Source organism: Dinoponera quadriceps, unplaced genomic scaffold, assembly GCF_001313825.1.
Source record: "Dinoponera quadriceps isolate SergipeBrazil2010 unplaced genomic scaffold, ASM131382v1 scaffold115, whole genome shotgun sequence".
Taxonomy (NCBI): Eukaryota; Metazoa; Arthropoda; class Insecta; order Hymenoptera; family Formicidae; genus Dinoponera; species Dinoponera quadriceps.
This window is the reverse complement of record NW_014554511.1, coordinates 485913-557795: the sequence shown is the minus strand read 5'-3', so window position 1 is coordinate 557795 and position 71883 is coordinate 485913. Positions and strand designations below refer to the sequence as shown.

General features: G+C 41.9%; 5 protein-coding genes across 7 annotated transcripts in view; 1 reads left to right on the top strand and 4 right to left on the bottom strand.

Annotated features, from left to right (window-relative positions):
- LOC106751689 (lysine-specific histone demethylase 1A) overlaps positions 1-2623 on the bottom strand; it is a 119504-nt gene extending 116881 nt beyond the window's left edge. For both annotated transcript variants that reach the window (XM_014632697.1, XM_014632698.1), the window contains exons 1-8: positions 2485-2623; positions 1905-2124; positions 1679-1830; positions 1454-1615; positions 1170-1286; positions 699-875; positions 261-524; positions 33-170 (exon numbers count right to left, since the gene is read on the bottom strand). In XM_014632697.1, coding sequence (XP_014488183.1) covers positions 33-170; positions 261-524; positions 699-875; positions 1170-1286; positions 1454-1615; positions 1679-1830; positions 1905-2124; positions 2485-2508 — 1254 coding nt within the window. In that variant the 5' untranslated portion in view covers positions 2509-2623. The remainder of the gene's footprint in view (positions 1-32; positions 171-260; positions 525-698; positions 876-1169; positions 1287-1453; positions 1616-1678; positions 1831-1904; positions 2125-2484) is intronic.
- Positions 2624-5006: 2383 nt separating this feature from the next.
- LOC106751647 lies at positions 5007-15945 on the bottom strand. 2 transcript variants are annotated; one of them, XM_014632612.1, is made up of 5 exons: positions 15929-15945; positions 15627-15835; positions 8896-9962; positions 6556-8205; positions 5007-5274 (listed from the first exon to the last, which is right to left on the bottom strand). In XM_014632612.1, the coding sequence occupies exons 2-5, from the start codon at positions 15660-15662 to the stop codon at positions 5151-5153; spliced, it is 2877 nt and encodes a 958-aa protein (XP_014488098.1). In that variant the 5' UTR covers positions 15663-15835; positions 15929-15945; the 3' UTR covers positions 5007-5150. The 2 variants fall into 2 exon arrangements, with proteins under 2 accessions (XP_014488098.1, XP_014488099.1); XM_014632613.1 differs by having other exon boundaries at positions 15627-15936.
- A 6714-nt stretch (positions 15946-22659) lies between these two features.
- LOC106751633 lies at positions 22660-25340 on the bottom strand. Its single transcript, XM_014632596.1, has 5 exons — positions 24959-25340; positions 24256-24652; positions 23591-23695; positions 23317-23502; positions 22660-22747 (listed from the first exon to the last, which is right to left on the bottom strand). The coding sequence occupies exons 1-5, from the start codon at positions 25338-25340 to the stop codon at positions 22660-22662; spliced, it is 1158 nt and encodes a 385-aa protein (XP_014488082.1).
- Positions 25341-30990: 5650 nt separating this feature from the next.
- On the top strand, positions 30991-34088 carry LOC106751656. The gene is made up of 6 exons (XM_014632621.1): positions 30991-31479; positions 31561-31805; positions 31911-32508; positions 32999-33221; positions 33358-33535; positions 34004-34088. Exons 1-5 carry the CDS (start codon positions 30991-30993, stop codon positions 33522-33524), a joined length of 1722 nt encoding a protein of 573 aa, XP_014488107.1. The 3' UTR covers positions 33525-33535; positions 34004-34088.
- Positions 34089-34512: 424 nt separating this feature from the next.
- LOC106751709 (mucin-5AC-like) lies at positions 34513-56235 on the bottom strand. The gene is made up of 5 exons (XM_014632739.1): positions 55853-56235; positions 50127-50209; positions 48040-48145; positions 37771-39822; positions 34513-37658 (listed from the first exon to the last, which is right to left on the bottom strand). Exons 1-5 carry the CDS (start codon positions 55879-55881, stop codon positions 36662-36664), a joined length of 3267 nt encoding a protein of 1088 aa, XP_014488225.1. The 5' UTR covers positions 55882-56235; the 3' UTR covers positions 34513-36661.
- Positions 56236-71883: the final 15648 nt, after the last annotated feature.

Here is a 71883-nt window from a genome sequence, read left to right as displayed (position 1 = left end):
TTAACAGCAAAAACGTGTCTTTTGTTAAGTACCTTGCAAGCATTATGGAGATCACGCAACTTGGAACGGAGCACAAATTCCTGCGTTATATCTCGATTCTGTGGCTTACACTCGGACATTTCTTTATACTGCTTATTTAATTCCACCAAACGGTCCATAATAGAGATCATCTGCGATAAAAATCAATCGTAGAAAATATTAGATGAAAAAGGGGAAAAAATGTTTTGATGAAGAGAAACATATTTGTCAAGTGTACATACTCTATGCTGATTAGTAACCAATCGTCCTTGCAACGAGAGAACAGAACGGAGATGAGCTACTTGGCGCTGTTTTACGCCTTGTTCTTGTAAACGTATCACCCACTCGAGTGCTTGTCCCAGAGATACTGGACGTGTGTTAGCACTTTGTCCACCGGATCCAGTACTGCCTACGTAATTGAAATCTAACTGATGTGAAAGATAAGAGGTGGCTTCTAGTAATCTATTGAACTCTCTTTCGACCATTTCATCTTTATCTTTTGGGACCTGCAAAATCATCGTATGCTTAATTTTTATCGTATTATCAAGTTATTCTATAATTTTGCACTAACAAAGATTATCTACAATTTGTGATGAAAAGTATATCGAGTTTTGTTATGCATCAATGATAACAAATCTGACAAATAATCCGCCGCTCTAATAAGACACTCTTATTCTTACCGTTTGACCGTCACTTTCGTACAATGGACACTTTTGTCGTATTTTATGAAGCTCCATATTAATTTGCTTGCTGAGAGTCGTCACCGGATTCCCACCTAATCCCGTGACCACCATGGCTCCCAAATCCGCGATATAAGATGACTTACGAAATGTGGCGATTCGTCCACCAACGCGATCCTATATATACAATAAAACGTCAGAAATTATTTGTAAAGTGCGCTACTTTTGAACGTATTTGACTATAAATGTTAAATGTATATAATATTTAAAAAATATATACTCTTTGGAATAAAAGCACTTTGAAGAAATTGTGAGCAAAGTTCAAAATTTCAAGCTCTTCTATATCTTTCAATAACATTTCCATAACCGTTTTTCATAACCAATTTAAATTTCAGTGACTTTCCTCGATTTTCCAGGCCTGGGCCAACCCTGAATAGTGACATTATTTGAGAAATAACATTCCATACTTACTCTAGCTTCGAACACAATTACTTCCAAGCCGAACTGTTGCATTTGTTGAGCTGCTGCCAAGCCGGCAATACCAGCTCCTATCACAATAACTTTACCCAACTTTTTGGTAGGTAACGGCTGTAATGGGCAAAAATAAATTCTCAATATTTCCAATGTGTCTGTATGTAAAATAGAGACATGGATCTAAGAGTCATGTTAAAACCCGAGTGTATGAAATAGACATGTCGTCAAACTTCAAAATAACAGAGAAAATAAATAGAGCATTTTTACATTTGTTAGATTACCTTAAGACGTTTAAAGACTCCAAAATTTATGAAGCCATGACGTTCTAAAAAAGCATGAACTCTACGAGCGAGTACTGGGTCACTGTTATAAGGTGGTTCAATAGCAGGTAATGCATTTTCGATGATCAACTGTTGTTTTGGATTTTCCAACCAGATTTGCAACTAAATTATAATCATATTAAAAGAGGAGCGATACAATTTCATGGTTACGATACAAACACTTACGAGTCTATTTCTAATATGCAAGAACACTTTCTGCGTTTGTAGTGGTCCGCCAGAAATATCAGGGAAGCATGCAGCTTCGGTGGATGTCAATTTATCGAATGGAAGACGACTCTGAAAGGCTGCGCCTTCTAATCCATTCAATAGTTCTTTTACTGAGTAAAGGAAAAATATTAATAATTTTACGATCAATAGAGAGATTAATAGAAGGAATTAACTAATAAAGTACCATGCGTGTCTTCGTGATCACTGTCTTGATCATCATCTTCTTTAATTTCAGTTTTCGAAGCAGAAGGCACTGAAGCAGGTGTTGTAGATTCGGATTCTTTCCTCCCATCTGTGGGAGGAACTTTCTTTTCTGGAGTTGCTAGACCAGGTTTTGATTTTTCTGTATCTGAAGTATCTTCGTCCAATTGACTGTATTTTTCCTCCATTTCCCTGTATTCCACCTGACCAAACAAATATCATTTCCTGTAGAAACTGCCAATAAATGCCTCACATAGAAATAAAAAATCTTCCTAGATAGAAATAAGCAACATGACGTATAATTAAAAGCGGACAAATAAAAATGGATTACTAGATCAAAATGTAACCTCACTTTGCCATTCGTGGCCAAAGAAATGAAACCTCAGCGTATAACTAAGAAACATAGTGTTACAAAGGAAAGCAGCTCAAATCAGAAAAGACAACGCAATTTTATTCTAACAATCGATGTTGGCATACGTGACCGTAAATATTATTAAGAATAACAAAGAGACCATTACCATGAAAGAACTTGAACGACAGACTAGAAAGATTAAAATACATACCTTCGCTCTTTTTCTGCGACTCATATCGTCTTCCTTATTATATATTGGTCAATCCGTCGAACGTAATCAATGAGATACAAAACGATTCGTTTTGAAGCTTGAAATAACCGGCACGCATTAACCATAGATCAAAGCAATCAACAGGACGGAGCCTTTTACAAGTGATGTACGAGATTTCTAATGGCCTCTGCGCATAGGACGCGAAAATGTTTCCCGCGCGGCAAGAAACGACACGGTAGCCAATAAACTTGCAGCTCTAAAGGAGAAACGATATGTAGAGCTGCGGTAGGGCCTATGGCCACCGCGCATGTAGAAAGGAAAAGGAGAAGAACTCCAGTACGGATAGTCCTGTGGGTGTGCGCTAATGAAGCGGAGTCCTTACGACTGCCCACACGCAGCTGTATTTTTGGTTAAGTACAAACTCAAGTGTAACAAAAGTGTTACAAAAGAAAACGATGTGCTAAAAACTAAGGAACGCGGCGTAGAACAAAATGGCCGCAGCGCAAAACGAAATGGGCGCGACACACCAAAAGATGGCCGCGCAGGAACAAAAATGGCCGCAGCGCGGGACGCAGAAAACAGAACGCTATTTACAGTAGGAGCTCGGCTCGGGATGCACTAGGGTAAACACCGAGGAGCACTCACGAGCACGTCCGCGCTGTCCAGAGTCCGTGAAAGAAGGGAGCGAGCCGGGGCCGTGGCACGGGACGCTTCGAAACAAAATATGATCGCGCCACAGAACACGTGATTGGCCGGTGGGGTCGCCTGACACTCTCGTGGTTCCGGCGGTGCGCGCGACGCGCCGGAAAAGCCGGGTGGCGCAGAGCCCGGTCAGAAGACCGGGCGCGGTTGCAGATCTTGCTTCCTCATGCGCACGGCCGTTCTGGGCGGTGGCGCCGCCGGTGACGGCGGGCGAGGCTCGACCGCCACAGATATATTTGATCTGTTCTTTATAGCTGCACTGCTGATCACCAATGCAGTTATAAATATCAATTGATTGACTACCACGTCGTGCCGCGTGAAAACGTGTTAGCGTTTTCGCGTTAGCCATTCCAGCTTCTACCCACAGGACACGCGACGAAAATTCGCATCAATCAACATACCGTTTTTCAGTAAGAACTAGAAGTTTTTTATTGGCTATCGCGTGAACTCCCGCCGCGCGTCCTGTGGGCAGATATCTGTTCTTTTTAGTTACTCCTTAGGTCTGTTCCTTTTAGCTAAACTTAAGGCCCTTGCACGTAAGAAGGAATACACAAGGACAAATCATAAAAAATATTATTTATTACTTACAGACACGATACAAAAAGACAAAAATAAATATATTTTCGTAATTGATGCGCTGACTTCGCTTGTAAATCAATAACAGGCAATATTTCAATCGCTGAGCTTTCTAATCTCCAGCATCGAATTCAATCGTACCTGATGTAGGCATACATTTTATTTGGATAGAACGCATTGATTAGAAATGATACAAAGTAAAGCGTTCAGCGGAAACGTTCATTGAATAATGATATCACTGCGATACGCACAGGGAAAAAAGAAGAGTTTGGCTGAATCTACTTGATAATGAGCAACGTGTTTCGATTGAAAGAAACAATAAATTTTCTGATTAGAATATAATTTATTATATAATTATAAGATATTTTTCTTTTCTTATTATAAGAACCGAATTTGGTTCATAAAAACGATAAATTCTTTTAATCAAAAAGCGTTTGGTTATCCATTGTTAGATTCAACCAAATTCTTTTTTCCATGCTCACAAATATCAACCGATTTTCCGCCGAAATTTCCACTTTCTCTCCTAAATTCTATGCTTAATCGCTTAGTAGATAGTACAAATGCACATTAAATAAAGTCGCCTCAATGGCAAGTATGTACAGTTTCGGTTCAACACCGACTCGATGAGAACATGTTACTGTCACGAAATCGTTGCGTATAAAATTTAACGAGAGAATATGCTCCCGCGGATTTCGAGCGGAAGTTTCTCGCTTTGACTCGATCGTCCACAAAGTATCCGTACTCGAGTAACTAAATTGAAAAAACCAAGAATTCACGTGGAACAATGAAAATCTAAGGCTCATATACAAAAATACGTGATGTAATCAACAAAGAACGTGAGATAATCATTCGCGGAATAACAAACCTGTTTCAATTCTGATTTTCTATGATATCGAACGAAATACTCGAAACAATACCGTTCACAAAATATAACCTAACAAATCGATATTATTTTAAATGTTTTGTCTAACACAGAAGAAGATCTGGTTTGGTATCAAAACGCTTGTAGCTCCGTAGTTGATTAATTGCACTATTTATTTATTGCACTGAGAGAAAAAATAGCTAAGCAGTAAAAATGGTAGGTACTAATAACAGATTTATTTAAATCTTTCCCTAAATTTTCTCACCAAATAATAAATAAAGAATTGCTTTCATAAAAAGCTAGATTTAAGAAATGTATATTTTTTTTCACTTGAGAACAATTTCTTTCTCAATTAAAAAATATGTATATTGATATGAGAAAATATATTATTACTAGCAACCAATAAATAAATATTTTTTTCGATATTTTTTCTCTCAGTAAACATTACGCGCTACTCTTCGTGCTCTTTCATAAGCCCGTTTAAACCGGATATCCTTCACTTAATTTGAAAACTTGGCCGCCGCGTCTAGAAGAAGACGTTCCCCGGTCGCGCCTGCGGGCACAAGAAGCTAGAGCAGTCGTGTCTCCTCACGGCGTGCATGACCTCCTCGAAATGGCCGGACACGTGAACAACTGCTCCAGGCTGGATTCTGCAAAACGCCGGCGATTAGTTAGTTACTAGCATGATTAGCTTGGAAGGCTCGTTAGAAAGCCGGAGATACACTTCGACAAATGATCGATACCATACGCGGCTAATTGCTAATTACGTGTTCACTGGCTCGTGAATTCTCTGATCCTTCGGCATTCCTTGGCGCGTACTATTAACGATTTCTCGCTCCGATTAACTCGCTTTCTTTAGGGCGGAGACCCCGGCTCAGAGATACCCGCTGAGATGAAGGAAGCATTAGATCGGATCCCCGATTACATTAACACGTTGATCGCTGATTGATCATACAAACATCTAACTAACGATTAAATCACTCTGAACAGCAAATAAATATATAACAAATAAATATAATTATAGAGTACCTCGTTTTATTAGCTCTTTATTGACCGTACAGCCCACATTTTGTACATGCAATTATTTATTAATGCAGGAAAAGCATTAAAACTTGATATGATAAACCGACTATTCATGTTCCTAGGTTGTAAAGTATTGAATTCCGTCGGATAGAACCTGAATTTCATCCACTGGGTATAGTAACTGAAGTGGCAGTATGCAAGTTGTATCTATTATTAGCGTCGTTTGATTTTTCGTTGTGCTAAAGTTCTTTTCAAGTATCTTTTTGTGAAAATTCAAGTAAACAAATCATTGGTAGGTAATTTAACTGACGTTGTTATTTTATAGTGCGAGTTTTTAAAAGCGTTAATAGAGAGAAAGAAAAAGGGAGAGGACTGGAGACAACTTATTTGATTGCTAACCGAGACACTGATAAAAATTCCGAGTCAATTGGAGTCGCGCAAGATCGTAGAGAACTGAAAAGGCAAACGACGAGCTAAGTGAATTATCATGTCGGCATCGTGCGAGTTTTCCCTTCCTCTTCCTTTTTCCGGTATGTTTTCTCCTCCCCCTTCCTTCTCATTATTCAGCCTTTTCCTATCACATGTAGGTAACGCGATAGCAGACAGGGCGCAGTGTGTGCATACACAGTGAAACTATGCTAAGAGGTAAAAGTCGAATCAGTCAGTAGGACGTCGCCGGCGAAAGCTGAAAGAAAGTTATCCACGTTTGGCTATAGTTCCGTTCGACCGGCTGTTATCGTAATGCCTCTCGGAATGCCCGATAGTTAACTGCGACGAGAAGGACGCATCGATTTATCATGATTACGACAGTATTTTTCCTCTATACATATTTTATAAAAACATCCCAGTGACAAGCTATCCGAATGTCGGAGGTATCAAGACTTTTCTAACCAGCACGAACTACTCACAGTCTCAGCAACGCCTCCATTTTTTTCTCCATGAGCACCGCGGCGTCGGGGCCTCTTTCTATCATCGTGTCGCAGAATATCCTTTTAGCGCAGGGTGTATTGGTCCAGTCGCCTTGCACATGAGCGACCTCGGCTACTTCCGCGTTCTCCAGATTCTGCAGCGCGTCCTCCAGTTCCTGGTCGACACTTCGCTTTCGTCGCCTGTTGTCCGTACCGTCCTGAGCAACCTCTTCGCTGATGGCTGTACCCTGCGCGAAATCACGCCGCCCGAGAGTCGCGTTTCCCAACATCGAGAGAGCATCGCTAACCTGTTGTCTGCCTAATTGATGTTCTCTATCGTCTTGCGTCAACGAGGGTGATGTCGCGTCTCGCGAGTTATCAGCTGCGGCGACTCTCACGGTGTTCTCCAACGCGTTCTGTTGATCCAGGTTTTCCGACGGGATCGAGCCGTCGTCTTCCACGACTAGAATGGTGTTCGCACCCCGCTCCTTAATCTTCCTCGACAGCAAAAACTCGCTGATATCGGCGCGTCCAGGCAAATCGATTTCCACAATCTCGCTGATGGAGTCGGCGCCTTTGCGCTGAAAACGCTTGCTGCGTACGAGGTTCCTCAAGTCGCTCTCCGCCCTAAAGATGTCCAGGTAGTCGAGGCTCCTCCTCCTACGTCCGCTAGTCTCCACATAGTGCTTCTCGTCCACCAGCTGCCTGCTCTCACGATTCTCCACTCTCTCGGAGTTTTGCTTGTCCTCCTCGAGAACCAAGAATACTCCGTCGTTTGCAACTTCGTCCTCAGTTTTGTCGTCGTCATGCGACGTTGGGACGTTCCGTAGAAGATACAGAGTCTGCGGCGTGGCTACGTTCTCCTCGAGCCCGAAGGCTCGCTTGTGCTCGATCGAGTCATCCGAGCGTTTCAGAACGTCCACGTCGAGGTAACGACCGACCGCCACCGCGCCTATGCCGAGTGCGGCGCCTGACGCAACGAGTCCCAGAGCCGGTATCAGAATGCTGGTGCCGGGGCTCACCGTGCCGATCTTGTTTTGCGCCTCTTTCGACAGGCCGAGATTCTGCGAGATCTTATGGGTGGCCTCCACCAACGGGTCGATTACCGGTCTGGTGAACTGTGAGACCCGCTCAACGCCGGTGGAGAATTGGTTCTTCAGGTTCTCGGAGATCTTCACCCAGAAAGGTGGCTCGTTCGGTCGTTTCAACCCATAGAAGTGTTGGTTAGGGTAGTAGTTCTTCGTGGTGTAGCTGTCAACGATGTTCTTGTCGTTGAGCACATATTTCTTCTTGTGACGCTGCTCGGTGAAAGAATGTTGATTCTCCGGGAAGTTATCCGGCCGACGTTTCTCGTTCTTCAGGATCTTGGCAGGCTGCACGCCCAACTCGGGGTGGGCGTACTGGAGAACTGGTGCTCGTGCGCTCGATTTCAATGCCACTGGCGCGATCATTTGGCTATTGGAAGTATAACGCTGGGAGATCGGGTAGTTCACAACGCTCTCTGGATGCAGCATCCGCTTGTGAACGCTCGCACGGTACTGCTCGTTACGCGCCTCGTACACCTCTGCCTTCAGAGCTTCGTTCTTGTAATTCCGCGGATCCCACTCGAAGTACACGTTGCGACCCTCCTCGTCGTAGTTGCGGCCATACCTGATGATGCGCAAAGAATAGCAAGATCGCGTGTCTTCGGGAAAAGATATACAAGTGTTTCTATTGATCTCGACGAGCTATGGATAACAAATAAAAATTACAAATCTTTTTTCGCATCAATTTTCTCAAACGTTCAAAACTTAGAGCAATCATCGAAGGAAATCAGATCAAATTCATTGCCTTTGAACCTGTGAGATGTATAGAAAATATATTTTCCATCAAAATATTACGGAAATTCTTTTGATAACCATATATAAAGGTGACTTTTTCTTCGAGGCCTTGAAAAAGATATTTAAATATTTTAGCACCCTTCTGCGGCTTTGACATTAACGTATTCTAAACGCACTTGACATAAGGCAATAATAAACGTAATTCCCAAAGAAGGTAGAGAATACGGTGACTGACGATAATAAGTACGACATTGTATTCGTTATTCAAGGAAAAAACGCCGCTAAAGCATGCGATTTGTTTTTATTTTTGCAAAGGAGCTGTAACACTTGTAAATATTGGTCTGGACATTTTAAACATGGTGATTTTGATGACCGAACTCACTACTTTTACTAGCGTAGAGATTCAGGATACAATTTTGGTGTTAACCAATTATTAATATTTCAACTAAACCTATTTTAGCTCCTATTATGTTGTGGAATTAAACATTTAACATAGAACGAAAATTCCGACTCAGCTTACCTTCGATTGATATCCTTGAAGAATTTCTCGAATTTCAGTTTCTTGTCCGCGCTGTCGTTGGAATACGGTATCCCGACGGTGGACTCGGTACTTGGGCTGCTCTCGGCTATCAGCTTGTTGTTGATAACCCGAGCGTTCCGCCAGGTTTGTATCTTGTCTATGGGCTCATCGGGTACCCTCGTGCCGTGAACCACCAGTGTACCGTCGCTGTCTAACGACATGGGAGATCTCTTCGGCACCGCCTTCACATTAATCTCCGATCTGACGATCACCTCCGGCGGTACGTCTTTGCCGTCTCGGTTTTTAGACAAGTTTGCGCCGATGTTCGTCCTCGTCAATGGCCAGGACTGACGCGGTAGGTACGTGTAATAAAGGGCCCGCTCGTCCTTGTCGCCACGATTTTCCAACTCAAGATTCCTCTGGCTGCGATCCTGAAAGTGCCGAATAAGCAGAATTCCACCGCCGAATCCAGCCTCCTTGAATCTGTCGTAACTCGTCCTCTCCTCGCCTGCGGTATTCAGGCTCGTCTGCAGTGGTTTCCAATTTCGATACTCCTCCACCTCCTTCTGCTCCTCCTCCTTCTCCTCCTTCACCTCTGTCGACTGTTCCTGCTTCAGAGCTCTGCCATCCACGTCCAGCGGCGTCCAATTGCCGTAATCAATCAAGCTGGCCGATTGATTCCTCTCGATATTGTCGTTATTAGTTTCGAAGGATTTGGAGAACGTCGCCCTGATCTGTTCCACTTGAGCTTTCTCGAGTCTCCTGACTTCGTTCTTCTTCTTAACATCGGTTCCATCCCAAGAATCGTTTTTCTTTTCTACAGTAATGCTGGACTCTTCTTGAGGAAGCTTTGGTTTCGAATTGTCGAAACTGATTGACGACGATTTGTCTCGTCGCTTGACGATCAGAGTGGCTAGGTTGCCTTCGCTCGTGCGTACTTTCAGCTCCTCTGTCTCGCCTGGGAGGCTTCGAGAGATTTTCAGCATCGTCCGGGCATAGCTCGGCTTCGGCAACTCACCGTCGCACGCGCCTAATGCTAAGGTCGCGAGAAGCAGCAGCAAGACAGTCTGAAATCGAATTCCACCCATAAATCCCAGTACTTCATCAATATTAAATCGGTATTGGCATCTAGTATTGTTAACTACAAATCGATACGGGGTCAGTACCTCGCCAGCAGTTATTTCCTAATTAGGCAGCTATTTGAGATTCGTCTAGACATTTTGAGAGATGTATTCTCGATCGTCGACTCGGTGACTTGGTCGAGACATGAGGCGACACGCATTGCCTCCAAGGTGCATTGTAACTCTTTCATCCGAAGTTGTGTACATACGTGATTACGGTTGGACGCGATTGAAGCACGGACGCCCAGCATGCGGAATGAGCTTGAAAAGGTTTTCGAAAGTCGACCTTACGAGTTTCTAGAAACACGTAATTCGCACACTCATTTGCATTCGTGACATACAAACGAGTATGCAACGCGAATCAACAGAATGGAGGATTGAAAAACTGCATATATAATCCAATAAAAATCAATTATATTGACAAAGACCCTGCTATTTTAAGTGTTATTATATATACATAAATATACGAGGGCGGTCTGATCAGTAGTAGGATTTGAAATGAAAATTTCAAAATTTCGGAAAAATTTCGATTTATTTTTCAACATAGTCCCCTTTCACTTCTATACACTTCTTTCAACGGTGCTGTAGCTTTTTAATACCCTCTAAAAAGTATGATTGTTCAAACTCTGCCAAATAAGCGTCTACCTCAATGATGACTTCCAAATTCGACGTGAATTTCTGCCCTGCGAGACATTTTTTCAAGTTGGGAAACAGAAAAAAAGTCGCTTGAGGCCAAATCTGGAGAATATGGAAAATGGGTGAGCAGTTCGTATCTCAATTCGACCAGTTTAGCTGTAGAAATTGCGAATGAATGTGCTAGTGCATTGTCGTGATGGACCAGGACTTTCTTCTTTGCAAGATGAGGCTGTTTCCTTTTCTGTCCCACGAATTGTCCCAGCAAATCATTGTAGTATTGATAGATCTTCCCTTGTCCAAATAATCGATGAGGATTACACCGCGGGAATTCCAGAATACCGTAGCCATCACTTTTCCGGCCGATGGGACCGTTTTGGCCTTCTTCGGAGCTCTTTCGCCAGGTCAAATCCACTGTTTAGACTGCTGCTTGGTGTATAGTGATGGACCCACGTTACATCTACAGTCACAAAACAATGCAAAAACTCCGCCTGATTGCGCTGAAACAGCTCCAAACACATCTTCGAAATGACTATCCGATTTCTATCTATCCGACTCTTGGTGACTATCCGGTTTTTGGTCCATGGCGAGCAACCGCGGCACCCATCGCGCCGATAACTTTCTCATGTATAATATATCATGTATGATATGTCCTGTGTATTCTTTCGAGATCTTCACTATGTCTACTATCTCACACACCTTCACCCGACGATCGGCTAATATGATATCGTGCACTTTTTCGGCAAAATCATCGGTAGTAATCTCTTTTGGCCGCCCGGGACGGTCATCATCAACGATGGATGTGCGACCACGACGAAACTCGGCGTACCATCTAAAAATAGTGCTTCTCGAAGGAGCAACACCCCCGTAAACGGCTTCCAATTTTTCTCGGATTTCTTGACACGTTTTTTCATCCAAATAAAGAAAACGAATCACCAAACGATATTGCTCTTTTTCCATATTGACGACAATGACTGAGGCATTCACTTTAAGCGGCTGCCAACAAAAAACTAATGGACGGATAAGATTGAAATTTTGGCAGGCATTGTTTGAAAGGTGGCTATATGATGGTAAAACCGGTTTCGCTGCAGTGGCGCCACCATGCGTAAATCCTACTACTTATCAGACTGTCCTCGTATATATGTATATATAAACCTAATTTAACTATTCTTCTTCTAAATCATACATAATTTTGCATAATTAAATTTTAACTTTAATAAAATAATTTAATTTTCATTCAATTAGTTTAGATAATTTTTAATTATATTAATTATAAAGGCTGTTCAATTTAAAAATAAATTAATTTACATAACCCTGATTAATATTTCGATACAATTATATCAAAGTAGTTTGTTATAGTATTCGCATTTCGGTATTATGACTTTGAGAAAAAAATTGTCCTACTTTTGGTAAATTTTTTTCGGGACAACCAGTCTCGAAATTTCAGCTTTATCTTATAATCGTTCAACACAGTAAGACCTAAATAACAAAATAGTTTCAGTTTCAATAATTTAATTTAATCTTATTTTGTCTACCTGATAATGTCCTCAATTTTCGTTTTCGTAGTTTTTAGTTTCAAAATAGGTTGTTGAAAGTAACAATGAAATTAAATCTACGGAATGAAAAATTCAAGAAAGAGAAGTTCATCAGTATCATTAAAATAGGTTTTTATTATTCTACAAGCCACTTAAGTAGGTGCAAACTTTAAACTTCTTTAAAGTAGTATCAACATTTCAATTCGGGAATACATGTCCATTATTGTTGGCCTTACAGGCCTACTCATTTTTATCAAAAGAAATCGTTTGGTTAGGAGAATTTTGCAACTGAACGAGGATGTCGCGAATTTTCACGAGGAGTATCGGCACGTCACGATATTCGCAAATCGGCCGTAGCAGCAACAGCGCTGACGCGACGAGAGAAATTTAATAGCTCGTGGAAATTGTTGGCATTCTTTCTCGCGATTGGAAAATAGCAATGCAGTAATCGGGCGACGGGTTACTTTCTATTACCAAAGTGACGATTACCCCTGACGGGAATTACGTCTGTCCCACGATCATCGCGTGGTGTCAGTCGCACGGATTCTATTTCAACTTTGAATAGCTCAAAATTAAACAGATGCTCATTAATGGGAAATCCGCGGCGCCTTTTCGTTCTTCATCTTCGTATCTTTTTTGTAGCAGGAAAAAGATACACTTTCTAATCGCTCGCTTATATACGAACGTGTGCTTTGGGACAAAAAGTTGGTAAAATGAAATAAAATCACGAAAGGTGGCTGGACCATGCTCCGCCGACAAGTGAAATGGAACGACATGCTTTCCCCGCACACGACCGCGCGATTCTTCGCTCGCGCACACGTACACGCGGCGCATGAGACGATCCACTTTTTCCATCCCGGTGACTTTCGATCACTGATTGTCAACTATCATCGATGCCTGGCACAATAACGAAGCGAAAAGTCGCTCCTTCATATACCGCACGTTGCCGACTCGTTAGGAAATTTCGACAATCGTGGCCAATCGATTGGAAAGTTATCCGATTTCAGCGGAGACTGAATCGCCGATTATATTTTCCCACATATATTTAATAGCGTTCAATCATATCCTCAAATTTGATAAAGAAATAAAAGGCCAATAAGAATCTCTGCAGTGCAATAAAATAAATTAAAAATATATTATACAACACTGATGTGCGAAAGGTATTTATATATTATATATATTATATATTATATATTTGTTCAGATGTTTCCTAACTTGAACCTTCTTCAGTGAAATATGCAATGTAAAGTGTTAATATCAATAATCGAAATAAACAATATGATCGTAAAGTTGTAATAATAAACGAGGAAACGGGTTGGCAGCCTGTACACACACACGTACACTTTACTAATAAATAATCAATTCGGAATTATAAGGTATGTATAGTAAGAGCGTGTGAATGCAAAATAAATATATATTAGCAGGTCGATGAAAAATTAATCTCGGTTAAAAATTAATTTAACAGAAGGATGATATTAGGAGTTTGCAAAAGTTCGCCTCAGTTTAAATTACGTTTCTTTTATTAACTATATGAAATAGGACATGTTCGATTAAAGTATTAAACACCGTTATCCTCACTTTTGGCACATAATTTGTGCCTTCAGGTAACTTCGCATCTGCAAATTGCTGACTCATCAAACCAATGAAATTAACGGCGATTCAATAAATATTTACAGATCTCTAATAAGTGATAAATAATATCTTTATTTTTCCATTGAATTAAATTCTTACGTAACAGCGTTAGTAATGTTAGTTTATCATCTATTCATTCTATGAATATTCAATCCGGAATTGTTTGCCTCAATCACACATATCGTGCATTCTTATGCAAAACAGCATTTTCAAGATTTCCCTTTAACTTTCTCTTTCTCTCTCTCTCTCTCTCTCTCTCCCTTTCTTTCTCTTTCTCTCTCTCTCTCTCTCTCTCTCCATCTCTTATGTTCTCCACCGATGGATTTGAGAAACTGCATCTATGCTGCAATAATTAAGCGACTAAGTTGAATTACCCGCGAACAAAGGAAGCAGCACACCGTTGCGGCGATGGCTAATTCGAGCGAATTTCATTGTTGCAGAGAACGAATCTCGGCTAGTTATTTCGCTAGATGGACATCGGTGTGTTACATTAGAGCGCATCGGACAGCATGGAATCATACAGGCATGCGTACACGCGCATAGAATGGCACCGATGCATGTCACCCCGCGGTTTCCGCTCCAGAAAGTCCGTAGGTCGACGTTAATTACACGGCAATTAAGCCGATCTAGTTCCTCTTTTCTCTCTCTTTCTCTCTCCTCCGATATCCATCGGTGGCCATCCATTCGGAAACAGCTCACGCCTAACGTCGTCAACCGATCGCGATCGATCATCATCACGGTCATACCAATTTATGGCGGAGCGTGAGTATCAGCGGGCTCGATATTCGAGAAATTTAACGCAATAAATCGAACGCATGAAATCGTTGAAATCACGGCTCGTTGTTACGATGATTGTAAACGGAGATAAGATGAAGATAATAGGCGTGCGTGCGTGCGTGCGTGCGTGTGTGACGTAACACAAACCCATTCGTTATTTCTGTCTCGCGTGTTAATTAATCATAGTACACGTCGCTTTGGTTTTAAAGTTCTAAGCTTCCATTCATGAATCTGGCAAGAGAGAGAGAGAGAGAGAGAGAGAGAGGGAGGGAGAGAGAGAGAAATGTAACATGTGATTATTATATTGAGAAAAAAGCGATTGGCTTGACAAAATCGACGATTACCCTTATTCACAAAAACATTATGTTCACTGAACAAATTATGCGTTAGCGCAATAATATGTTACATTCATATAATTGATTAACTCCCAATCATTGAATCAATTAGTAACTTATCACAGCAATTATACATCGAAAAAAATTATTACGTTCAAGTAAATATTTATTTATAAGGAATATTGAAGAAGTTTTTTTTATTTACTTAATCCAAATAATCTAAACGAAATAAACTACTTTAATATTCCTTAGTAAATATTTGCTTGAACATAGCAATTTTTTTAGTATATAATTTGTTCAATAGATTAAACGTTGTGCTTGAAAAATTTATGTTCACTTAAACAAAATTTTGTTGATTTCACCACATTTTTTTCTCAGTAATGTAATGTCCCAAGGACGCCCCATGAAAATAAAAATAAAAATAATTAGTTGCCAATAGAAGGGACAATATTAATGAGATTGGCAGTCTTCCTCTTGTGCGACAAATTATATTTTAAATTGTCGACTTATTGTATATTTTTCTGGGTGTTTTTCCGATAGCACTCAAAGATTACTGGATCAAGGAGAATTCGGTTTTTTGACAAAATCTCTCGTTTAAAGATATTTGGAAGTTCGCACAATATCCCGTAGAAATCATGTTCCAATATTAAGCGCATCACACATATATTTAGCGATCCGTGAAAATCGGAAGACCCTACCTGAAGTCTTCTTGTCGTCATAGCCGTTTTCGTCATATTTCCTAAATCTTCTTTACAGCAGTCTTCAAAGAAAAATAAAAGGGAGGAAGAAATGTGTCCGGAGAAGCTTCTTCTTCTTCTTTGTATTTTTCTTCCTCTCAGGACTGCATGATCCGCGAAAATCGAACGATCCTGTCCCTTTGGTAAATGTTGTGGTCACCGGAGAGTCCCTTCGCAAAAAAAGGCTCGGAGATGAAGAGAAAGAGAAGCACGAAAGCGACGGCAGGGAAAAGGAAAAGAGGAGACGACGTGCTCCTACGCACCTGTTGACTCCCGGAATATCTTCGCGAGACTGACGGAGGCGCTCAGCCGGCGGCTCCTCGTGCGCCCGAGCGACGTAGGAGCGAGACTTCTCTTCGACCTACTTCTCGCGCCCGCCTTCGCCTTCTTCCGTGGCGGCGCGAAACGTCCTCGCTCAATCCTTCCGGGCCGGTTCTCCTCTTATCGTTAAATATCGAGGGAAGAGCCGCAGGGGAAATGGATGAAACGGCAATCAGCCTGTTACTAATCGCGAATTACAAATACGATTGTCGGTCGATTACAAATTACGTCCGTGATTGCGACCGCAATAACCGATGATGATGATGGTGATGATGATTTCCGTACGAGATTGAAGCGATGTCTCAAGCGGAGAGAAAACTGTGCCATAACCGACAGAAAATCTTTTCGTTTCATTCTTTCACAGCCGAAAGCGGCTCGGGACGCGTTTGATTCTCACGTATTCCAAAAAGCGAGAGCAACGAACAGAGGAATGAAAGAGAGAGAGAGAGAGAGAGAGAGAGAAGGGGAGACCGGTATTTAAATGTATTTTTTAAGCAGATTTCAGTTCTCGGTTTAAATATCACAGTTTGCTAAGACTAACAAGTAAATAAATATGTAATTTACATCTTTTTGGAGATAGATATCGTTCTTTCGATATTTTTTCCTCCCAATTTATAAAAATTATTCTTGAATAATAAGAATATGATATCCTAAGGAATTATATCGAATTTTTTTATATATAAATAAGAGTTATCTTTATACAAGATTATATATTCTTACATATATATATATACATTATATATATATATATATATATATGTTTGAAATTATAATAGAATATGTAAGAAAGGATCAGATGAGAATATGAATTGATATTAATTTTTTTTGTTCGCGTTGATATATTTTTTTGAGAGAATACTCATTTTATTGATTGGACAGACGTGTATGAATACCGCGTGGAGAAGCGTGTCACCGATCGAGAGACAAACAGTGGGTTTCTCGACAGATTAATGCGGCGACTTTTATTTACATTTGTGGAAAATCATTTATGAAAATAACGCGATACTGTTATATCGTGATAATAACGCGATTCCGTTCGCTTACACGAATCACTAAATTGATTACACAATTAATTGATTACACAATTAAGTACATAAAATTGATATATTCGGGACAGTGACTGGATCCTGCTGCGTCTCGTTGCATCTTTATCCCTAGTTTCTTCTCTTTTCAGTACTTTGTCGGTGCTCATATTTTGCGCTTCTTTTTTCAGCTTTCATCTCGTGTTCTCAAATCTAAAAGTCCCCAGATCGTCGAGTTCCACAGTTTTTGCGTAATCGCTCAGTTTTGCGATTCGCTCTTCAATTTATCCCAACTTATCCCATTTAAACTATTTATCCCTGTGAACTTACGGATTTTCCAAATTTATAAAAATATGCTATTTGCAAACATATTCAGGTTTCGTCTCTCTTAAATTGTTAAATATTGTAATTCTCAAGTGAAAATCTCTCTCTAATCTTTCGGCTGTTCATTGTTTCGGAAATTTTACCTTTTCTTGGAACAACACGGCGTTTGACTGTCAAAGTTCGTGTGTTTACGCAAATTAAGCACGACCGTGTTCTCCAGCGACCGCTGGAGAGCTTGTTCGAGATATCATCGTTCTAATTATGATGTAAACAACGAGCACAGTCGAAACAAAAAAATAAACGGACTCTTCTTCTAAACGAGAACGCTCATCTCACTTTTCAGCCTGCTGTTATCTCCTCTTGATCTCTCTTGAATTAATAAAGAAAACATGTCAAGATTGTCCTTCCTCGTCGATTTGTTTCGGGGAAAAGCAACGGCCGCACAGCGTGTTTCGCAAAAAACGCGCCTCATCACGCCATTGTCCATCCCGCGCGGCACACTTCGCCAGTTGAGTTTTAATTAATCAGATCCTTATCGCGAAATTCCGGAGACACGCGGAATGAACTTCGCCGACGGTTCGCAGCCGGTTTGATTTTCAAGTTCATGAACGAGCGCGCACGGGCCGGTTCGAGCCGGAAGAGACGACGTTCGTGAGAGGCCGCGGGGAGTTCAGAGACCCGCCAGTGAAAGTCGATCGGTTAAATACAACGGTGCACACCTATGTAACGTCCTATCCTGCCCGCAGGTACGGGTTTCTCTCTCTCTGACGAAATCTCTTTGATCTCTTTTACCTTAAATCGATAATCAGTTTGGTTTGTGGCGATATGAACGGTTTGGGACGAATAATTGAGACGAGCAATATTACAAAAATGCGTTTTTCTTCCCCCTCCCTTTCCCATTCCCTCTCTGGAGATGTTTAAAATTAAGAAAATTACGGGAGATCGATTCGATGAATCTTTTTGCGATGTCCCTACCTTTCAATTTCTCGCGAACGGCATCGCTGCGAGTAATATGGATCAGTAGGTAAGTGTGGCCCATAGTAACGCATAAACCGTGAGGAGAAAGAGAGAAATTGCAGTTTCCTTGAATGCAGCACATGACTAATATAGCGTATTATTGTGCTTTGCGGTATTATCTCAGTCGGACAAATCGCATTAATCAACCCTCTCCTAAACGCTGATCATGTAATTTCGACTCCATTTTCCAACCTAACCTCTCAGCGGCTGATAAGGTTCGGTGGCAATATTCGGTAGTTATTTCGTACCAACGTCATTGCTTTCGTGCAAAAAGTGCGAGCAATTATTTAATTTAAACTTCAGCATCGTTTAGATTGATGCATACGGTGATCATAAAAAAAGCTACAGGGACACTGTGAAGCTATTACAAAGGCCAAAAAACATCGACAATAACAAGAAGTACGGCATCGATCGTTTTTTGTCGGGTCAAAAGCCGCAGCGATTTATGTGTTTGCTTTAATATCATTGTCTGAACATCTGCGCGTGTTGATTCGAATGAAGAGATATGTCTCGCCGGGCTCCCAGGAATGAATCATATAACGAATTTCTCTTTTAACTTGGAAGCGTCAACATCCGACTTTCGGTACGCCTCGCGGAGCTCTAAGGCAAACATTTCAAACTGCGAAACATCCACCGGTTAATTGAGTTCCCATTCAAAAAGCGGAGCGCTCAAATTCATTTTCGTCCGGCAGTTTGTAAATTAGACGTACTACTTTCTTCCGCATCTCGGATGTCGGCTACCGGTACCGTGAATTAACTTCTTTAAAATCTGGCTTGCTCTCACGATAGATCGTTTATATCGTTATTAACGGCTTGTATAAACCGACTTCGCACAAGAGTCAGCGGAAATAAATGAAAGAAAAGAAAACATGAGAGAAAATAAAAGAGAACTCTTCAAATTCTCCCCGACTGTCTTCAAATTTTCTCTGTTGATTTCATGCAGTACCGTTGCATGATTTGCCGATTAGATTAGATTAGATTGTCACTTAATTCTCACTCAGCTTTCGATCCTCGAAGAGCTCTCGAGGTGTCACGCTGGGCTCGCGCGATCAGCGAGATCATTCGACATTATGATCACGCGTGCATCCCATTCTACGGCGCATTACCACGAAGGCCTCTTTCACAATGACGTTTTCCAATATCGCTCGGCATCACAAACTCGTTTTCCTTGACCTACCTCGAAGACGAACCTACGCCCCGTCGCTGCGACGTGCACTCACATGCCCGTCATATTGAAATTTTCAATGGTTGCTACCAACAGCTGCGCCATCATTCAAATATGAATTCTTCTCGTTTTGATCGGCTTCGAAATATGGAAGCAGCTGCTCTCCCGCAGTCGTGAGGATAAAAATAATTTTTGACGCAGCTTGAAAGCGTTTTACCGAGTAAATTCAAATGGTCGGACAAAGTTTTGGAGGAAATAAACGAAATATATTTATCAAATTATATTGAAAAATTTAAATAAAAAGATATATTTTATCAAATTGGAAAATAAAATAAAATAGAAGGAAAAAACAAACAAATGACAAGACAAACATTTTCCTTAGTCTTTAATTCTCGATAAATCACTAGTCCACTGAACTAAAATTTAGATTTTCACTTTTTTAAACAGTTTAAACCATATATAAGAGTGGATATATTTTTATTCTTTCCCCCAAGCTCTCAAGGAATAAAGAAAATTGTACGATTTTTTTTTAGATAGAATAAAAATGTTTTAATTACTTTCATAATAATGCATCAAACATTAGTTTTCAACCGGACAATTCCAGCCGTGACGTTATCTGTAACACAATTGCATGCTCGAAAAAAGCTCAAACGGATTCATATTCTCCTCAAATACTCGCGCGAATTGGTCTCATATCTCGCAGAAAGAAATTAGCGGCTCAAACCGAGAAATGTCGATGCAGTCCTCGTGCACGATCATCCGTACAAATAAATTTCGTTCGCGCGCGCGCTTTCACGGCTGCATGGCTTCCGCCGCGGTGAAACTTGCAATATTAATAAGAGAGCTGCGTGTCGATCGTCACGTTCAATCGCGGTGTCTAACTCGACGAGGAAGATCAGAGACGTGAATGATAAACGATAACTTCGCGACAGTATGCAGTCACACGATATGCATCTTCCACCTATGAGCGTCGGACAGGTTCAAGTGTAAAACCATGAATGCTGCGTGCACATGCGACATAGAATGTCCCAGAAAATGTATACAACAATATCGCGCGCGCAAGAATTCGCAGCTTCCTGCTCGTCGAAATCGACATGGTTGTCGCAGTGATCTTCCGGAAGGCTTTGCTTGGACGCTCGTGACTCGAAAAGGAAATTAAAAAAAAAAACTGATATATATAAATAAGATATCTTTAAATAAGGATCAACAATCGTGAACTTCGTGATATTCTTCATGTAATCTACTCGATCCGTTTTAGATCACACTGTACTAATACCGCAGTATATTAATTTGAATAATTTCTGTAACTTTTATGTTTCCTTTCGTATTTTTCATTTCATCATTTTATTTAAGCTCTTATTGGCTTGTTTTCGTATTTCTTTATTTAGTTTATATTTTTACCAATAATGAATGTCTTTTAGGCACACCTATTGTAGGATTCTCCAATATCTGTATATAAACAAGTCCTCAGGTATATAACTGATGAAAGAGAGATAATAAGAGTTATTAGTTCGAATTTAATTAATGGGAAGATAATAATGAAATATAATGACTGTATGATAACACACGCTCTATTCGACCGGATTTGTTACATATGCGGTAAATCAATCCCTTCAAGTAATCTCCTCTATTCATTTTTTATTCTTTTTCACAACAGAGTTGTAAAAATATAAATTACAATTTTCTCACTTTAATAACGGATTTAAACAATTATAATTCAAATTAATTAATTGACAATTTCAACGAATTCAATTAAAGATTGTTTAATCGATCCGCCGACCGACTGAATAACAACACGTGGCTCTTTTGCATTCCTGAAGTGAAAATGAAGAAGTCCGACGATCTGGCTCCTATCTGGTATTTATTTTTCCTTATCCCCTTGTCAATTATCCTTTTATTAGCACATCCTGATACGCGCCGAACTTTCGCCGCTAACGATTAATATAAAATGATAATTCATAATTTATTTCGCATTGACGTTTTTAGCGCTGCCATAAATACTGCGCGTCACTCACAAAGTGGCACGAGATATCGTTAAACAAGTACGGTTAAACGACACATTTCGAGCGACGTACGGAACAATCGGAACGATGATGATTATGCACATATGAGAACGCGCGCGAGTCGTCGCAAAATAATCATCCGGCGTCCTATTTTTTGTCGTATATAATTTTATGAATACCAGATTCTTCGCGTTTATATTTTTTTTATTCCCCCCAATGAAAGTGTCAATCATTACTTATTGCGACTTTCTAATCTACGATTTAATTAGCATTCTCATGACTGGGCCCTATATGAAAATTCCGTTAAACTGTGGCTCGTTTAAATTTAACGGAAAAATAAGGAAGCATCATTTCTGCGTCTATTTTCGATGCTCAGTTAACTCACGCACGTACGTAATATAAATTACACAACGTTGATGAAATATAAAAATATCCATCACCAATGAGAGAGTCAGAAAAAAAGAAAGAGAGAGAGAGCATGTTATCACATTTAGCGATAAAATTATCCATTTCAACTTTGCCGGCACTTTGTTCATTAAAAATTGCATCTTATTGCGGTCCCGGTAATTATTATCAATGGTGGCGTACGTGGCGATAATTGGTCGGCCACTATCCGAGAGCCTGTATGCATCCATAAATTCTCGGCCCGCTACACTGCCATAGAATAAACTGTTGGCCTACTTGTACTCTGTGACTACTTTCACTTGCGACGACGAGGTTGGCACGAATGCATGGATAAGACGAATTTTCGAATAACCTACCTACCGCGGCGGGTTTCATTCTAAAAATTTAGTTTCATGTTCCCTCGCGCGTTATTTTCTCCTTTCTTTTTCTTTCGAGCGCTGCGCAAGTATGAATCGACATGAGATGGACGTCCGTCGATCGCACACGCACTATTTCATTGTCGGAATAAACAAATGAGAAAAAAGGTAATATTTTCATCATTAACGTCAATGTGATATTTATATTTATCATTATTTTCAGATTACATATCTTATAATTACAGCTAGGTGTTTAATTTCTTTTCTAAAAACATTATCTTTATGTATCGTTATGGTTCCTCAAATCGAGAAAGCCGTGATATGCCAATGGAGACAAAGAAGATCGCATGTATGATGAGTTGATATCTTCCTGGATGGTCATTAACAAGTGATCGTTGTGCAGTCTTTCTTCTTAACAGCGTCGAACACTTCATCAAGACCATTCTTCGTTGCAACGTCATTCGAGATCCTGCTAAAGTAATGCATTTCATTATATAAGATAACCTAATAGCGAGAAGAAACAAACTGAGAATTTATAACGTAATTCCGAAACAACAATAAAATCTACTTTTCACGTGCTAAAATTGCATACAGAAAATATTAAAGTGACCCTCGATTAAAAGCATCGCTTAATGAGTAAAAATGTATCTCGTTGATTTGAATGAAATACTAGTATAGGCTAGATTAAATTTTGTAGCTTGTTATTAGTTCTCGTTATTGGCTGATTATTCACAGAAATATAGAATCGATTTTGTGATCTAACCGTTGCCTAGCAAATTTTAGAATATATGATTATTCTAAAATATATAATCTAGCTCCTATGCCGGCCATTAACATTTAAAAATAAGATAGCAAATAAAAATTGAGAGTATATTTTCTATGAAAAAAACAAAACTGCCATCATATTACTATCTGGCAACTAGTTATAATTTTACTACTTTCTGGTGAAGTTCTACTAAGGTTAATTTGGCACAAAAGAGCGGCCTTATAAGACATATTGAGACAAGGAATTAGGAAAAGTTTGAAAGAGTGAATCACCTAGTGGCTAAATTCCACAGGATGTTCTGCAAGATGTTGGACTCTGGCTCGCTGCCGGCCAAGATCAGTTCGCAGATCGTTCGATTTTCGCACGTGGTCGATTGGTCGTCAAGCAGACGGCCCGTTCGTTTGTGCTCGACCGGTAGGTCGGCGGCCCGCAGTTTCGAGAGGACGATGTTCGGCTGCCTGTGGTGGAATTGATCCTTGATTAAAAATATCGCCAAACAGACTATAGCGTAACTCTTAATTATATAAAGAAGAGAGAAGAACTCACGTCGTGTCGTTGATTCGCACGACGTTGGGTGTCAATGTCGCCAACAGCAGACCCAACGGCAAAAAGGTGCCGATCAGGCGAACGATTTTCTTCCAGGCCGACAGTCTGCGAACCAAATATTTTCGTTTCGTATATATGAAGAAGGAATCGATCATAAGTGTGTTAAGATTTTCTAGAATATATAGTTATATTACGCTCTAAATTTTTTTCAGCAAAATCTCACTAAAAATATATATAAAACCCGAAGCGATATTGAAAATATTCGCAAAGGTAAATGTTTCAATCGATTAGGATGAATTTATTCCCATAAAACGATGGAAAATATTAGATTCGAGTAAAAATATTCATTTGACTATTCAGAATGGAGAAGATACTTTATAGAACAAAAAATCACCCGAATTCGACTGTCACTCCACTTTTCAGGTGAAATTTCACTTCAAGGAATTTAGAGAGCAATATACAGTTATATATTGAGCGCAATTATTCATGGAGTGACTAATATGAAATCGCGTGAAATATGTATTTATTATAGGATGAATTCCTTTGTCGAATGAGACTGGTGCAGTTTACAAATTAGATGTTTAACATGAATTTTTCTGATGAATAACGTGGCGCAAGAATGAAGACCTATTACAGTAAATACGTCGAGCGCATTAGAGACCCACTTTCTCATATGTGGATAAGCCTCTATCGAATGCTGCGGCACCTCTGCATATTTCACCTCGTGATACTCGCTGCTCGGTTGATAAAACTGGTAAGGGAATTTGCGCTTCCTAGTATATGTAGACTCCTCTTGTTGAAGAAACAGAATACCGTTCTCCGGCTGTTTTATTATCTCATACGTGGTTTCCTGCGGCGCCGGCTGATAAACATTCTGATCACCGATGACGTATGGTGATCGTGAAGTATCGAGGTGGGAGGTACCAGCCATTGTTTTCCCGAAAATCGCCGATGTGTCTTGCTGCATCGGTTTCTCGGCGTTTTGAAAGAAGGTTGGATCGACGAGTACGTGCTTCGCATTGAACGACAATCCGGGGTAATCCGTAATGACTTGTTGGTCATCTAAGGATTAATGAACGCTCTGATCAAGTGGAATGGAAAGTTCCATTCCGAATTTCCGATACAAAGACAATATATCCTAAGATACAGCTTCCTCGAAATATTGAAAGCATATATAATTGTTCAGAAATTTAGCTTTTTCAGAATAACATAATTTTTTCAGTACACAGTTGCACGAATGTTATAACTTTTTGAAACAATTTTACACGCGTCCGGGAAAACTGTCTCAAATTCCGGATTTATTGTAGAAAACTCTCGCATTCTTTGGGCAGGTTCTTTTTTCAGGACAATGCGTAATACCTTACTTACCATTATCTTGGAACTTAATTTTGCTCGGTCGCGTCGCTTCGTCTACTACTGCACTGGAGACACCTTGATACATGTCCTGGAGAACATCTTGGAAGTGTTCGCGTCGTGAATTCAGCTGAACGTTATTTTCAAACCTCAGCTGATGCACGCTGTTGAAGGGATTCATCCGGATGGCGTTAGACGGTTGTTCGATTTCGCCTAAATGCACGCTCGGCCGAAAGACGCCGGAAGCGTTCCGCAGAAGATTTTTCATGACGATCGGCGACGTAAACTTCCGTTCGCCGGCAGCGGCTGACTTCGTCGTCGACAACATTGTCGTCTCATGAACGGCGTATTGACCTCTTGGGAAAGAAGTTTCGCGCGAGATCTTCTCGTCTGTCATGTCCTTGATGTTGTTCGCGCATGCGACATCGACAATTAAGAGATGCAGTAAGAAGAAGCGACGCGGAAAGAAGAGTTTACGTAATAATCGCATGTTTTGCGTTCGGTTGAGCGAGCAATCTATTCCCAGCGACAACGGCGACGAGCAGCTGTTGAGGACAGCTGTTCCCGTCGCGAGGAATCCGCAACTGAAGCATCTGCCGCGACTTGAACTCGCGGAACGACGAGTGACGTTTTCTAAAAAGCGTGAACAAGGGAGTAATTTTCACGTCTTAATCACCGTCCATACTCCAATTGTTGACGGCAAGACGTGGCGCGCGCCATTTAGTTCGAGCAGTCCCGCCGTTGCGTGTCGCGCCGAAGCGTAAACGGTTCCGACATAATGAGAGGAACAAAAAATTGTAAAAATATAGGAAACAGGGAGTTACATAAACTCGAAAAGATGTAGCGAAAATTCCATTGATATAACATTTTTTTCCACGCACAATCATCGACCTTCGTAAAGAAAAATCAGGGATTCGGGCTCATGTTGATAATCGTTGCTTAATACACATATGCTGGATGTATCCTTAACTTCGTTATATGTACAAAAGATATTACGCGTAAAACTATGTTTGTAATGGCGGCTCAAGAGAAAAATTCACGTACGACAAATTTTAAGTAACGGCTGTTAATGTAAACGGACCTCAGAGACTATTCAAACGTCGACGACGACGACGAAAAACGGAACAAATTGCATAAGTGAGACGGGAGACGTTCCTTGCTGCGGAATACGAGTAATGAGCGGAAGGGGTGAAAAGACTTTCTAAGTCAAGTTTTATCGCCGAGCGGTGAGAGTCTGACCCTGTTTCGCGTGAGGTGAGGTCATTTCGATATGTTCTATATGCTCCACGATGTTGTTTCGGAATTTATGGATTTCACGGCAAGAGAAACATTCTCCATTCTTCTCAAGCCGCGCGTTCTCCTCGAACGTCCATCTGATCGGCTTCACAAAATCAGAATCGAGAGAACCTCATCGTGACGAGACGTTTCTCCGTCTGGATGTTATTCTTCCATTTCGTTTCTTCGCAAGAGACAAATTGTATCAACAGCGTTATCCGATCTCCCCAGAGATAATTTCCTCGAAACTAGGCTAGATACCCTTTTCACCCCTTCTTTTCGTCATTTCGTATGCGACTCTCCCTCTGGTATGACCGACAATGAAAGTGGACGTTCACTGTATTCGCAAATATTCTTCTTGTTTTCAGCATAGTCGTTTTTGCGGTTAGCTATGTCTAGCCTGACCCAAATCCAAACAGGATCGCGGAAGTGAAAAATCCTGACGCACCGCACTGCGCGGAAGAAACAATATCGTTGGTGCGACTGAATTTTCCGTTACCTGGGACATGGGTAAAATGTCTTGATTGGAACAGACAGATTTCTGTAAGAGGAGGTTTCTACTCAGTCAATCAACTGTCTCAACCGGGTTTGCAGCTGAAAGTTCATACGAACCCACATAGGAAAACATTTACGAAATTATATGACGAAATTTTGCACGAAATTTGTAATATAATTTCAATTACATGTATTCTATGTAATATATGTTGCAATTGTATATATGTTTGAGAAAATACATGTATAATTGTTGAATTTGTGATTGCAGGATTCTTTTCGTATGACGCTTTTGTTCTAATGACAATCCGTTATCAGAGAAATGTTCGATTCGACGGCATCAATGACATTTTCGTACTTCCGAACTTAGCATTCTCGTGTGAATCCGTTAAACATGCCAGTAATAAAATTCAGGGTCCAGATACGCTTGATGCGCAAGTGGCTTGTTAATTTTGTTTCGGAGCGCAACGTCTATCTCTACTGACGAGACGGTCAGCGTTTACAGTGAGTGCCACCGTGGAACTATGGAAATCGGCGGTAGCGCATTTCTGTCTCCGGACATAAGCAAGAAAAGAAATCGTGCCTGTTTCTGGGTCGGCACCTGACAAAAAATCTGAGATCGGTGAAAATCTGGCAGAAGAATCGGAAGCTGCTCGTAAAACGGAAACTGTTAAGATGCGTTTCACTCCGTGCGCGCGCTCGCGTCACGAGTAAGAATCATCGACACGGGGCAGGGAAGGGAGGGATGGAAGGAGGGAAGGAGGCTGGGGAGGAAGGGGCAAGATGAAAAAAAGAAAAAAGAAAAGAACGACCCGAGGTTTCTGGGCCGCGAAAGCGCAAAAATCGGTAAACGACTGATTCTGCGTTTGTTTGTCGATACTAGGCGATCATCTACGTTGAAGAAGGCCAAATCGGCGATTTACCGAGCATGAAAAGCAACCGTGGCTTTCTTCGTCCTTTGCGCACGGATCGGCGTGTCCTTAATTGTGCGACTATTCGGCCAGAAACTCCATTTCCCGTGTGCCTTGTTAATACGTCGAAATAAAATTACGACGATATAAAATTACCAGTATAAAACAATTAAATTAGCATAAACATGCAAGAGTATCGATAAATTCTGTAATTAAAATTCCACTTGAGGATTACGACGATGCGTCTCAACATTACTCGTGTTATCTGCTCAGATTATGATGTTCAGATTATCATCCTGTTATCTAATTAGATATTGTGTTTTGTTTAATTCATGTACTCCATATAAAGATTGTATACTGCTTCAGATTTAAAAATAATTTGAATATAATCTTCTTTTCTCAATTTCTACAACGAATTATGTTACAATGATCTCTAGATCACGAGATGAATACACAGCTTGAATAAAAATATAATAGTTATATAATTCGTTGACTATGACTAAAATAAGAAAGCCACATTTCAGGTAAAAGAAGGGCCAGAACACTTGCAACTTACTATACTCAATTTTTCTTTCTCCCTCTTCTCTTCCGCGCAACCGAAACTTTTCTAAGGCCGCGCCTAGCCCAGAAAAGAGAGAGCACGCACGTCGTCGTGGTCGTCCCGCGGTTCAGTTCCGCCGCGTCTTAAACGGTGAAAGTAGCATTTTGACAAAAGGTAAAATCCGCTCAAACGACACTGTCACCCGCCAAAGGTACGCGAGCGCGGTAAGGACAGAGGAAGAAGCGACATCTTGTCGTCACCCGGGCTGATTGTCACGAGCATGCACCGAGCAATTAGCGCGTGACGAACGGTCTAGGTCTGTTTCTTCGTTTTCCTCGTTTCTGCGCCATGATGAAGCATCGATACGAACTGATTGATCGAGAATAGATGACAAAATAACTCAAACTCTTGGTCCTATATTGAATTTTTAATTCAACGATATAACGTGAGAGCTATGATATATATAGCAAGCTTTTTAATAATTTACTTTTACTTTAATCCTAATGGCATTCTGAATTTCCGTTTTCGCTGTTTTATCGTCAAAATAGATTCAAGTCAATATTAAATCTACACACCGAGAGAAGAAACTTTTAAGAAATAAAAAAATATTTATTTTCGGTGGGAACTAATAATATATCAAGAAATTCAAAAAACCTGAAATTAAAATTTTCCAACCAGCTGTTTTCCCCGGAAAATAGTCGAAACATTTACCTTGAGTGATACCTGGCTATCACCTATCTGGTGAATAATATTATAATCGTCGAAAATCGTCATTCTGGATGATTTGAACTTTTGAAAGGCAACAATACCATTGTTTTTAAAATGTTTTATTTTTGATTAATTAATTAAAAAGATGAGGCAATGAATTGAAAAGTGTGCGTTTTACAAGGTTATTCTCCACCTACCGTCGCAGGGAGTAATGGGAGGTGGCCAAGTGAAATTATTTTCTGACGAAAGACAAAAGTCTAAACTATACTTCAGTAAAATGATTTAGGCCAGAATCTACCTGTATCACAGATAAAAAAATGTCTTCAAGATAAGTAAATTTAGAGAGAGAAGAAGAAAGATTTAAATAAATATGTACCCACTGAATAAATAATTTTATTCTTTAGAAATTATTTCTCTCAGTATGGAATTTTCAAGAGAAAAGTTGATCGCCAAAGTAGGTTTTTATTAGTCTATAGGCTGTCAAATTAGGCGTGAACTATCCTTAAGAGCGTCAAGGTGGCATCAAAATTTCGACTCGGGTACAATTAACGACGGTGACGGGAAGAGGACAAGGAGGAGGAAGAAGACGCGATCGATCGGCAATCAAATTCGCGCCACTTCGACTTTCTCGGCGAGCTCCAACGTTCTGCAACTTTTCCAATCTCTGAAGCGTGCGATTGCCGTGATTTGTGGCAATTGCAGCAGGAACAATCCTGGCGATTAAACCGCGAGAGAAGAGGTAGTTGAAAACGGCTGTTTCGTTAACTTTTTCGCACATTAGTAGACGGGAGTGCCGACTGGATTTTTGCTAAGCGTAAGTGTGCCTGATTAGAGATGCTGATAAATGAGAAAGCGCATTATAAATAATTCTCGTATCGATTGTTTTGAACGCGCGGGATCGCGTTAATAACAGTCCGGAAAGAGAGTATGCGTTCGGCTGGCGAAATATCCCCCACGCCAATTCCGACCCAATTTTCGGATTATTCGCGAACTCGATACCGTCCTTGACGGAAATCGGATTTTATCAGAAAGACATTCGGAGATCTGCTCGATTTCGACAAATTTCAAACGCGCCATCGAACACGATGAAACGAAGACGATAATCGCCGCGAGGTGATCGTTAGGAAAAGCCGAAGAAACCGCTATCCTCAATGGTCCCGTACAGTGCCTCGCGCAAAAATATAGACATCATTCAGCCGAGGATCGATCCCATCGATCATCAATCGATCGACCTCGCCTCCTATTGTGTCTATTGTGTTCCAAAAACGATCGCTATCCAAGAGGAAAGAGAAAGAGGAGGAAGCTCGCTGTGTGGAGGATCGGAGCAAGGGAAGGAGAAATAGAGACGCGCGTATTCGCGAGCGAGCGGGACGGCTCGGGGAGAGTAAGAGAGACAATGTGGCGCTCGTTCTCCAGGTGACCAAGAAGAACGGAGGGAAGAACGGATCGGAGGAAGATGCAAAATGGACCAAATACCGACGAAGTGGGGATCTAGATTAAAAGCAAACGAGGGCAACGTCTTGGCAACAGAGCCATCTCGGACCTTGAGGAGTCGGCACTTCCGTTGCTGGCTCTGTGTTATTGTTGTTGTTGTAGACGTCGTGGTGTCGTCGTCGTTGTGGGCAGTCACACATTGCGAGCCTATAACGGGTTTTTCTTTCTCTCCTGGAGGCCACATACGGGCTTCATTGTCCATGTAATTAAAGGTGCCACAACGCGGACGACTGATATCTCAACACGGTCAGTGCGGTAGACAGCGCAGCGCGTTGTGTGCTGATTATTACAGTTGTCCTCCTTCGACACTTATCGCGCGAGAGTAGGACGACGAGTCGCGATATAAGACGATTGTGCGGGATATTCTTCGAGACGGCGGCGGATAATAGTGGTCTCGGTGAAATTGTGACTTTGAAAGCTCTCTCGAGAAGCCGGAGCGACGAAATTGATTTCGCTCGTGATTTCCATCCCTCGCTTTTATATTATTTGTACAAATATGTTATTCGCGATGTTCCTCTCTTAGGATAATCTTTTACATCTTACAATTCTGATTTTTGCAAAAACGGCAGTCAGCGGAAGAAGAGTCGCGCGATTCGAGATGCGAAATGAAGCTTTTCCTATTTCAGATGGCGTCGAGGGGAGCGATATACTTGCTCCTTACGATCTCAATGTTGGCGGATTCGCAGTGCAGCACCAAATACTTTGTGCGGACGAACGTATCCGAGATGTTCAAAACGAAGGCCGATAACCTGAGGATTCTTCAGGATCCAATAGCGATCACGCCGAACCCGTTGTACAATAACATGAGGAACGAACATCAGGACGAAGAGGACGAGAGGATGATCAAGGAGATTTCGAGCGACCAATATCACCGGAGGAATTCCTTCGTCGAGACCTCAACTTTCAATCCGGATGTGCTCAACAAGTTCCTCGAGGAGTACGCGAACAAAATCAAGAGCACCACCGAGAAGGATTTTAAATATCCTTACAAAATCCCGACCACGGAGACGCTCGTACTCGAGATCGACGATGAAACGACCACCGAAGCTACCACCAATCATGAGCAAGATGAGAAACTCGATCAGAATGCGAACGCTACTTCGGCGGAGGACGCGGTAAGGAACTGTATATTTATCGATGTTAACAAATCATTGTGTTATAAATGAATCGATGAATTCTCATTCCTGTTGATTTAGCTGGCCGAGGCATTGAACGATACGCTAAAGAGAAACAAGTACTACGGTACAAACACTTACGAGGACAGGAACGGTTGGGTGACGTTGGAGGCAATCCCCTGGTCTAAAAGCAAAATTTCCAAGTGGCAGGCCAATCCAGGCAGTACACAGCGACCTTGGCCGGAGATAAAGCCGTTGTGGGATAAACCGAAACCATGGGCCAGCGACTATTCCATCAGACCCACTTATGAAAACAACAAACCGTGGTGAGTAATTTTCTTTTTACCATAAGAGGTTGTGGGGACAATTCCGAAATAGGTTCTTCTCCGCGAAAAATCAGTCTTGAAAAAATGCGCTCGATCGAATCCTAGGTACGACAAGCCAAAGCCCAACTGGTCGGACAACAATGAAAAACCATGGCAAAAGCCGACCTCCCGTCCTCCTTACCAATCGGACGCGTTATCCGCGTCTACTCAAAAGTGGCCGCCGGAGAGACCGTGGAACAAATATGATCCTCATCGTCCCAACAGTCCCGACATTATTACCGACGACAGACCGGCGAATTTCCCCAGCACCTGGTCGAGACCGCAAACCTCCAAACCACCGTACCAGTTCGTCGACAGGTACCCGGAGAAGGTCCAGCCGGAGAACGGCAACGACTGGCACGAGTATCCGTCCAGACCGTTCGACCAAGACCGACCTGCCGATCTGCGACCTACTCTGATCACCGAAAGACCTAACTTCTCGCACTATCAGTATGTAAACAATCATCCGGCGAGTCACCCGGCGAGCGGCGACGGCCAATGGGTCCTTTTGTCGACGAACCGAGGATACGCCAAGTCGAGGCAAAGGTCGATCAAGATCGACACGATAAACCCAGATTTATTCAGAAAGATTAACACGACGAGGGTCAAAGGGGACAGAGAGGAGCCGGATCCCGCGATACCCGTGATGACTTCGAAGCGACAGGTTAGGCTAAATGATCAAAGAAACGTACAATTTTATTTTCCAAAGTATCGAATTCGATCGATTTCAATTTATTGCTGATTTCATCGCTTCTTCTTATTAATTCACCAAAAGCCGTTATTATTCTATAAAATTTCTCAATTAAAGGATCAATCTATTTTCCGGAGATCTCAAATTAGTGTTATTTTTCAAATTTTTAAGATTAACAAATTTTGACTGAAAACAAAAATTTAACAAAAAATCAGGCTATAAAGAGGAAAATAATTTTTTTTTTTTTTCTAAGTATTCACTGTTCAAATTATTTTATTCGATAAAAAAGAAGCGACCCATAAATAGGATATCGGGTATTAATTAAGTGCAATGTCATTTAACGTTCAGTAGAAAGCCTTCTGATTGTCTTCTTCTCCTTTCTCTTAAATTGGCGACGATTCTCCGAAATTTATCAGAGGAAATTTATCATTATCGGCCGCTTTATGGAAAATCGTTTACCTAGGTTAGATTGACGGTGTTGCCATCGATCAACGGCACAAATACGACGACGTCTCACGGGGGTCTATTGGAAGTCGAAAAGACGTTCAAGAGCGTCGAGCAGAGTCGCAAAGAATACGAGATGCAAAGACTGACAACCGAAGCGAACATCCTGAAGAAGAGACCGATCAGGAACACATTGAGCGGCCAATCGTCGAGCTCGGCCGTTCTAGCAGCCGTTGGAGCAGGTAATGCCATTAGAAAGAAAATAACTTCAAATATATATCGATCAGGCGACTTCTGTAATCCAAGCCAATTTGGCTCAACAAGCGATGTTGAAATTAATCATTGCTAAATTGCTCATAATTATTGTGCCGATGATAGGCATGTTGCCAGCGACAATGGCGATGATGATACCGATGATGTTGGGCCGTCGAAAGAGAGACCTCTCCGCGCAGACGGAACTAAGGCAGTCCAACAACTTCGAAGTGGACTTGCATAAGCTTGCAATAGAGTATAACACCCAACAGAGGAGACCAGTGAGATTGTAGGCGGAATTAAGGTAGCAATATTCCCGTTCGCGATGCGGAAGCAAATAAATGAATATACAGGGTGTTTCTTGGGACTCCAACGTTTTAGAAGTTGATTTTTAAGGTTATTTTACGAAGGAGAGTTCATATATATGAATGTATGTGCTTATTTCTTTATAAAATGATCTCAAAAATCAATTCTTAAAATATTGGACAATAAGTTAAGAAACCCTATTTATTTTCTTTATTTGCAACATAAAATTTGTGACCTTCACGAAGGAGAAAAATATTGAATTGACGCGATAATGAACAGATCAAACGTGTTTTCATCGAAGAAAAGAGAATTCTTAGTTCTCCTATGAACCAAATTAAGATATTCCTTTTAATATCAAAATAAATTTGATTTGTTCATTGTCACGTTAACATTCACACAAAATCTTTTCCTTTGTACTCTAGATTATTTTTCTCAATATAAATGCAAATGAAACTTTTGGATATAGGGCGTTGACGAGCGAAGATTGTACCAAACAGTTCGCCAATAGATTTCGGACGATTTTTGCGGAACGGTGGTCATCTGCAGCTCGTCTGTCTGACGAGAATATCAATTTTGCGTTCATTGGATTGTCGCAGTTAAACGTCTGAACGCCTGCCCGCTTGCGAGCCGTTTCTTCGGGACACGCGTCACGGTAGTCAGTTGGATTTATAGATCATATCATTACTGAATACGTTATTGAATGAATATTAGCGCTCGCATATAAGAGCGCACATACAAGCACGATCTATTGGGAGAGAGCTGGCCGCGGTTATCGTAGGAAAAACGAAATTAAAGAAAAGCGAAACGCGTGCAATCCCCTGCGAAATTTTCAAAGACATCGCGAGGCCATTCGAGAACAGACCCTCACTCGCGTACGTACACAAAAGAAACAGTGTCGCAATATTTATTTATATAATGCATGTCAGGATATTACGTAGTTGCATACTTATTTATTTATTTATTTATTCGCTCATGTCCAGCTATTTATTTATTTATACATTATACAGCTACACAGTTTTGCCCAATAATCGACTCCTCCGTACGTCTTCGCTCGCCCTCCAGCGAGAGGGTAAGAGCAGCACGCAAAATGTACCAAAACAATTATAGAAAGAGATTAAGCAACTTGCAATAAAGATCTAATCGATCCTGGAAGAGAAAGAAAGGGAGAGCAAGAGAGAGAGAGAGAATGAAATTTTCTGAAACCCCTCCACCAATCCCGCGCTATCTTACTCGTTTCGAACAAATAAAAAAACTCGGGGGTGCACCTTATCGCGCACTCTGTGTGACGCGCCACAAGGCGCGTGCAATCCGCGAGATGCATTCCTAAATTTCTCGGAATAAAATTTCACACGAAAAGTCGAGTCCCACCACCATTAAGTCCCTCGAATTCGAATAAACTTTCACTCGTGTAGAGTGAATTCTCCGAATTATTTAATTTTACTCGAAATTGAAAACTGTTCCATTGTCACAGGGACAACTGTCTTCATTCCAATCGATATTCGCTCGCTACGGAGTGAAAATCCTACCCTAAGCTTGAGTGAAACATTCACTCTCGCGGCATTTCGAACGGCAGTGTGTTTTCACTATCGCTTTGAGTGAAAACATCACCACTTTTCGCTCGTTTTGAGTGAGAGATTCCGTTCCAAGAAATTTAGAGAGCAATGTGCGCACTTGGGGGGCCCGAAGATCGACGTTAAAGCTCGTCACGTTAGTCGAACGTTCATCGCAAAAGAACGTCACAACGGTGTCACACTCGTCGCTTAGTCGTTATCATCGTCGATCATCAATCCCCTGTCGAGTACCGAAGATTCTGGAAAAGAAGAAGACAAAGAAGACGATCCATATCGGTGATACTTCGAAGAGGAAGACACGAAGTAACGCAACGTTCACCGACGTAACAGTATTTCATGTTTCTCTTCATCGTTTTAGCTTTCTAAGTGAAAGGATGACGCGCTCATTGGCGGCGCGGATAAAAATGATCGTCCGTGAAATTGCGTTTCGATCGAATCGCGACCGTGAAGCGTCGTTTCTTCGCGCCCAGGACTACCGTTACCAGACGGTTATGCTCCTCCAAAGTTGGGAGAAGCGGTCGCCTGAAAGTCGATTGCGTATCAACTTTTTTTACCTCTCATATGAATAAATACGCGCTATATACGCAAAATAAGAATATGATGTATGCCCTGCGAGACAACATTTGTTGCTATTCCACACAGAGTTATTCAATTTCACGTGAAATATGTCGCATTTTCATTGTGGTGAAAGTCGCTCGATCAAATGAGAGCTCACTTGTAATTCTCATTATGTTTTGAGACGCAATCGACATTCCCTGGTGGAGATACATCGTGTAACTTTGTCGACTTTTCTCTTTTCATGTGAATAAATACGCGCGAATAGCTAAAACACACAAAAAAACAAAATAATATTAAATTTAGACTCATATTTTCATACATACAGATCCGATAATTATCTCGGGAGGAGAAAATGGATTAAGTAGCTAATAATCGTGTGGGAAAAAGTAAGCCGGGCTTTGCATAAAAAAAAAATGAACTGAGCAGAAGGTGTCTCAGTAACGATGGTTATCAACTAATAGCGAGAAGCGTGTTTCTTTTCGGTGCGCAGCCTAGCATCGCATGTTCTTCGCTGCGTTATTCCATCTCCGTAGAAATTAGTTGATGCTCATCGTTGCTAAGACATCTTCGGAAGTGCGCTATTTTCTATACAAAGTGCGACCTATTATTTCCCGCGTTCGATCATTAGCTCATACAGATTAATTAATTCCCCATTAACTATTTTGCAAAATGGTATTTACTTTAATTTACTAATTTTTTTCGGTGAAAATGAGAATACGATATCCCTACGGCACCATTCGTTCGGTGTCGTTCGACACAAAACTACTTGTCGGCCAACCTCACGCGAAATATATCATCAAATTATCAACAAGAGCTCACTTGTGTAATTCTCACTATAAGATTTGAGACTCGCTTCGATTATCACTCGATCATCGGCCAGAACGAGCGGCGAGCGCGCGTAGTTCGAACATAACGCGTTATCGTGACTCGCATTCGGGTGGAGGAGTTGGGCTACTTAAGTTCACGATACATTCCGCTCGATCTCTTTCCCGCATTCATTCTTCGCCGTTGATCCTCTTCTGCACGTGGCCCAGATACCGCGCGAAGCCCTCGCTGGCGTGCTTCAGAATCGTCAGGCCCAGCCTGAACTTGATTTCGGCGACCTTCTTCACGAAGCCGAAGAGGCTGAAACCCTCCGCGGGCTTCTGCGTGGTCGAGCTCTCGAACCACTCGATGGTGGTCGCCTCAACGTTCTCAATCTCCTCCGTTGTTTTCTCCTTACTCGGCGTTTTCTCGGCGATCGTCCAGGTGCTCTGCGGTATTTTGGTCGTCTCTTCCGCGGTTGTAGTGTAAGTCCCCATGACAGACTCCTTGACGCGCGTGTTCGTCTCCTCCTGCCGCTTCCTTTTCTGCGCCTCGAGGTCCTCGACCTCGTTATTGTGCTCGCTGGTGTTTCGCGTCTTCGAATCGTCGCCAGCCGGCAACGCCAAGTCGATAATATCCAAAATCTCGTTGCTCAAGTCCTCCTCTTTCTCCTCCTCCTCCAGCTCGTGTTTTGACGGTATCACCTGTATTACCGACTCCCTCTTCGGCCGCGAAAGCCTGCTGTCGGTAGCACGTTTCACCTTCAGAGACCGCGGCCCGTGCTCCACCGCCACCGCGGTCGGCGTGATCTCGATCTCCTCGTAGCCGTCGTCCGGTCGGGTGGTCGACGACAAACCGACGGCCGAGCCGTGCCTGACCGCGTTGCCTGAACTCGATGGGAAGTTGAAGGTCTGAGCAATGTCGAACTGCGTCTGTCCGTCCTCGGCCGATTCGTAGTCCTTCTTGCTAACTAGAGCGGCGGTCTTCACGTCGAACGGATACTCCTTGGGTACGTTACCGACTACGAACTGCCGATTCGCGGATCCCGGGAGCACCAATCCCTCCGCGTGATCGTAGTAAATCGGCGTGGTCTCCGAATACCTGTTGTATTCCGTGTTCCGATACTTCACCGCTGACTGAGTGTTCTCGGAGGGTCTGTAGAGAGGAGACGTCGATATTGACGGATACCTGGAATTCGAATGTAATCTGTTACACCGAGAAGAAAAGCAGTAAAACCAACGAAAACGAACAAAATTTTTTCGTTATATTTCGAATATTCTCGTCTGCGTAGAAAACCCACCTGGAATCTATCCTCTTCGTCGTCTGCGCATCATACGCGCCGTCGTAGTGCTGATAATGATAGTAATTGCCATTGAGGTCCTTGACGCTCGGATATTTGCTCTCATGGCCTGTCATACCTTGAAATACCTTGGACAGCACCTCCTCTTCGCTCTGGCCGTAGTTACCGTCGTAATCTTCCAGATTGTATTTGTAATTCGACGGCTCCACCTCGTAGTTCCTGCGGGAGATGGTGCCGCCGAAGGGATATAAGAAGTACGAGGCCAGGCCGAGACCGAGACCCACCAACGACATCACGCCGAAGCTCGGCATCACCTCGCGGCTTAGGAAGTTGTAGATCTGCGTGCTGATCGCCTTCTGTGGCTGCTTCTTCTTCGTCTTTGTCGCGTTCGCGATCTTCGTCTCAGGCGCAATCTTCGACTCCTGGACTGCGTTGTCCAGGACCGCAGTGGAATCGATCACGCTGGTCTCCATCAAAGTGGACATTATGCTGGCCGTCGTTGAGCTTGGCGCCACCGAGCTGGTAGACGCTGGTTTGCGTCTGCGGACCTTGTTCTTCTTCCTCTTGGAATTGTGTCTCGGCCGTTTTGTCGACGTTGCAGAGGTCGTAGAGGATGTCGTCGTCGTGGCTACTTCCGTTTGCGTCTCTACGTTGATCTTCGTCAACTCGGGATTGAAGTCAAACTTCAGATCGATCCTGGAGTTACTGAGCTCGCCAGCAGTGTCCTTCTCCACGATCGCATCCAGCTTGTCCTTATTGACCTTCTCGATTTTCAGGATCGGCGCGTTCACCTTGATCGGCTCGATCTCGATCTGCGTTGTTTCGTCCGTGGGTTTCTTCAGCAGTACCTTCAGCACGTTATTGACTTTCGTGCCGACCGGCTTCGACCTCACCGGCACCTCCACGAGATCAGCGCCCGACAAGTTCGACGTCTTGGACGCTGTACTCAAAGTGACCGCCGGCAGCAAGGTGGTCGGCGCCTTCTGCGTGTCCATGAGCACCGAGGCTTTTATCTTCGTGACGAACATCGGTCTTTCGGTACTTTCCGGCCTGCTCTTCGGGGTTGTGATCATTTGGACAGGCTTGAACGTTACCTTTTCAATCTTACCGGTCGACGCGGTCTCGTTCTTCACCATTTCAGGCTTTACTGTGTTTCTTCTCGTCGGGGTCGGAGGCTTCGGTCTGCCCTGCTGACCTGCCGGTCTCAACGGTTTCGTTGCTGCCGACGTCGGCTTCGAAGTCGTTCTTGATGTAGTGACTTTCGGTTTGGCGGTGGTCCGTGAAGCTTGGTTCTTCTTCGTGGTGAATATGGTCGAGGCTACTTCGTCATTCGTTGTGGCGCTCGTTGTTGTAGTGCGCAACGTCTTCGGGGTTGTGCTCGAAGAAGAGGACTCCACTTTCTCCAGGCTCGGAGTGATCCTCTCAGGTCTCAAAGTAGTCGTGATTTTTTTCAACGTTGTAGACGTTGGCTTCTTCGTGCTGACGACCACAGGCGTAAGCTGCGTAGTCTTCTCCGCGATCTTCTCCACTCTCTCGATCGACGAACTCGGCCTCACTGTCAGTCGCACCTCCGTCTGGAACGGCTGCTTCGTCTTCTTTTCAGCTTCCACAACGCTCTTCGCGGTCGTGGACGGCGGATTCAGCAGGATCCAAGTGGAGATACCGCCGGTGGTGGTCGGGTGATTCTTGTAAGCGGTTATTAGTCTTGTCGTGCTCATCTCTCGTTCCAATTCCTCTTCCGTGATAGCCATCGCCTGGCCGGGGTGGCTGCTTTCGAAATAGCTGAACTTGGAATTGATCGGCCGGCCGAAACTCACGCCCATGGATTCCAGATTACTGATCTCCGAGTTGATCTCCTTTATCAACGAGGCATCACTCTTCTCCGAAATTTTTTGCGTCGTTCCGTGATCGGCCTTGATCAGCTCATGGCTGCTCACTTTCACTATGTTCTCCGGGCTCGTAACATTGAGCAACTGAGTAGCGACCGTTCTCAGAGACTGGTCCATGTATTGCAGATCCTTCAAATCTCGATTAGTGTTGTTTGATTGTCCGCTGAAAGCAAAGTCTCTCGTCAAATTTTGTCCAAAAAGAACATGGTGCCACTTTAAACACTTTTGTGGTTAGAATCTATTAATACGATATAATAATACTGCCCTCGTACTGAGAATGTACAAAAAACGCTATACTATACTACGAGGGCGGTACTGATAAGTATTAGGATTTGAAATGAAAACGCAATATTTCGGAGAAATTTCGATTTATTTTTCAACAAAGTCCCCTTTCACTTCTATACATTTCTTCCAATGGTGCTGTAACTTTTTAATGCCCTCTAAAAACTATGATTGTTCAAATTCTGCAAAATAGGCATCTACCTCAGTGATGACCTCCGAATTCGACGCGAATTTCTTCCCTGTGAGACATTTTTTCATGTTGAGAAACAGGAAAAAGTCGCTGGAGGCCAAATCTAGAGAATGCGGCGGATTGGTGAGCAGTGCGTATTTCAATTCGACCAGTATAGCTGTAGCGATTGCGGATGAATGTGCTGGTGCATTGTCGTGATGGAACAGGACTTTCTTCTTTACAAGATTAGGCCGTTTCTTTTTTCAGTTCCACGTCGAATCGTCTCAGCAAATCACTGTAGTATTGCCCCGTGATAGATCTTCCCTTGTCCAAATAATCGATGAGGATTGGACCGCGGGAATTTCAGAATATCATAGTCATGACTTTTCCGGCCGATGAGGCCGTTTTGGCCTTCTTCGGAGCTCTTTCGCCAGGTAAAATCCACTGTTTAGACTGCTGCTTGGTGTATAGTGATGGACCCACGTTTCATCTACAGTCACAAAACAACGCAGAAACTCCGCCTGATTGCGCTGAAACAGCTCCAAACACATCTTCGAAGTGACTATCCGATTTCGTTTTTGGTCCATGGTGAGCAACGGCGGCACCCATCGATAACTTTCTCATGTGCAATATATCATGTATGATATTGTCCCGTGTGTTCTTTACTATGTCTGCTATCTCACGCACCTTCACCCGACGGTCGGCCAATATGATATCGTGCACTTTTTCGACAGAATCATCGGTAGTAACCTCTTTTGGTCGCCCGGGACGGTCATCATCAAAGACGGACGTGCGACCACGACGAAATTCGGCGTACCATCTAAAAACAGTGCTTCTCGAAGGAGCAACACTCCCGTAAACGGCTTCCAATTTTTCTTGGACTTCTTCACACGTTTTCCCATCCAAATAAAGAAAACGAATCACCGAACAATATTGCTCTTTTTCCATATTGACGATAATGGCTGAGGCGTTCACTTTAATCGGCTGCCAACAAAAAACTAATGGACGGATAAGGCTGAAATTTTGGCAGGCCTTGTTTGAAAGATGGAGCTATATGATGGTAAAACCGGTTTCGCTGCAGTGGCGCCACCATGCGTAAAACCAACTACTTATCAAACTGCCCTCGTATATATTGTGTACTCGTTTACGATGTTCCGTTTAATTATTTAATATTATAAATGTATTCTGGAAGCATATAACGTATACTATTTTAACAGTAATAATTAAAAATGTTTTATAACGAGAAAAATGTGTTCAAATTTTCATATGATTAATATGAATTCTTTCATAAAAAATGTTTTTTAAAACGAAACTCATGTGTGCTCAGCAAATGCTGTTTTTTCGGAGAAATCCAGTGTTGTATTCATTTTCTTAACTTCATGATCTTTCCCATTTCATCGTGCAATCGTCTGGAAATTGTCAGCTTGATCAACTCCTAATTGCGTTCCTCTTGCGGCGCTTGAGCCGAATTTTCATTTAGCAATGTTTGCAATTGTTCAGTTTCCAATTTGCGCGCAATCTGTGAGCTCAACCATTAACATCAAAATTGTCTTTTTCAAAATGTCTAAACGCCAATATTTGCAAATGTTATGGGCTATTTTTGTCAGAAAGAAAAGAACAGAAGTTGATTCGCATGCTTTAGTAGCGCGTTTTTGTGCTCGTTAAAACTCATAACCAATACAGTGTGTGTGATGTATGCAGCTTATCGTCAGCCATCATGTTCTCTGTTTTCTTAAGAGAATTGTTTATCGTTGCCTCTCATGTCGAGATAGCGTTTAGAACATATAATGTCAATACTTCAAAACTGCGAAAGGACGCGAAAATATTCCACGTTTTCCAAGTAATTTTTTTAAGACCTCAAAGACTAAGAATCATGCATACCCCTAATATATATGCATATATATATAAGGTTGATATTTTTTTTCTACAAGCTAAAGGATGTAGTTGTATCAAAATGTATATCATATTATACAATATTGAATACATCTTTTTTTTAATCAGTATGTAAGAAGTGTAATAATACAATAAGCCCCGTTCTTCCCTATAGAATAGGACAGGATAAAATCGAAGTGAAACATAAGGTGGATATATATATTTTTTACATAATATACAGAGGCGTAAAAAATCAGTCGCTAATAAAAAGATATTAGTCATCAGTGTCTTTTAAAATGCTTTATTAATGTTACATATTCCTTGGCACAAATACTGCTAATGCTCTGAAATGGTGCAATTTAATTATGTTAAAGTACCGATACATAATAAAGAACGCTACTAATAATCGTGAAAAAAAGTATTGTCATCGGGATTTTTATTATATATATGGAGTTTAACGATATAAACAGAATACTGTCCCACGCACTAATCTACGCACCATCATAACAATGGCAAATAATAATTGTGAGATAAGATATCAATAATAATCATAATAATTATTATACCGATTGTCGCCCAATTTAGTTATTATTCGTGTTAGTCACGGTTAAACGATCTAATATATGATTCCACAATGTTATTTTTGGCAAAGGTGAAACTACCACAAACATATCATATAAAAATATATCATAGATTTATATCGTTAGTGATTTTATGTGAATTACATCTATAATATATGGACGGATCTATGATATTTAATAATTTATAATGATTAAAAGATAATCCTCGTGTTAGTCGTGAATATCAGTGAATATCAATCATATCTTCCAAACAAATTGACAAATGAATTACATTCTTAACGAACAAAAATGCCCACGCACTTCCTCTTGTGTTCCTCTTGTCTCTTTTAGTTTTAAGGGAAACCGGGGCACTGGGGCACTGTGTGGAACATTTTTGAGTTTGCCTCAATTTGAAAGGGTCTCATAATTATTACAAATATAAAAGACAAAAGCGCATGATCCTTCCAATTGTTTTCGAGAAGGCAGCGCTGCTGCCTTTCCGTCGTCATATCGCAAGCCGCAAAGTTTGGAGATATTAATAAATAAAAATGTAAACCGTTTTCTGAGAGATGTGACAATTTTTACTTTTTTTTTTGCCGTCTACTTAGTTGCATTCTTAAGTGTTAAATATTGTGTATGTCGAAGAGAACTTCTATTGTTGATTCTGTGATTTCAATAATCGTTCTATGTGAAGTTAGATCACGAAAGTTCGATAGGAAGAAAGTATGTATTCTGACTAGGCACTGTGGGACATACTTTACCGAGATACTGTGGGATTACACGACTCGAATTGTCCCACAATTCCACGATAGTAGTAGTTGATATTATAAATGGATTTGTAGTAAATATTTTACATTATAAGAATTACCATGGTTCGCAGTCGCCCTCCATCTGTGTGGGGCGAAGAGAAAGAAGGAAGATGTGATGAAGAAGAAGAAGAAGTTTTTGCTATCAAATGTTCCTGACCTTATCTATATAAAGGGTGTTAAATTAATATTGCACCGGCTAATTATTAGAGTGGTTCTAAGAAGCTTCAAAATATGTTGCATTTCAATGTTAATTTGTTCCTTATAGGTTAAAACTAATTTCAATATCCAGTGAACTGTTATTGTTTACTCGTACTTTTCTTTTTTTATTAAATTTTTCATCATCATTTTTGCCAGCAATAGTGACAATTTTTTATAATGCTTAGCCAAAAGTTGCAGAAAGTTAAAATTTTCGTTTTCGACTAGTTACACTGGGTTTTTGTTTGCCGCATTAGTGTAATATTATTTTATTTCCAATATTTTATAACGTGCTTATTAGACGTAGATCATAAGATTTGATGTGAAAAATCTTAAATAAAACATTCTAAAACGAAAAATATTTCTGTGTCCCATGGATTGGAGGGCCCATGGGATAGAGAGACACAGTGGATCAATCGCATATATTGATAAAAGTGATTGTGAACAACAAGTAAGGGAGACTAGAGCTAAGCTTGGGGTAAGTTGACAAATTTATTTCTGCTATTTTTTACAACAGATTACAAAATCGAGCAAGATTTCAAACATGTGAAAGATGGTTCTGAAATCATTATTTACTCGATTCTGGAACTTGTTAGAAAACAATAGAAATAATCAATTTTGCCAACTTACTCTTTAGGCAACTAGCCTCGATCTTCCTTAAAAAGAATTGGAGCTTAAAAAATCTGTTCATTGCTACTGATACTATACAAGGACTTCCCAATGATACTAGTAGTATCATAATATTTCAAAAACTATTAAGGACATCTACAAGTCTTAAAAAAAAAAAAAAGAGAAGAAGAAAAGAAAAGCGTTCCACAGTACTTCGGTTTTCCTTGCTAAACTTCTCCTTCGCTGAAATTTTATTATTTCGTTTATTCTTTCTCATGGAAGAATCCAATCTATCTATCTATCTGTCTGTATATCTACATATCTAATAACTTGGTTAGACCGAATGACTCTAACTAGAAGATCATACTCGCTTCATACGAGCTTCATTGTCATGTCATATCATGGCTGCTCTGTCAAACTATATTCGAACATCTGTCCGAGACACGCGATTCACACCATCACTAAGTAAGAGCAGCGGCGAGTAACCATGATCTCGAGATATCTACATCGTGTACATGAGAGATCGATAATTGAGAAATCATCTCCTGCGCTTCCTGCGCTTGCTCTTCCACTCGTTCAAGCGATCGTATTTGCGCACAGCCTGCCTGACGAATTCCTCAAGGTTCGGCCTGAATGTGATCGTCACTCGATCGGCGGCACGGCCGAAGTCGAAGGCGTTTGGAAACGCCCATGGAAAGATGAATGCAGCGACGCCGAGCACACCGGCCGCCATCGCAGCGAACGGTGCCGCGGCCAGACTGAAGAAGCTGTAACCCAACGGATTCAGAAAAGTGAAATACGTGAAAACCGAGGTTATCGATTGTAGAACACCGCCGGGGGTCATGTCGAAATCGTCGTCGTCATCGTCGTCATGGTGTGAAGACGCGCCAGCCGCAGAGCCAGTCAAGTGGCCGCTCGACGGCTTGCTCGGAGAACCCGGACGACTGGGGAGATTCAATGACGAGGGGAGCTCGTGCAAGGTGATATCAGACGGTATCAGACCGTTATTCGTCAGACCCATCATCGTGTGGTCGGGCTCGCTGAGTGACGACGGCTGGAAGACGTTCACGATCGTCGGCGCGGCAGGCGAGCCGCTCGAAGCTTCGCTCGCGACGTCGCCGACAGCTCCAGCAGCTGGCGACGCGGAACTCGACGCGTCATCGCCCACGCTAGAGCCGACGGATGAGCCACCCGGGACGCCGCCGTCTGCGCCGTCAAGCACTGAACTAATCGTCGCTTCCGTGTCTTTCAACGGGACGTATGGCACGGACACGCTGACCTGAGTGCCCTGGAACACCTCGACAGTCGACAGCTGTCCCGGGGAGATGGAGTCGTAGGGACTCGGGACTCCGAGGGGGTTCTTCTGGGAATCGTAATAGTCGCTTTCAACCGGTGTCGGATACGTCGAGCCGGAAAAACCGTCAGCAGCCGCGGTCACGTAGCTGTCGAAGGAGTTCTGAGGATGAGAGAGGTCGTCGACGACGACGACCCCTTCGTCGGCGTATTTGATATTCTCATCGCCATAGCTCTGAGTCACCACTGGTGGTGAGGTCGGTTGCTGAGTCTCAGTGGACTGTTGCCCGTTTGGTTTAAACATGTTTGTGTTCGCGAGAATGTGAGAGTTGATGATGATATTTAAATCAGTGCAGTCTTCTTTGCTTTGAATCGTGTTGTTCACACGAGTATAGGAGTTTATCATGATCGTCGGACAGTTCGAACCAGTCGACAATACAGGGAAGGTATTGTTTTCCTGCTTCGGAGGCGCCTTCATATCTTCATCCTTTTGAGAAGTGAACATTATGTGCACGTTGGGCCTTTGAACTGAGGAGGTCTCCTCGGAAAAAAAGGAAGAGGCCGCCTGGTCGCTTTGGACTGACACGACGCTCGATTGCGGCTCGACTCGCGTCACCGTTACGTTCGGTTTCTTCAGGTTTTCATTCAGGATGTGCACTACTGTGTTCTGTGATATGTGAGTCGTGGGGTTATAAATGGTACTGTTCTTCGGCAGCATCACCTCGGACCAAGTAGTAGTAGGGAGCAAGGGGGTATCAGGGGAGTTTACAATCGAAGGAGCCGTCGCATACTGGGGACGAAGTCCTACGACCGTAGTAGAAGGATTCGGTTGTTGGTGCGAGTGATAATTTGCGATCCTGTCGAAATCCTGACTGATCGTAGCTGCGTCCTGGTGCACTATGGTCTCATCGTAAACGCTCAGCGGCCGATTCGGTTCAAGATTCTCGTAGATGGACTCGACCGGCTTATGACTCATCTCATGATCGTGATGATGATGGAAGTGCGTGTTGCCCGACACGATCAACGACGGTATCTTCAGCCAATGGATAATCTTCTTGAGGCTGGAATCGAGCACCGGGTCCGAGTGATTGATATAGACGCCTTGCGACAGAATCGAAGCGGCGTCCTGAAAACCCGGCTCTTCGTTCGCCAAAGATGCGGTATACTTTTCGTAATTGTACAGATCGTCGACGTCTTGGAGCGCACCATTCGGCCAGTTCTTCGGCTCAGCTTCGTGATATCTTCTAACGACCGTGCCGTTTTGTTCTGCGGCATTTCGATCGCTGAAGCTCACGTTCTGACTCGGCAATTTCTCGCTAGCAGAGAAATGACGGTTCCTCGTCGCCTGCTCGTCGTCTGTCGAGTCGGGCTTCCTCTCCTTCGCAGCTGTCTGCGCCAAATGGCCGGCGCTCTTCATCGGTCGCTCTCCTCCGGTAAATAGAACGTCGTCATCGTACGCTTTTCGATTCAGCGCGTTGACGTTCGGCGGATTTCCGACGCGCGATCTGACAATGACCCGCGAGTTGAAACGCGAAGACGGCCGTCGGAGCCTGACGAAATTCCTATTAGACGTAATCTTTCTGCGAGACACGAGTCGACGACGACCGTGACCGACTCTTGGTTTTGATTTTTGAATCGCTTCGCACGATGAATTATTCAGGCCGTCGCGTCGAAAATCGTGGCGACGAGGATCGTCGATTCGCGACTTCACGTCCTCATAAGAAGCCACGATCGAGTCCACTCCGTCCGTTATTATTTTGTAGAGCGAATCGCGATTCCGACGAATCGAGTGATTAGCAACGTCTGTCCGACGAACATTAACTTGAACATTTGTTCCCTCTGTCACCGAGGGAAGAGAAGAAGAAGAAATGTGCGAACCTTGCTGTGCTTTTCGAAACGATACATTAACTCCAACCTCGACATTCTCGTTTGAAGACGAATTAGTTGCACCTAATATCCATCGATTCTCTCCACTAGCATCATCACGAGATATCACACCAGCAATATCCGTCACCTCGGATGACGCCCGATGATTACCCGAAAAATCATTTCTCGCAGGCGTGTATTTCACTCGAGACTTACTATAACTCTTGACGCCGGATTCTGACTTCTCCTCGAAACTCGTGTCGATCGCCACTCTTTGAGAATGACTCGCTCCGCCGAAGTAAGAATCAGGTTCTAACTCAGCAGGGCTCGCTTCATTCGACGCTAAGACAGATCTTATCCAATCTGTCTTCCCGTCTTGTCGAACTTTCACAGGATTTACGAAAGGATCGCGAAACGAAAATCCGCCCTGCTCCTCGCTTTTCGACATTCGGGCAGCAGCGATCTCCGAGATCCCATCTGACGTCGCTATATCGCCTGTTCTCGAAACATCCGGTGGGTCGCCACTGGCTTGATGAAATTCGGACAACGTCCAAATGTCATCGATTCTGGAGCGACGAACGCCGAACGACCGCCGGGCGACCATCTCGTTTGGTACGAGACCGCGTGAAACAGCGACTACGTTATGCTTGTCGCGCGACAAATTCGCGACACTATCGCGGAAATGTATAATATATTTTTTATTACTTCCGGAAGTCCCTGTATACCTGCTATCATCTCGAACAATGTCATGCGATGTCTTGTTTAAGGACCGGACGTTCCATTTTGCGTCATGAACCACCTCCGTCGCTTTCGGCGCTTGTGACGAATCGTCTGCGAACCGAGAAGAAAAAGAGACTGTTATAAAACCAATATTTAATTCATCTCTCCTCTCCATCGTAACAATAGAAACTCTACGCTTAAAATTCAATTAGTGTAAAAGTTCTATTGTGTATTATGAAAATATGTGGGAAGATCGACGACGAGAAGTTCCATCAATTCCAACCAAGACCAGTATTTATAATTAAAAGTTATTTACAATTCCCTTCGTGATTGCGAGAATATAATTGATTATAAATTTATATTCTCACCCAAGCCATTGTTCGGCTGTTTACGGCGAGTCAAAATTTTAGCTCTATATTAAATCTTTAATTCTCTACAACACACAGTAAGGACTAAAATAATACAAAATAAATCCAACAATTGTCGATTGTCTAATAATATATAATTTACTCCTATCCTATTTTAATGTCAAAATATACGATTTATGCGACTTTTAAATTTCCGTTCACGCTGTTTTAATGTCAAAATTGCTCAAAGTAGCGTTAAAATTAAATTTGTATAAATAAAAGTTCAGGAAAGAACATTAATACACAGCGAAAAATAAAATATTCATTTTAACATTTTTCCAAAAAGTCCGAGTCTTTAAAATTTATGTTGAAATGACATATTCGTCATGTTGCGTGTTACTTCTTAATACATCGAACAGAAAAAAGGAATTAATTATTTGACACATTTTATTCTATATATTTATACATATATTGTTTCAACTTAAAGTACGATGGTAGAATAACACAAAAAATAGTTGGAAATTACGAGGAATAATTAAAGTAACTTGTAAAAAAATGTTACTGGAATATATGTTTATCCATATGATGTGAATAAAATAAATGTAATATTTTAACATAATTCTGAAGAACACATTTCCCATATGTTATATTATTGACATGGTTTTTAATCAATTTTGACTATTTCATGTGTTAGTTTATAATTATTTGAAGATTTACTTTAACTTATGTTAATGTTGAAATAACTTTAAAAAATGTTAATTTTCTGAAATAATTAAATGAAAATAATTCAAAATAATGTTTAATTTTTAAATGACAAATGATAAGAAATAACAAATTACTAAATTCATATAAATTTAACACTTGAAAACATTACGAAAATAATAACGTATGAGTGCTGTGTGTGTGTTAATTTAACATTGAGACATTAGTCAAAAGTCGGTAACGCAAGAAAATTTTAACATTTAGACGAAAGACTGTGTACCAGTTTTATCGTTAAAATAGGTTTTTATTAGTCCTTAATATTAAGTAGACGTAAAACGTCTAAGACGTAAACTATTGACACATTCGCTGCTACGTGAACCATCGTGTACGCACCAGCTTTTAAGCCGTTCAGGCCGCGTTTCAAATATTTTCGTTATTTAAATATAAATTATTGTATAATATGGTCGTATTATCATGTATGAATGTACGGATCATTTTGATCGACTACGAAGAATCTAAGAAAGATTACTTAAAATAATATTAATTATAAAATCTGATTTTGAATATCGGCCTTTGAGGTTCGAGCCGCAATGTCAATGAGATTTTCGCGACATTTATAATAATAATGCGCCAATGATCGCCGGTTGTGCGATCCATCCTCGACGTTAACGCTCGGCTGAAACGCCGAGGTTCTCTGAATGACATCGTTTCTAATGATTGCAACGAGCAAGCACTTCCCGGACACATATTGCGACATTCAATTTTGTAAGAAAAGTGACGTAATACCGATCACATTACGTCGCACACGAACAAATAGCAGATTAGGAATTGGATACACATGGTTCATTAGCCGCGATTACGATCTGTTAATAAGGTATCAATTTTGCGATGGCAAATTTTTTCCCGGGGTTCCGGCTTGCTAATGTTACGCGACATCGTTCCGTTCCTTCCTCGCTCGCGTAATCTCTCTCTCTCTCTCTCTCTCTCTCCTTCTCTCAAACCAATATATAATCGTCTCCCATAATTTTTGTTATGAAACCTACCATTTTTCTGAGGTCTGGTGTCACCAGATCCTGCGACCAGCAGGACCACCACCAACTTGAACATCTTCGTCCGCATTTTCACACTGAAACAAGAATATATAAGAAAATGTATTCAAGGTAAAATTAGATATACATAAAGAATGGAAATTACACATAAAGGCCACGCATGAGAACTTGCGCGCGCAATTATTATAGCGTAAAATATACATTTTGATAATTGCGCGTCAGTTTTTAATTGATTATCAATAAAATATTTTATGTCTGTAAATATCACACATTTAATGTAAAAATTACGTTGAATAAAAAAAATTATCTATGAATTTTACGGTATTATTGAAAACTATGTTGCAAAATGAAGTACTACAAATTAGAAAAGAAATAAAAAATCTTAAGATTCCGAAAAATGCGTGTACGTGTGGACTGTCCTTGACGGATCTAAATTCAAACGCTGAACCTGATCTTGAGCAATGATCTTATTGATCACGAGAATGGACTGATGTCATCGGAAACTATGGGTCAGTGAGGAAAGAATTCGCCGGTCGCAAAAACAAATTCACAATCGAGCGGACCTACGCGATCGCACGCGCGGTAAAAAAAAGGTCGCTCGCCGGCCGGAAATGATGATGGAGCAAGTCGAAGTCCTTAATTTTCGCCCTGGTGGTGAAGACGCGATGCTTGCATCAACATTCACCGAAAGCAATGAACGTCTGTCGCAAATTAGAATTTGTGTTGTCACTCCCTCTTCATTGCATCATGCGTTCTCACATGTCCACACGTTTGCTCTCGCAATATTTTTTTCATAACGTAATGCGCGACGATTAACGTTAATATTTGCGGAAATAATAGCGCTGTTGCAACGAAGATTTGCACGAATGTTTGCGGTTATGTATCGATGTTTCCCCGTTTCGCGATAATCATTTCTCGAGGAAATCGTTACGATATTTTAATGATTTCGAATATTTCAATCATGCAATTATTTCATTAAGCACACGTGAGACATTTCTTTGTATCTTTTTACTATCTGCGCTATTCTCCAATTTATTTCAAAGACATCAAATGAGTTGAAAACAAATCGTGAGACGTATTCGTCGGGACAACAAGAATTACGCAATTGTTAATTCAGCAATTCTCTCTCTCTCTCTCTCTCTCTCTCTCTCTCTCTCTCTCTCCACGCGGGCCACGAGATTCGAATCTTTTATTACCGATTTGTCGACCAAGGTTTCGCTCGAACGAACCGTTCGTATTCGATCCTCTTCCCCGATTGTTCCAATCGTTGACGCATGTAGAATACAAACGGCGACATTATTTCACCCTCGTTGACGCTTACGCGCAACTGAACATTCAATGCGATTAACATCTTGGATGTAGAATTTTACGTAGATGTTTATCGAAAATCATGCGGATAACATCGACAATAACTTCAATCAGCTGTTTACAAACCGAAGAGACGTCTCTTCCTTTGCACGCGTTAAAATCTCCATGGAGATTAAGGTTTACTTTTTCACTATATACATCTGGATCGCGGTAGATAGGAGTCCGTCAAGTCTCTCAAATATCAAATGTTTTTGTATTGGAATATGTGCAGTATCCATCACGATATATATACAACAAATTAAAACTTTTTACTATTATATAATTTTTAGGCTTTCACATATAAGTTCGACACTACCATAATTAGAGTCGTTAGAGCTCTACAATTATAATTAGAGTTATTTCTGCAATTTTCAACTTTATGCGTTATGCGTAAAATTGAAAATCGTATAACTCTCTATCCAGGGAATGGTACAGCATACATGAATCTGACATAGTAAATTTTACGTAAACGTAAATGAGAGATAAATATGAATTTGGTGAATGTACCACATTTGACGGAAAATCTAACTAAGATGTATAAACATTGTTCTGCAAACTTTTCGTATTTTTTTGCTCTTCAAATGGAGAAAGTTTAATAAGAGAACATTTTTGGGCCCCTCCGATTTCCATTAAACAATATTTTTGTATTGTATGATCATTAGGAATGTTAAGAACAATCATTCGATAAGAAGAAACTCGACCCATAATTAATTATTCTAGTTTTGATACGTCACTATGATATCTAGGTTTTTTTTCTACGTTTCTTTCTTCGATGTTTATCAAGTTCATCAACAGCATCACAGCTTAACACTAATAAATTGATGGTCCACTCCTGACAACAGTGAAAAACAACCTTTACCACGGACCACCGATCAATATAAAGTCTCGTCAGCTACTCTACGGAGTCTACGTGAACCATCGGCCAACGAGGTATGATGAAATCCATGGAATTTACTGGTTGATTGTCACATATGGACGTTCTTTTACCGTTACATTTTTCGTTCATATTTATGTCCACTAACGGTACCACATCGATCGATCTTCCACAAGCATCCTATGCATGTGACGTCCAGTGCACCTCACAACGAGAATCGTTCAGCGATCGAAATGCGAAGCGCTGGATATTATTTGCCGGTGGAACCGTCGTAGAATCCGATGCGCGCGAATTCTACGACGACGAGTGACCGCGCATACCGTTAACCATTTGGACATGTTACTTCAAGCCGGAAAGCCGTTCGTGAAGTGACTTCATCGAGTAGCGGATAATACGGGCCCGATATAGACAGGCTCCAAATTCCGAATGAACACACCGACGCGTATACGCGTACGTGCATGTTCCCTTATAAAAAATCTTCTTGATATCTAACTGGGATCCAGTCTAATTATGATTTTCCACTAACTAAATTATAGATTCTAGTTGAGAGACCTGCAGAGATTCAAGCTATGTAAAAGTGTAAAAGTATTTCTAATATACGCAAATTTGAACGGGAAATTCAAACAAATCCCACTTGTTTTCCTCAACATGACTCAAAACACTTCTTTATTTTCATTTTATATTAGAATGGAACAAAATATGTGAATTTACAAGTATAATACCTTATGCATAAATATAAGATTAAATATAACATTTTTATGTATTAAAAAAACAAAAGAGGAAAAGAGAAAAGCGTTTCTACAATATTTCTGTTTGGATTCTAGACGGAGAGAGAAATCATGTTTGAAATACGAGGATCATTTGAAAAAAGGGTCCTTTTCGTCCTGATCAAGAAAGAGTAAGATTTGCTTCACAATTCTATTGTAGTCCGACAAATAACACTGACAAACATCTAAATTTTTAGGTCATTCTGGCATCTAGTTTTTCTATAATAGTCTTTCAAATTGAACGGCTGTTACAGTTTGTCAACAATGGGCAAAATCGAATATCGTACTGTGATAAAATTCCTTCATTTAAAAGGAAAATCCTGATCAACCGAGATCAAAGCCTAGTTAAGCCGCGGTGTATAACGGAGAAAAGTCTTCTTCGTTTTCCACAATAAAAACGTAGGCTACTGAATTTAATCGTATCAACATTTTCGATGAAGAACGCGCTTTGAACGTCCAAAAATAGCAATAACCAACGAAAAGATTGGCTCGTCAAATCGTGATGGACCTTTAACGATATAGCAGAGGTTGTTGACATTTCATCTGAACGTTATCCTACATAAACATTTAAGTATGAGAAAGTTGAATGCACGATGGATGCCACGTTTACTGATTCAATTGGACATTTCAGAATCACGTTTTGGAAGCGCAATGAAAGCGCAATTTTTTGTGACGTTTTATAACTGTTCATGAGACTTTCGTTCACCACTATACACCAGAGATAAAACAACAGCGTGGAGATAAAACAACAACAAAATAGTGTGGTATTCAAAGAGTGAACTAAAGAAGAAGGCGAAAACGGTGTAATCACGGCAGTGATGGTCGCGTAGTGGCTATCACGAATCGCTGATAATTTCGTGGAACCGTTGTACGCAACAATAATAATTGCTATTATATGCGCGGCTCTTTTTATTTACGCACTGACTATTTTCGATGGCAAGCGTGGCGTGGCAATTTCCCGTAACATTGCAGTGCAAACAGAGACGCGGCAATGCGAAGAAACGTTGTTTCTTCCATCGTATCTATTTTATATTCATTAAAATAATATAACGTCAAATATAATCTAGACATTAGTTTCGCCTAAATTGCAACAGATAAAACTAGAGAACGATAACATTTTGTCAATCCATTAATAGCGACACATTCCAGCACACACGTGCACATGCGTAAATAACGTTGATAGAAACAATAAGACATGTTCGATTGACGGAAAATCATTTGAGAGAAGCAAGATTCCGATCACGAAGCGGATCGATTCATGCTAGAATGTTAATGGCAAAAGAGACGTAGGAACATATCATCGCACAAGGAAGGTTCTTTCCGGAACGCTGAGCGCCAGCGGAAAAGATCGCGCGCAATAAAGATACGCTATTTAACTAACAGATTTGCGCTGTAACGACTCATCTCGGATGATAGCTTCGCCGTTCAGAATTAGATCACGGCAGGTAAAGAACGAACGGAAAGAGAACGCGCGATCATCCGCGAAAGAGAGAGATCCGGCCGTTTCAGCCGATAAATCGCGATTAATCGGCCAACCGGATCTGATTGTTCACGAGATCGCGAGATATCATTACTGGAGCGAATATGTTACTCCTTGTAAGCCACCGCATCTCGCAAACAATAGAAAGTTCTCATGAACGCCTCTTCTCTTCCTTAATTTGAGGTATCATTAATAATGATAACGTCTGCTGACGTTCGCGTCGCAAAAGCGTAACGGCTTATCTCGCGCCGCAGAGAAGGTAGATTTTATTGCCACAGAGAGAGAAAGACATTCCCATTGAAGCGTGAAAGACCAAATAATTCAAGCTGTGCCGCGGGACATAGGGTAGAAGAGGAAACGAACGAAAATTGAAAGTACTTGCACTCGCAAGTGAGAAACGTAACAACTATTTTCCCTTTTCTTCGGAGATTTTGCGATCTCAGTGACGTTGTGCGCGCGCATGTGTGTGTGCGTGTGTGTGTGTGTGAACACGTGCGATAATTTCCTCGTCAGATGGACGAAAATCGCACAATCGATAAAAGACGTTCGAGATTTCGCCGAGTAAATTGAGCAGAAGTGGGCCGTTGGAGTCGATTAGTATAATCATCGGGATTATTAGCCGGGTCTTTTTAGAGTGCAGCCCGTTAGTAAGCTCTTGCTCTCAAAACGATCCCGTTGCATTTGATTATCGGGTAATGAGAATAACGATATATTCATGAAACGCCGAACAAGTATAGTAGTAATGGCGCAAAAAGAGGAACGGGGAGAGAAGGAGGAGAAGCGACAGGAAGTGAACGCGAGCCGTAATGAGATTACAAGTGCGATCTGTCAGCAGTACTCTGAACTTGATACAAGTGCGCTTGTTCCTTTTCTTTTCCGTCGCAATCTCTTATTTGCATTACTCTCGAAGAGCAACGTTTGCTTCGAGATTGGATTGGAAGGAAAAACGATGTAACGCGCGAGTACGTTAGTAGATCCCGCTGGATCGCGCAAGAGTCGTTGAACCTTTTTCAAAGTTTTCAATCAAATTTCGCAACGACGCAATCGTCTCTTGTAAATTTCGATTCGACAAGCGGACACACGTATTTTTCTTACGCTTTATATTTCATGGAACAACCTTACGCTCATGTAAAATGCTCGCTGGTACAAAATCGAGCATTCGGCCAATTTGCAAGCTCGAAGAGCCATATATATATAAATAAATAATTAGCGACCATCGATTAAACTAATTAATATTGAGAGCTTTTCTTACCTATATCTCTCAATAAACCGCTTGACCATGCATCGGAGCACACGAGACGCGATTAGCACACACACACACACATACACACACCCACACACACACACAACCCGGAGCAATCTCGCGATCGGGAGCGACTTTATCCGACGACGACACTACCACGCGTTGAACTCTCTGGTCGCGACAACACCGCGACCACGTGTTGAACTCTCTCAAGTACGGACAATCTGTGAAACGAAACCACCGCGATATATCGGATGACACCGGAGACTCGCTGACGTTCACGCGACGCGAGGAAGAAGGACGAGAACAGGAGAAGAGCAGGAAAACAGCCGAACAAGAAAGAAGACAAGGCGCGCGCGCGCGACCAGCCCGGACGATCTTTCGACAATGGTGCACGGCTGACTGGCTACTCGACAAGCCCCGTACTCGGCCTGGAGAAGGTTGGAGAAGGTTTAGTAGGCAGGAAGAGCGTCTGCCGTCGTTGCTGCCGCATGCACGGTGCACCGTCCGCCGCCGCTACCACCGCCGCTGTTGCTCGCCTAGCCGCGAGGTAAACGTGACGAAGGTGGAGCGCCGCGCGCGCGGGCCTTAGGACCCCGTTACTCCGCTGCTACGAGATCCGCCCGAGTTGAACAACCTTCGCTCCCGTCGCCAGATATAACGCGCGCGCGTATGCTAAGTGCGAGTGAGAGAGCGAGCGAACACCGCTCTTCCGGACGATCGAAGTGGGTGAACCTTGTGTGTAGATGCTGATACGGTATCGAGACGGGACGTTCTTCGGGAACGTAACTGGAACGGACGTGGAGGACCTACGGAGTCGTCCTTTTTCCCGTGTTTATGCGCGTACGATTGCGGGACGAGTCGTCGAAACCGACTGTAACGGGTCTCTCCTCGAGAGAGTAACTTCGTAACGTTCAAGAACAAGAGCTTCTATTCTTGAAATATATACGTCACTGCGCGGATATAATTATATCATAAAATAGCTGCGTAACAATATTTACACGTACATGTGTTTCACGAATAGGGTACGTATCGTAGTGAGCGCTCGAATTTTCACGAACGCTGATATCGCACGGCCGGTCCACCAGAGCAAGCGCGTGAATATCAATCGTAATGCGATAAGCATCAATTGCGAGCGAGAAAAGGCGGAGGAGACGCGATGTCGACCGACGTCCTTGACCGTCTTTTATGGATTTTCGTGAATAATCGGAAGGAATGAGTGCATCCCGGGGTGCGCGTCTGATGAAGTCAAACGCACAAACGACTAACGTCGATTAATGACGCCGGCCGGCTGTCTGTCAATTACGATCTAGCCTAACAATTTGATGAGAGATGTCGTCTTCGATGAAAGGCATGTTTAAAGCAGGGAAAAAGAGCTTGTTCTATCGTCGGAATGCGAGCAGCGAAGAGCGTTGCTACAAGGTGACTCCCGACCGTTGGCGACAGTCGGGGGAGAAGCTGAAGAACGGAACACGGTACTCGAATGTTGCCGGTCTCGTTGCCGTGTAGAACCGGTCCATAGGAGAAGGAACTTATGGTGCGCCTCTTTCTCAGTCGACAAAAGCACCATGCGTGCGTCCTAATGCCGATGATGACCAGAGGTCGTAGTGCGTACCAGTGATCCACTTGTTGCGTCTTCACGCGCGCGGATAAATCGGATGTTTATTCCAACGTGGTAAAAGAAATCAAGATATAGAAAGAATCAAGATGCAGAACAATAAAGTTACAAAAATTAACCTTTCAATGAGCTACGGGGGAAGAGGTCCTTGAAAATGATTCCACTGTTCTGTTCACTGTAGTGATTTGTACTGACAGATTTTTCATTTATTGTACTATCAAGTTAAGGTAGTTAAATAGATAGTTTAGTTAAAATCATTCCAGTGTGAAGACAACCGAAAAAATTATTATATTTTATCATTTTTTTCCCCATAGAAAGAACTATCGAGTTGAAATTTTTACACTATATTTTTCTATATAAAAACTCTTAAAAAAAAATTTGATTGATATTCTCTTGCCAAAGCTGTGCTAATAATAAATCATATTTATAAATTATTTAGTACAGATTTGCCGAGTTTCTTCATAATGTATTATTATCTTTGTAACAGTATTGTCACAAACTAACTATTTTAAGTGAAAAGAATCCGTTTATCAACACACACAGTTGATCATAGTCTATAATTTTATTTATCAATGATTTGCAATTAGATTGTTTTGCAAACTTTAACTACGAGGGCGGTCTGATAAATAGAAGGATTTACGCATGGTGGCACCACTGCAACAAAATCGGTTTTACCATCATATAGCCCCATTTTTCAAACAATGCCTGTCAAAATTTCAGCCTTATCCGTCCATTAGTTTTTTGTTGACAGACAATTCAAGTGAACGCCTCAGCCATTGTCGTCAATATGGAAAAAGAGCAAAATCGTTCGGTGATTCGTTTTCTTTATTTGGATGGGAAAACGTGTGAAGAAGTCCAAGAAAAATTGGAAGCCGTTTACGGGGGCATTGCTTCTTCGAGAAGCACTGTTTTTAGATAATACGCCGAGTTTCGTCGTGGTCGCACATCCGTCGTTGATGATAACCGTCCCGGGCGGCCAAAAGAGGTTATTATCAATGATTTTGTCGAAAAAGTGCACGATATCATATTGGCCGACATATTGCGCCCTCGTATATTTTTTTTATTAGAAATAGCCAAACACGTGTCACGTTTAATCAAAGTATTTACCACTTTCTACCACCTTTCAAGTAATTGTCTCGATTCCGCAGAATACCGAATCATCTTGCAAGTCTTGCAATCTGAATCATCGCCGCGAACTTTCGCAAGCCCTTTGTATATCATTTTATCGTTGTTATTGCCAACTGAGGTCGTTTTGCGGTGTCAAATAAATGTTTCAGAAGGTCAGGCTGCTTAGACTATTAGAGGCAATTAATTTCCGCGTTCGTTTCTTTGCCGCTCGATTCCATCGAGCACTTCTCACTGGCGAAATCAGTCCAGCTTATCGGCCCGGGGCTTAAAAGCCCGGAAAAGTATCCACGCGGCCAAGCGCAGCGAAATGCGAAAGTGCGATGCGTGCGAAAACATTCAGGTCTTCCTGCTTCTGATAAGACCCAATATGCGCCTGAGATTACAACTGAAAAACACCGATGCCGGCAACTATGTCGTGCCACTAGTTCAGTGCAGAAGATCCAAAAAATCTCCGATCTGCGCGTAGCCAAAGCCGGAAGCGTTATGTATGTAATAACCGAACCGAGCGTGCTGGTTGTCCCAGAATCATCCTCCTCGGCCTCGGCTTTATGTGGGACATAGCGGCACTTCTTGCGGGCTTAGATACCTTCGCCGGTTCCGCGCATCGCCAACGTCATTGCCGAGGAGGCATTTTTAAATTAAGTCCGCCGGACCCAGGTAGCTAAAGCTGAGCCCGAGTTGCCTCACTCGCGATAAAAAGTAACGAGTCAAATCAACGACGCGAATTGACGCCGCTGACGTTCGACATCGACGACGAATCTTAAATAATACGCGTTGCACTCATTAATTCGACAAGTTAAACAATAGCCCCAAATTTCCACAGCGTCTTTTTCAAACAAAACTATCTTTCAGACACTTCGACATAGTTTTACAGGGGAATGAAATTTTCGATCGTCCTATAAATAATCGTTCATATTATTATTTAGCGGAATTGCGGATTTACTAAAATTTCTTATGGAATGAAATTTACAAATTAGTTGTAAGATAGTTAAAAATACGTTATAAATTCAAAGTTAGTGAATATTATTATCTCGAAAGAAAAAATACGTAAGAAAATATTATATTTTATAAGCATTGAAGAGGTCGGAAAATACAGATCGATGATTTTATTGGCTCAAAGCCGCTATATTTTTTTCAAGAGGGAGTCAGTTGCCCGATAGATAGATGAAGAAAAGTATTAGAAAATAATGGCGAATATATTTCGAAGATGATTGGCAAAGTTTATTATTTTTTTGTAAATAAAGGCTCAACATCTTCGAAAAAAAAGTATTGAATTATTTTGCGAATCTAATTAATACATCTACAATAATTGTGCTTATGGAGAAAGAACTATAGCTTTTATGTTATATATATATATATATATGTTATATCAGTCAATTTCATCAATCATTGCAATACCTTTAAAATAGTTTATTAAACTCTCGTTAGTTTACCAAACAGTATGTATATTAATTTTACATTCAAAATTCGTATAGCTGTCACCTTTATAGTTGTTATGACATGAATGTATTTTTCTTTGAGTATGATTTTATTTAATAAGAACATGCGTCCCATAAATAAATCGTTATATTTAATAATAACAATGAAATAGTACATGCTATGTTCAATCAAAGTATTCGCCAATATTTCCCGCCACTTTCTGTCACCACCTTCAGTCCATCATATAACTTTGTCCGATTTCGTGCGTGTCCGACGTGTTCGTAAAATTTTTCCCCTTTTTTCGAGCCACTAAAACGCCATCTACGATCACATATCCTTGATTGATATTACGGATTAAATTGAACTATTTTTCTTTTTTAAATCTAGAGTTACCAATGCACGATTACCTGCCGGATGGAAGGAATGATAACGCGTAATTATCCAACCACCGAGATGTTCATCGAGTTGGTCACTGAGCACTCGTTTACTCGGCGAAGCCGCAACGCGAGTAAGCTCACGACGTTTCCGGTGCCGGAATACCGATTTCGGCGATGTGCCTTGCATAATTAACACTGAACCTCGTGAACTGACCTTCAGCTGTTGCCGAGTGTAGATTATCGCCGTGGCGGCATTGGTCGTGAAACTAATGGAATAAGATCACTCATAACGCATGAACGAAAAAAGGAAAAACAGAAAAGCGGATCGAGTCCCCGTGTATCGTTTATCCCGAAAAATGCGTCGTCAAAATTTTTGACCGCAATAATCCGGACGTGCAGGTAATACAGTCGGCGTGAACGCGCAGGATAACGTAGAGAGGAGGATAATAACGACGCGTCGACGGATGTGTAGCCGTCACAGGAAACGATCGAGTACCGGTATCTCAGCGACGATGTGGTAATTGGCACCTCCGCCGCACTCCGTCGCATCGTTCGCTTTCTTTCCTTTTCTTCTCTCTCTCTCTCTCTCTCTCTCTCTCCCTCTCTCTTCTGCTTCTTCTTCTTCTTGTTCTCTCTTGTTCTCCTTAAAAAATCGTACGAACGCGTGCATGTGTTTCTTTTCGTTGTCTAAGGCGCTATTAGCACGTTGGATACATCATCGGCTCGGGCTCATCTGCTGATGCTGCTTTAATAATGTATCACAGCCAGCAACGTGTTAAATCGTAATATATAATTTATTAAATTATGCGCCAGGCGCCCATAATGATGTACATACACATGCACACACGCACAACGTGTTCGCACACGTTTCTAATTTCTCTTACCAGCCGACCGCGAGAGATCGGAGATACCGCCTCGATGATAAATGACCAGGCCAGGCTCCATGGACTCCAATGTTTCTTGTACGGCACGCTTGGCACCGTTATTACCGAACAAAATATTTATGATAATGCGATCGACTGGACAGCTCATTTCCGCCCGTATGATAATACGCGATGGATCGAGCGTGTGTGCGAGTGAACAAGACGTTTCACTCGCCGCAAAGAGACATAGGAGGGGTTTGCCGCGGGAGATATATTTATATATATATATATGTATATACGCGCGCGGTATGTATATATACCGTGTGTCGTATGCCGTGGATTTATAAAATGGCTGGCCCATATTCATGTCGTAGACAAGAATTCGTAATCGTGCCTTGTAATACGGAGTATAAAAGCGAATTCCCTTGGTGTGTATTTTGGAATGGAAGTAAGAAATTTCAGATTTTACTTGCAATATTCAATGTGTCAAAGATCGCGCAAAATCGAATGATAAACTTTAAAACTGACGACGACGGCGAAGAAGGCGACTGGCATTAAAATATATAAAAGATGGTTGCACCTAACTGCTGGCTGGATTGCTGCGTGCAGCGAAGAGAAAAAGGCCGCGTTCTGGAACGAAAAACAGTGAACGAAGAGCAATGGTCGATTTCGTTATCGATCATTTAACTGAACATCGATCCACAATTGCTCCATGGGTACATAGTGTGAACCGTGTGAAAGTGATCGTTAATTATCGCCGCGTTTAATAGCTATTTAAATGGCTTGTTTGTAAACAGTGGCAGTGACGGAGTCGTCTCAAAACAGTGATTTCCCTCATGAAATTTAAATCAGATGATGCGCTTCGTTTCTCCTAACGGACTGCTAAATCCTTAATCTTCGCACCGCTATGTGCACTCTTCGATCTTACACGAGAGATATTCGCTGTATTATCAATGTTTTATTTTTCATTCGCTGACTACGATATATATATATAAGCTCGCATCATCTATGATTATCCGCAGCAGATAATCTGCTGAAATACTTTCTTCATCTCACAAATAATTTAATTTTGCTTTGATGTAAAATTATATTTGCAAATTATAGTTTGCAGAAATAACCTGGAACCTTTTCTTCTTTATTTGTCCGAACAACAAGATACGTCGTCGTCGAAATTGTCGCAACGACGAATTAAAAGCTGCAAACCACAAGTTGGAAAGTTCTGCTTCATGAGCCAAAATATTGTTAATTCCGAAAAAATTATCCAATATTCGATACAAAAATTCGATAATCGATTCCAAAAAAAAAAAATATCCGTGCAATTCTATTTCTTCGTCCTGCGCTTCTACGCTATCGACTTACCCCTTTTGCGTGTCTCATGGGTCGAGTCATCGATTTTCACGGTCAACTTTCGCTTGCATCTTTTTTTGTTTGGCGACTCTCGAAGAATGCGGAACAACCCTGCAACACCATATCTCAGTTCCTTACGCAGGCTGCGATAAGCCGATTACGGTCGTAGACGCTGCATGATGATACCGCTGGCGAAGTTACACTTTTCGCATTCAACAAGACGTTTATATGCTTGGCGATTTTATGAGGCGCGACGACGCATCCATTGGTCTGATCTAAAAAAAAAAGACAAGCCTGGCATAAAATATCCGGTTATGACGGCGTTAACGCGAGACGAAAGTAAATTGGAGTTTCGCACAGGCCTCGTGAACGAGAAGTACCCATCATACTCACAATTATATCATATCGATAAAAGAAAGAAAATACTCGCAATACTTGTTTTTCAATAAATCTGAATTTCGCAACCGTATTCGATAGGAAAACATTTGTGTGTGTGTGCGCGCGCGCGTGTGTGTTTAGTAATTCTCAGAAAATAAACTTTCCCATTGGATATCGAGTGTGTTCTGTTGAAGAGATTATCGAGGTAAAAGTATCGCAATCTTTATATTATACCTCGATGTTTCATACGACTTTTTTGTGATTAAAATCTTTAATTTTTTCTCATTCGTTTGATCTCGAACAGGAGATTCCTGCTTTTGACCTCTCAAATTTCTCAGGTCGTCTCTCTTATTCGACGATCGACCCCAAGCGGGGTCCTGTTCCTTCCTGAAGGATCCGATCTACTTAGGTCGCTTCAGCGTGTACGAGCGCGTATGTATACACACAGCACGAGAAGTGGCGTATCGTGATTAACGTCAGGCTGATTTATCGCCGCTTCAGCGTGAACCTACGCTCGTCCATCAACATCTCGTCGTAATAGTTTATCCAAGTGACCAAGTGACGGTACAAACGTAGAAACCTATTAACTTCGACGAATCTCTCATCTCTCATCTTTCGGCCACCCGCACACAAGTGCGCCGCCGTTGCCGGACTTTCCGCGGACACAATGGCCCTTTTGGAAAAATACCGGCTTCGTCATCCGGATTTCTACCGATTCAACATCCACCACGACATTCACCGTCGCAACGTGACTTCTTCATGAACACACATTAATTAACGACGTGTCCGACATATAGTGGTGTGTCCGATTAGTGAAAATCGCGGACAGGTATTTTCTCCGCGGTTAATCAAGAGTGTGTCGTCGACCGATTAAGCATTGCGGCGATTAAGAACGAGGCGTGAGGTTCCGCTACCGGATAATGGCTTTATTAGCGATGACGAAGCAGAGCGCCACTACGCTCGGCTATAAATCCGATCTCTCCTTTTTTTTTTAATTTATGATGTCGCGTAATACCAAGCGTAAGAGACGCGCTCGCGCTTGCGCGTATCTGAAAGACGACGTTCGAATTAATCTAGAAAGTCTGTTCGCACTAACCGTTGTTTCTCCAACACGGAACACGCGAATTCCCCCGTTCCTATCAGGCGTATCCGTGCTCTCGTTGCACCGATCGCGTTTCCCTCCCGTCCGAAATGCGTTTTCTTTCTCCGCGTGGGAGATTGCTGACTAGAGACGGTAATTATACACAGACCATATCACGGCTTCTATTTTACAATATTCATCTGTAACGCGAAGCGCGCACGCATGCACGCACGCGCACAACACACGCGCACAGTGTGTGCAGCGGTAATAAAAAAATATAACAAGACTCTCTCCCAGCAGTATACAATATCAACGCGTTACTGCAATTATCGTAACTGTTGTTGCGCCTTTGTCGTTTCACACGACTGGCATCGTGTAGCGCGGCGGCAGCGGTAGCACGCAGTGAGAGAGGTCATTCATAAATATATTCTTGGAAAAATTTCATTCTACTCTAACGAACGCATAAACGCGCACTAAAACAACGTGTGCGATCTCGCATAGAAAAATCTCTTATGATTTTCCCAGATGTAGATTCAGCGCTTAGAATATCCAAAGTTGTTGTTTCAGAATAGATTATTCTACTGCGACGTCAATTAAGATCCTATTCTTTCTTATTCCAAATATGGGATGAAGCCTCTTTTCTACAGTGCTAATTGATTGTGCGTTGCGTACAACATGGCTGAGATCGAAAATAACTCTAATTTCTATTAGTATATATTTTGTTCAATCGTGTTGTAAAGTGGAAAACAGAAAAAATCCTCGGAAAAAATGTTAGGAATGACTAAACAGGATTTGTTTACGTTTCTCGCCCAGAATCGCGTATTTCAAGTATGAAATTTCTAATCGAAAAATCCATCTGCGTGGATTTCCCAACTGTAATCATTCATAATTATTTTGGCAAATCGGATCCCAATTCTAGAAATGTTCTATGCGGGACATCAGCCGCCCTGCGCGACTTACCTCTCCGTCGTCATTAACCACCGCGCTCGCAACGAGTTATTTTCGCTCTTCTTCATTCGATCTGCCTTCACTGCAGCAGCGTTTCTTATCTGCCTCACAGTTCGTCGTGTTTACGGTACTTCCGGCCGCGAGGATTGCGTCGATCGCTCCAATTTCCCAGTGGCTGGCGCGAATCTCGCTTCTCAGACGCTGCAAGCGTTTTATGTAAATTAAACGCGCGCGCGGAATTGAACGTCGGCCGGGACTCTCTCGTTAACTCTCGGATGCTCGATGCAATGACGATGATATCTCGCGCGCGTTGCCTCCATCTTTATGATCCGTAACTAGACTGCGGGACCTGCTCGTCTCCGCGTCATCAACTTGCGATAGATCTCTTCTCCGGCTGATATAGTATCCCGGATCTCGCAGCTTTCTCCGCCGGTTTCGGTTCTTTTAATTATCCGTTTATTGCTATCCGGTGGTATACTCCTCTGGTGTTTAACGCGGCTGGCACGTTTGGCGGAGAGATAGCCGCAGAATTTTATTAACATTTCTTTCCGCGATATGTGCCGCTGAATCGCTAGTTAACGTTTTCTCATTGTAGTCTTATTATAGTCTTATAGTATAGCAATAGTAGTGTATTCGTGTCTCATTCAAGACGTTCTCCGCGACACAATATCCGATTTTCCGTAGAGAGATGTATTTTATGCAACGTCGCAATAAATAAGAGCCGTGTTTTCTAAAGTGATGAAATTACTCGGCGGTGATTCGGCATCCCTCCCCTCCTTCTTTCAGCATAGATTAGCTCTATTCTTCCGTACGGTTGATTATTAAGCGGCTAGATGCGGGAAGATGTGGCCAGTAGCCGCGTTTCACAAGCTCGTAAATATTCTCGCGGCTTGCGAGAGCGCGCTCTTATTGGTACCTGGAGCAGAACCGCTCTACGGGACCAACCTGATAATGTTTTCGATATCGCCAAGATTATAACCGTTCATCTTTTCCCTTGCTGGCCAATGTAACGCCGCGTTAAATATCTTCCGTATTTACGAACCCGCCGAAGACCGAATTTCTCCCTGATTCCCTCTCTCTCATTCACTATCTATCTCTCTTGTTTCTTCTCTCTTCTCATTATGCGCTTTATTTGCGCGGGCTCGTTGAATCTCGTCGGTACCCGTCCTCGATCCTCTCATTCGATAAATCGCAACAAAAGAAAGAGAGGAGAGATCGCTCCTTTGTAGTCTCTCATAGGCTCTCAGCTTGCAGCTCGCGATACACCGATGATGCTACACGGATCCTGTCTTCTTCCCATGAGATCGATACTCGATATCCTCCCCTCCTTCGCCTCGTCTTCCTTCTCGCTCCGTCTCTCACCTGCGCGTTGCCAATTTACTCACGGTACAATTCACCTTGCGGGGCCCTTTCTCCTTCCTTACTGGGTTATTCTCTTCCGCGGTAGACTTCACCCACCGCGAACGGCGATATGTATCGACCTCTTATCGAGTTCCGCGCCGTAAACCTTCGCCGTTTATCAATGTATTTTAGCTTCTCTCCGCCGACTCCCTCAATCGCGACTCCCCAGCTTCGTTCCGCTTCATCGCGGTAATGTATCATAACCATCAGCCGTCCATGAGCCGAGTCCTCTCTGCCATTGTCCTATCTCCGACTTTTCCTCCTCGTGTTGTCCATTTGACACGGCACGTTGTGTGCACGAGGCCGCCAAGTATCATCAACGGAATTATTCCGCCGCGTTTCCGGGCCTATTAATTCCTCATGAATATATCGTCGTCGTCCCCTTATTCTCCGTAACCGTCCACCACGATGATGTTTCTTTGGCTACGCAGCCTCGAGGCTCCAATTTGCGACTGAATCTTGTTCGGGTACTCCGCGATTTAACCTTTCAACCGCAATTGGATCTCGCTCACCGTTTGTTTCCGTTATTCACCTCTCACGGCTGCGTTTACACACGACTTGCAAAGTGAATTGTGAAGCTGAAGCTGGTGATGACGCAATGGTTGGCTATCGTCAGGTTAGATACATCATATAATTCGCATAACAAGCGACTTCCCCGGTAATGCGAATGTCATAATAAGCCAAGCCATCCTTCTCGACGGAATTATTCTCTTCCCCCTTAGAGCCCGCCAGAATCTCCTTCGAAATCGAGAAAATGACCGCTTTTCTTGTTCACCTCTTCGGGTTTCCTCCCGCGGAGTTCACCTTCGAGTGCTACCACGTCCTTGTTTGACTCAATGTTGGCACGGAGCAGCCTTCGCAATAACCGTCTGCGAGGGACACCGGGATACTACTGAACTAGAGATAGTTTCTTTTTTGTGGTGCAGACAAGTTTAATTGTGAGAACGCAGCTCCCTTTGCCTTGCCGGGATCACTCACGACCTCGTTTGCTTAATATTCTTCTGCCTCGGTATCATTGTATTCGGCGCGGACATTTTTTCTGCGATCTCTCTCTTCCTCTTCGCACGGTCCATTCGAGGAAACAAAAGTCGCAAATTACCGGTCGCCGAACAATCTGCGTTTTCCCCAGTAGACGACTTAAATATACTCTTCCGCAACGGTCTTGAAAAGAACAATTCTTCCCCACGTTTCATCAGGTGCGGTCATCAGATCGCGGTGTCGAATGATTTTTCCTACTCGATTCCCGCGCGCTCGCACACGAGAACAGAGTTGTTGAACGCGATTTTTTCGGCTAAATTAAGCACAGTTATTACCGCGACAAATGCGAGCCCACGAAGACACCCTAACAGCCGTCTTTTCGAGTTTGTTATTTCGTTCAATATTTCAAATTCCCGCCCGACTAATGCGCGACGGAAGCAACCTGGCGTTTATATTCGTGAAAGCTTCCTGATCTATTCTCATTTGACCGAACGACGTGTCTTATCGCGCATGCGATATCAATTCGTTCTCACTAACCACCCAAAGTTCTAAATCCAAGTTCCTTCCGCCCGTGTTCCGCCCCGTTTTCCCTGTTGACCTGCGGCCGATGTCTGTATGAAACGACTCTCCCGGTGTGTTACCATGAAGTAACTAAACTTCGCGGATGGTAGAATTGCACTGAGGCTGGATGGTGCTGAGCCGCCCCCGATGTAGCTCCTCCTTGCTTCGCTGCCATCGGACTATTTAATAGTGGGGGATTCGAATCCCTTCTTTCGTTGCCCCGGCAGCGGGCTCACCGTCTCCTCACTGTGTCCTTACTCCACGAGGAAGACTTTTCCCTCTTTTTTCTTCTTATTTCTTGCGATCTCTCTCTCTCTCTCTCTCTCTCTCGTTCTCACGATCCTCGCTTCATTTCGGGGACCGAAATTTTTATTAAACGCTCTTTTCATTCATCACCCGTCTGATTTTTTTATATGACGACCACCCGACGACGTGAATCGTTCTCAAGCCGGTCATGCACGTTATTCTCGGTAAAATTTAGTCGAATTTATTTTCCGAGGTCAATTTGCCAGATCCTCGTCATGTCATCGTGTGACAGCAGTTTTGAGCAGTTCACGCGAAAGAATAAGTGAAGAATAAGTCGGATAAGAATCAAGCGGCCTGTTTTACGAAACTCCCGGTAGTAATTAGAATGCTTCTCTCTAATCTCTCGGCCAATCGGCGAAATTCGTTCTCGTGCTTCGGAGCAAAGACACTCGCTCGCGGATGAAAATGTAAATTTCTGAGCTCTCTTCCGAGAAAACATATTACTCCTCACAAAATACGGAACTTTTTTAATAGCATCCACATGCGCGCGAACGTTTAGCTCGCTAAAGATCGCCTTCGTATTTTTCCTTGCAATCTCTTTGTGATCTCGAGCTCGAGACTGTTCGTAATTTCATGCAAACGAGCTGTAATCCATATTCCGGGTATATTCTGTCGTCGACTCTCCCCGGGAGAGTTCTTACACGCATGAACAACAGAGATGTTCAAACGTTTAATCGTCCCCTCGTCCCATATAATTAAGTATAATGCAAACAACCGTTCACAATTTAGAAAATTGGATTTCTAATTACGAACGAGAGAACAACTGAATGTCATCATTTCGTAAAAGAGAGAGAGAAAGAACTCTACGACATCATAAGGCCCGGAAGAGCTCACGTTGTTCACTGTAAGAAAGCTTCCTGCGAATGCGCCTGAAGAGAAATCATCGCTGAAGAAGGTTCCACCTGAAAAAAGGGTATTCTCACGCGAAGCGCGCGGCAACTCTAACATTCGACACTTTCTGGGACGGTAACCTCGATCCTTATATATGGCTGCGTGTATATATCGCTCTGCAGCGGAAGTGCTGTTTTCGTCTTAATACGAACTCGCTGCTGATCCACACACGTCCGCAAGAAAAACGAATTAAAGAGGCTGCCTGAGGGGTTAAAGGGCGATTCAGGGGCGATGAATAGCGCTAATATATATGCGACGGTTGTAACATGCTAATCAGCCTGTGTGTTTATGGTAATTCCGAGCGAGGATACAAACGTCTAGTGTCCGTATACATTGTTTGTTACTCTGCTCGGTTCCTGCCTTGCAATTGCCACGTCGTCATGCCGTGTCTCTTACGACCGATTACGACGATCGTCAGCTATATAATTTACGATGCAAGTGGAAAGGAATTAGTTAGGAACGCTTCTCACAAGAACACATTCGAATAACAGCAACGAACACGTGGGGAGATAATGCATTGGCTGATTTTGCAGATTGCGACAGGTAGATGGTAATTGGGCGAATTTAAGTTTTACCAATGAACAGATTGGATCTTTCGGCGAAGAAATTGATTGCGTTTAGCAGAAGCACACAGAAGCACGGGAAAAGCAATTCCGTTTCAGTGTAACTGAATTTTCCTGGATTACCTAGGGACGAAACAAAAATTCGTAATTTACAGGAGTAGAGAAATATTCATGAGTAGAATGAGACTTCTACTCAATTGCTCTCAGTTGTCTCCATCGAATTTTAATACAGCTGAATGTTCACGCAAACGTAATAGAAACGCGACACTAACTTTTATATGGTAGATCGCAAACCATTGCCCTCGTAGAAAATAAGTACAATAAATACAATATAGGTATTATGGGTGATTTGTTGAAACTAATAAAGTTTCCAACTGGCATGTCTTTCCTTTTTCTGTTTTGCGAACCTCTTCACAAATCGGCAGCGAATATTAATCATTTGTTTGCGCGAAATGAGATTTAAATGAAAGGTTATTTTAATTTTGTGAAAATGCTCGATTGATTCAATTTTTGTTTTATTTATAAGGTTTTGTTATAATTATAGAGGGATTCTAACGGAGTAGGAGGAATATTTCGATAATTCGCGATTGCGATTCTTTAATTAATGTAACTGTAATATTATATAGTCGTCCTTTTAATCAATGTAGTCGGCTTATTAATGAATTGTTTAAAAGGCATATTTGCCGGATAAATAATAAAACCTGCCTTTGAAAACTCAGCGAAAATTGATCTCGTCTCCCAGGTGTAAACAACGTTCTGCAGAAGTAGATAGGTAAAAGATCAAGTTAATTGCCAAAAATTTTACCAGACATCTCATGGACGTTTTACTTGTTTGTTTGTTTTTGTGCATGCGTATCACGTAATTGTAATTATATTTTTAATTATATTTGCGTATCACGTAATTTTAATTATATTTTCGTGCTCCTTCCACATTTCCATAATTCCCGAAGCCCAATACGGAGAAAGCGGTTTTCTATTGCGTTAGTTAGTCGTCAACTTACTATCTATATCGTCTTCCGTATTTTTTATTGGTGATAAATATTAAGGTTATTACAAGCGGAAAGCAAACTTGTCTGTCGGCCTGGATACAAGATTGATTGATAAAAAGTATGTCGACTCTTATCAACGAGAGAGTAAGAGAGAGAGAGGGAGAAATGCTTATCGTTGTCTTGAGCATTTGATTCCTACATTCGCGCGGAAACAACTTTGATCGACATTTCGGCATGAAATTTTATATAGCCTAATATCGTCTTCCGAGAATTCGAGAAACTAACGCACATCAAGACTCGTCAAGGCATTACGCACGACGTAAGAAATATCGAGCGCAGATTTTATTATCGACCCATATAGAAAATTTCCCAGGAGAACCTAATTGAATTCCAATCTTGGGGGTGTTTCTTTCACTAAAAAAGGAATTATGGATTTTGTTTGGAAAATGTACAAAGATAGAGAAGTCAGAGAATAATATAAACTTCCAAAAACGCATTTCTCAAGTGAGAAATTTAATCAATTTGCGATTCGTAAACAAATTTTTTCAAAAAGTCTCCACTTTTCGAGATTCTGGAGTTAACAAAACATGCAAATGGCGTTATATTACATATAAATAAAACTAATGAATTAAATTGTGAATAAGTAATTTCCTTTTATCAAATTAGTTAATATATATGAGATATAACACCGTTTTCTTCTCACTTCATAAAGTAAGAAATTAATATATGAAATTAATATATTATTATCTAAAATTAATTAATTAATGTGAATTATACATAAATACCCGGAATTGTAACAGAACGCGTTCGTTTTTTTTGCCGTATCTTAAACAATCCAAGTTAAGATAATTGAAATTATTCAACTTTATTTCTCTTTCGATTAAAACAAAATTAAAATATAGCAATGTAAAATAATCTTAAAGAGCACGCGTCAGCACCGTGCCACAACGAAAAAGCAGTCGGAGCCGTAGCGGTTGAGCTTCGTGTGCTGTGCGGAGTGATTTAACTTTTACGTCTGATCTGGAAGTAAGATGAGGAGTACTGGTGTACTATCTGTGCGTAATTAAGGAAATAATTATGATTACGGTATGAGAGCTTGATTGCCCCTAGAGGTTCACGGTTATAACGCGCCGCGTCGTAAATATCGTTGTTAGCGGTGGCGTAAAGCATCGTCTTTCCATTGCGACGTATA

Coding starts and splice junctions, on each gene's coding strand:
- LOC106751647 (XM_014632612.1), bottom strand. CDS start 15,662: ATGACGAAAACGGCTATGACGACAAGAAGACTTCAG. Junction 9,963..15,626: donor TGACGACAAGAAGACTTCAG/GTAGGGTCTTCC, acceptor ATTCGATTTCAG/ACTGTCTTGCTGCTGCTTCT. Junction 8,206..8,895: donor TTCAAGGATATCAATCGAAG/GTAAGCTGAGTC, acceptor GCGCATCATCAG/GTATGGCCGCAACTACGACG.
- LOC106751633 (XM_014632596.1), bottom strand. CDS start 25,340: ATGACAGACGAGAAGATCTCGCGCGAAACTTCTTTCCCAAGAGGTCAA. Junction 24,653..24,958: donor AATTAAGTTCCAAGATAATG/GTAAGTAAGGTA, acceptor ATTAATCCTTAG/ATGACCAACAAGTCATTACG. Junction 22,748..23,316: donor CTGTGGAATTTAGCCACTAG/GTGATTCACTCT, acceptor TTACTTTAGCAG/GATCTCGAATGACGTTGCAA.
- LOC106751656 (XM_014632621.1), top strand. CDS start 30,991: ATGGCGTCGAGGGGAGCGATATACTTGCTCCTTACGATCTCAATGTTG. Junction 31,480..31,560: donor CTACTTCGGCGGAGGACGCG/GTAAGGAACTGT, acceptor CTGTTGATTTAG/CTGGCCGAGGCATTGAACGA. Junction 32,509..32,998: donor TGATGACTTCGAAGCGACAG/GTTAGGCTAAAT, acceptor TCGTTTACCTAG/GTTAGATTGACGGTGTTGCC.
- LOC106751709 (XM_014632739.1), bottom strand. CDS start 55,881: ATGGTCAAGCGGTTTATTGAGAGATATAG. Junction 48,146..50,126: donor CACCAGACCTCAGAAAAATG/GTAGGTTTCATA, acceptor CTCGGTTCGCAG/ACGATTCGTCACAAGCGCCG. Junction 39,823..48,039: donor ATTGTTCGAGATGATAGCAG/GTATACAGGGAC, acceptor CTTTGCTTTCAG/CGGACAATCAAACAACACTA.